The sequence below is a fragment of the Rana temporaria genome, chromosome 12 (assembly GCF_905171775.1).
Source record: "Rana temporaria chromosome 12, aRanTem1.1, whole genome shotgun sequence".
In the NCBI taxonomy this organism is placed as follows: domain Eukaryota; kingdom Metazoa; phylum Chordata; class Amphibia; order Anura; family Ranidae; genus Rana; species Rana temporaria.
This window is the reverse complement of record NC_053500.1, coordinates 106202108-106274196: the sequence shown is the minus strand read 5'-3', so window position 1 is coordinate 106274196 and position 72089 is coordinate 106202108. Positions and strand designations below refer to the sequence as shown.

Sequence of the window (72089 nt, the reverse complement as noted above, 5' to 3'; positions counted from 1 at the left end):
GCTCTTCGAGCGGCCACTAGGGGCGCGTGCGCGCCGCCGGAGGCGCGCGCCCCCCGCTCGCCCCCGACTCCCGTGCGTGTGCCCGGCGGCACACAGCTCTCGGTCCTGTCAGCAGGGGAAATGCTGATCTTCTGTTCAAACAATATATGAACAGAGGATCAGTGTTTCCCCTAGTGAGGCCACCCCCCCCCACAGTAAAATAACACACAGGGACATACTTAACCCCTTCCCCGCCCCTAGTGTTAACCCCTTCACTGCCAGTGGCATTTTTATAGTAATCCAATGCATTTTTATAGCAGTGATCGCTATAAAAATGCCAATGGTCCAAAAAATGTGTCCAAAGTGTCCGCCATAATGTCGCAGTACCGAAAAAAAATCGCTGATCGCCGCCATTACTAGTAAAAAAAATATATTAATAAAAATGCCATAAAAATACCCCCTATTTTGTAAACGCTATAACTATTGCGCAAACAAATCAATAAACGCTTATTGCGATTTTTTTTTTTACGAAAAATATGTAGAAGAATATGTATCGGCCTAAACTGAGGAAAAAAAATGTTTATATATTTTTGGGGGGATATTTATTACAGCAAAAAGTAAAAAAATATAATTTTTTTTCAAAATTGTCGCTCTATTTTTGTTTATAGCGCAAAAAATAAAAACCGCAGAGGTGATCAAATACCACCAAAAGAAAGCTCTATTTGTGGGAAAAAAAGGACGCCAATTTTGTTTGGGAGCCACGTCGCACGACTGTGCAATTGTCAGTTAAAGTGGCACAGTCCCGAATCGCAAAAAGTGCTCTGGTCTTTGGGCAGCAATATGGTCCGGGGGTTAAGTGGTTAAGTACTGAAGTTTGGCACCATTCCACAAGAATAAAGATTTCACAAAATTAAACAAAATGGATTTTCCAGCTTGAGACCCTCCAGCCAGCAGGAATGAATATAGATTTAGATTTGAACTGCTTCCTCACTAATTTTTAGAACATAATCATATTCATATTACGAGTCATTTTTAGTACTCTATTTTAGACTATATTCATATGTCCACTTTCATTCACCTAGTATCACTTGTCCATATACCCATCTTCTAACGGTTCCGTACTACAGTTCACACGTATTCCCATATACTGTTATATTTTATCTGGTTTTATGTACTACATTTGTTTTTAATCTTTTTAATTACTATTTTTATGTCTATTTTATGTCTATTTGGGGTATTAAATTGTGGCATTTAAGGTTTGGTTACAAACATGGAACTCATGTGCTGCCAAAGTATATCTACCCCCCTTTTTTTCAAACATAATTTTTTCAAACATCATTTTCATGTATTGGCTTTCATCCCCTTAAAGGGACCCTAAAGGCAAGATTTTTTTTTTTTTAAATAACAAACATGTTATACTTACCTCCGCTTTGCAGTTCGTTTTGCACAGAGTGGCCCCGATCTGTGTCTTCTGGGGTCCCTCGGCGGCTGTCTCTGCTCCTCCTCGCAAAAGCTTTCCACGTTCATGCGAGCTCCCTCGCATGGTGGAAAGCTTTTGCGAGCGCGCTCCCGTGATACAGCGGCGGCCATAGCCGCCAACTGTATCACTCGGCCCCGCCCCCCGGCGCGCCGCGTTATCCGCTGTGATTGACAGCAGCGCCATCCAATGGCTGCGCTGCTATCAATCCGCCCAGCCTAGCCAATCAACGGTCAGGCTGGGAACCGAAGAAGATGACAACGCGCACGGGACTTCCGAGGGGTGAGGTAAGTAAAACGGGGGCTCGGGGCGGTGCTGTCAGATGTTTTTTTACTTTAATGCATAGGATGCATTAAGGTAAAAAAACGTTTACCTTTACAACCCCTTTAAGTGGGCTCAGCAGTTTGCTACAATTTTCTATTTCCACGGCCGTAATGCTTCCTTTTCGGTACTAATGTAAGAGGACTTCGGCCCCCTAAAATCCACCCCAAAATGGCCGCGGTAGTTTCTTCATTCACGCAGACTTCGGTCTGCAAAATCTTTCCCAAAATGGCCGCTGTTAATGGTTTGATCTAGTGCGCAATCGCACATGAGATTCCATGGACTATATTAAGCAGAGAAGTGTAGCCTGACGTTACACTCCTGATGACGTCAGACAGACGAAACGCATAGGGCGGAGTCACAGGCACGTCGGTCTAACACTTCCGGTCTGGGCTGCAAACAGTTTGTTCAGCGCCAGTTGATTTTCCTTTTTGCCTATTTTTGTTTATGCACAATGTGAGTATTCAAACGCTTTGCACATTAAACTATATTTTTAAACGGATTTACACTATGGGCATCCTTTCTTCTCCCGTATAAAACACCTTGGAGGATCGTAAGCAGTGCCTGGAGCCGGCCCCAGTTATCCTCAGGTTGCTACACATTGGCACTTATACTGTGACTGCGTCATACCCCAGGAGGGGGAGAAGCATCTGGTGAGTGCAACTTTGTACAGAGCATGGTGTGTCACGCACAGAGCGAGAACTGAAGGGTTCACCCAGCAACGTTGAACTTTTTAAGCACAAAGTCACTTCATCACTTCTTTTGTTTTCACAAATTTTCATTTGATTCACTGGACTGATTTTTTTCTGGACTCTATGCATTCTAAAAGGATTTATTTATGCATTTTTCAAATACCTGGCCGAGGGTTCAAACTAGTAAACACATGGCAGGGGGTATATCCATTTATTCATTGATTGTATTTGATGTTATACTTTGCTCACTGTGGTTTGTTGTCACATTCACAAGTAGCATCAGTCTAGCACTTACCCACACCCAGCCGAGGGTACATTGCATCAGTAAACACCCGGCCGAGTGTCCAACACGTATATACACATTTATTTTTGCATTTTTGTGTCATCCATTTTTTCACACTCCACACTTCATTATATTACACATTTCTCATAGCCAATACCCAGCTGGGGGCAACACCATTTATTTTGAATCCACTTTGGATTCCCCTCTCTTTCATCAGAACAGCGCCATACCTACATCCCCCCTTTTCTCTCACCATTCCACAAGTGTGCGCAATATTAAAGCGTGACATGTTAGGTATCTATTTACTTGGTGTAACATTATCGTTCATAGTATACAAAAAAAATCGCACTAACTTTAGTGTTTTATTTTTGTATTCATGAAACAGTTTCTTTACAAAAAAACGGGTTTGAAAAATTGCTGCACAAATACGGTGTAACAAAAAGTTGCAACGACCACCATTTTATTCCCTAGGGTGTCTTCTAAAACAATATACAGGTGAAACTCAAAAAAATTGAATATCGTGCAAAAGTTAATTTATTTCACAAATGCAACTTAAAAGGTGAAACCAATATATGAGATACTCATTACATGCAAAGCAAGATAGTTCAAGCCGTGATTTGTCATAATTGTGATGATTATGGCTTACAGCTCATAAAAACCCCAAATCCACAATCTCAGAAAATTTGAATATTGTGAAAAGGTGCAATATTCTAGGCTCAAAGTGTCCCACTCTAATCGGCTAATTAAGCCATAACACCTGCAAAGGGTTCCTGGGCCTTTAAATGGTCTTTCAGTCTGGTTCAGTAGGAATCACAATCATGGAAAAGACTGTTGACCTGACAGTTGTGCAGAAAATCATCATTAACACTCTCCATAAAAGGGGGAAAGCCTCAAAAGGTAATTGCAAAAGAAGTTGGATGTTCCCATTGATCATCTATAGAGCGAAAGGGAAATGGGGGGAGGGGGAGGATATAGGGGGGTAAAATGGGGAGGAAGAAAAACGGTTTGTCCAAAAGAGAAGAAAAATAAAAATTTCCAGTCGATCTGCTGTCTCCAGAGGTGGGGGGAGGGAGAGACCCCTGGTGCATAACGGGGCCCGGGGTCACTCCAACCCTGAAGAAAGGAGGAAAGGAAAAAGGAAGAATGGATTCGATAACATTTATAACGTACAATGTTAGAGGGTTAAACTCTCCACAGAAGCGACATATGGTGCTACGGTAAATAGAAAGAATAGGTGCAGAAATAATATTCTTACAAGAAACCCACCTGGCATTGGACGCCAACATTAAATTATATTCTAGGAAGATTCCTACATGGTATTCTGGAGACTCCCCTACAAAAAGGGTGAAAGGGGTGGCGATTTTGAGATTTGAGGATAGAAAGGTTGATCTTGAAGGCAGATTCCTGTTTCTGAGAAGAACTATATCAGGCATAAAATATACTTTGGCAAATGTATACTGTCCCAATAAGCATCCTAAAAAAAAAATCTTGACACCTTAAAGGAATTGGGTAAATTCAAGAAAGGGTTATTTAATACTGGCTGGAGATTTAAACTTTACCATGGACAGCAAATCAGACTCCACCTCCGGGGCTGTGGATAAAGGAAAAAAAAGTATTAAGAAGGGTAAAAGGAAAACTATTCAAACTTCAATTAGTAGACGTCTGGAGGATCCAACATCCTAGTGTAAAGGACTTTACATACCACTCAATGATACACGGAATGTACTCCAGACTGGACTACATACTGAATGAACATAGAGCACTGGACATAGTTACGGAAACATCAATAGAAATAGCTACAATATCAGATCATGCCCCAGTGCCAATGAATTTAAATCTAAAAAGGGAAGTGCCAGGGAGAGGAGCATGGAGATTAAATGAAGACATAATTGAAGTAGAGAATATTATAAAAATGGAAATTGACCAATATTTCCTGACCAATGATACATCAGAAGTAAGCTCAGCAACAATCTGGGAAGCACATAAGGCCGTCATAAGGGACCAATTCATAGCTATTGGGTCTAGGGGAAAAAAAGGAAGAGAAACTAATATGCAAAAAATCTTAAAATAAATACATGACTTGGAACAATGACATAAAAGAAATGTGGAAAAGGAAACCCAACGAGCTTTAATACTAAAAAGGGAACTATTGAAAGATCTTATAGAACAGGAAACAAGAAAGGAGTTTAATAGACTTAGAAAAGACAGATACAAAGGAGGAAATAAGCCTGAAAAAAACCTTGCAAAAATGTTGGGGCGTAATAAGTCATTAAATTATATAGAGACGATAAAGAATGGAAGAGGAGAAATGGTGAATGTCATGGATCTTGAGATATTAAAGTGTTTCTACTTGACATCTGTTACACAGGAGAAGGGACATTCAATGCAAGGACACCGGCTATTGAAATGCTAAGTAGAACCAGCTAGAGAAATACCTTTTATTGTGTTCTGCAGGTTAAGAGCAGGTTATACATGCCTGAATTTATTCTTGCTCTGGTAAGCAGTTGGTACATAAGTGGTGGTGGATTTGTCATCTGATTCACAAGATTTGTGCCTGGATATTTAGCTTCACTTATTCGGAGATCTTCCTGTCACTTCCTGCAATCCTCTGTGATACTTCATATATGGACTTTTGCACTAATCTATTTTTCAGTTTTGCACTGGGATTTTGTGTACTTTAAACATAATTGATTATTTATGTTGATTCAACTTGCAGCGCAGCTTTTCTTTTTACATTGTATTTGTGTGTGTATCTTACATATAAGTTGCAGCAGCCTTTTTTTATTTTTATATTTATTATTTTTCTCACATATGTTTATAGTGTCATCACTATTTCACTTATTAGACCTGCGCAGTATCTTCCCATTTTGTATAGGTTAAGAGCGGGTGTCGGAGACACTCTGTCTGGCTAAAAACTATGGATTGAAGGTTAATTGAATCTAGAATGTATGTTTGAAGATGTATGTGTTTATTGTTCTAAAGGTCAGAAGCCTCCTGTCAGCTGTATTGAATTAGCATTCTATTGTCTAAAGCAATGTAACCTCTCAGAGGTAGTAATTAAGTAGACCGGGTTATTGTGTACATTGATTACCCCCTGGGTCTTCTGTCTCAATACACAAGTCTTTCTATCCAAGCTATTGGACCAATCCCTGTTGACTATTTCAAGTCCTCATTTGCATGGTCAAGGAGGACCTGAGTGAAAACTGCATACTTTGCAATTGACCAATAGGAAAGCGGTTGTTGGGAGTGGGATGTTCCAAATTCTGTATAAAAGTGTGCTGTGTACTTGAAAATAAAGAGTCCTGTTGGAACTTACATACAGCCTGCCTGGTGTTTGTTCTTAATGGGTCCGAATAGCACATAGCTGTAATTCGGATCCCGGAACCTTGGATGACTGGACCATCAGACGTTGCAATCTGCAAGCTGACTCACTGGTAGCAGAGGAGTGTCGGGAGAGCAGGACCTGGGCGAGGAAGGATCTCGTCACAGTGAATAAAACAGCAGATATCGCAATGGCATTCCAAACATACTATAGTGCATTATACGCAATTACAAAGGAAGACACACACAAGAAGAGGCAAGAAAAAATACAAGAATATTTAAAGAACGCGAAATTGCCAAAAATACATTAACGCCTGACAGCTTTGGAAGCAGTCATTACGCAGGAAGAAATTATAAGAGCATTGAAAGAAACACCTACAGGGAAAAGTCCTGGACCAGATGGGTTCACCATCAAATACTATAAAAAATTTCAGAGCCAGCTGATTCCGAGATTATGTGACTACTTTAACAAAATAGGGGAAGAAGAGGAAAAACGATACGAATCTTTAATGGCCCATATCACTATAATACCAAAACCTGGAAAAGACAAGACATTATGTTCTAGCTATAGGCCTATAGCACTACTAAATGCTGACACAACTATATTCAAAAATCCTAGCCACCCGACTAAAGAACCTAATGCCAGATTGGGTTGACCCGGATCAGACGGGGTGAATACCTGGAAGAGAAGGGAGAGACAATAGTTTAAAAACTATATTACTATTGCAGAAAAAAATTACTCCTGTCAATAGACGCTGAGAAAGCATTAGACAGGGTAGACTGGGGATTTATGATGGACACTCTTCAACATCTGGGAATGGGACCTAAGATTAGACACTGGATACAAAATCTGTACAGTAGACCAATGGCAATGGTCAAGGTAAATGGTAAGGTGTCAGCGCCCTTTGAAATGCATAATGGGACTAGACAAGGGTGCCCGCTCTCGCCACTTCTATATGTACTAACGCTGGAACCTTTTCTGACATCCTTGCGAAATAACCAACATATAGAAGGGGCGAGAATAGGCAAAGAAGAACACAAGGTAGCGGCTTACGCCGATGATATCTTAATGTACATAACTAACCCAAGGGTGACCTTGCCAAACATAGCTAAGGAAATAAAAAAGTACGGAGAACTTTCGAACTTCAAAATAAATCCTATAAAACAGAAATTTTAAATATAGGGGTGGAGAAGAAAGAAGAACTTTGTGTTGCAAAACAATATCCATTTACGTGGGTGAGAGGAGAGTTGACTTATCTTGGGGTTAAACTGACATCTACAGAGGATGGCCTGTACCTTGCTAACTATATTCCCCTACTAAACGAGATAAAAACAGACTTAAAAAAGAACATAACAAGACCACTTTCATGGCTAGGAAGGATAAATGCTTTCAAGATGGCTATCCTCCCAAAATAACATATAAATTCCAGATGTTACCCATAGACATTCCACAGAGTTTTTTTAAGACTATTAAAACAATGCTGATAAAATATATATGGAAAAACAAGTAAATTTTGCAACACGTAACAAGAGGAAAAAAACACGGAGGATTAGCAGCACCAGATATAAATAGATATTATAAGGCCACGATTATTGCACGAATGGTAGAATGGGGAAATAAAGATAAAGAGAAAAAATGGATTCAAATGGAAAATATAAGTAAAACAATACTGCACAAAATGTTTGGATACCACGAGAATATAGAATATGTGATGTGGACACGCACGGACTAACGAAAAATGTCTTTAAAGTTTGGGATTTAATTTATAGACAGAATAAATGGATTTATAACTCACCTTTAATTTCACTTATGGAAACTAATTTTTTTATTCCAGGGAAAGGGTCTCGGTGGGCAAATAAAAGAGGGGCAGCACAAGTAAAGGATATCACAAAACAGGGAAAGATAAAAACACTCTTGGATATAAAAGAAAAAAACAGGTGGGATATCAACGAATGGGAATATTTACAATTAAAACATCTGGTAAACTCAATACCCTTACCAATAAGAGATGAAAACGAATTAACAGCACTAGAAAAATTATGTTCTACACCAGGAGTATTGAATTAAAATTCATGGAGGTCCGATTAGTAAAATTTTCTTCCAGCCGAGGTCCGCATCGCAGTTTTGTGCTATTACCCCGATTCTTTACATCGCAGCCCAGGGGTGCAGGCACGACACACCATTCGTTTGAATGGGCTGCTGCGCCTGTGTTTCTGCTGGGAAAAGGTCCTGGCATCTTTTTAAAAAGGCAGCCACATGGAAACTGCATGCTGCGTTTGTACCATGCAATTTCCATGTGCAGAAAATTGCACTTTGCATTTTAGTGCATTTAGGAGTCAATGGTACCCCTTCACGTTTTCTGTGCAGCACCTCATTTTGTGCGCAGCTGCTTGTCCCCTTCACCTCTTCCCCACAACAGCCCTGTCCCCCTTCACATATCAACCCACACAGTATTACCCCACTTCACATATCCCCCCCACACAGTATTACCCCACTTCACATATCCCCCCACACAGTATTACCCCACTTCACATATCACCCCCACACAGTATTACCCCCCTTCACATTTCCCCCCACACAGTATTGCTCCCCTTTACAGTATTACCCCACTTCACATATCACCCCACACAGTATTGCCCCTTTCACATATCACCCCACAGTATTGCCCCCTTCACATATCCCCACACAGTATTACCCCCTTCACATATCCCCCCACACAGTATTGCCACATCACATATCCCCCACACAGTATTGCCCCATTACATATCCCCCACACAGTTTTGCCCCCTTTAAATGACCCCCATCACATATCCCCCTACACAGTATTGCCCCATCACATATCCCCACACAGTATTGCCCCATTTACATGACCCCCATCACAGATCCCCCCACACAGTATTGTCCCATTACATATCCCCCCACACAGTATTGCCCCATTACATATCCCCCCACACAGTATTGCCCCATCACATATCCCCCCACACAGTATTGCCCCATTACATATCCCCCACACAGTTTTGCCCCCTTTAAATGACCCCCATCACATATCCCCCTACACAGTATTGCCCCATCACATATCCCCACACAGTATTGCCCCATTTACATGACCCCCATCACAGATCCCCCCACACAGTATTGCCCCATCACATTTCCCCCCACACAGTATTGCCCCATTACATATCCCCCCACACAGTATTGCCCCATCACATATCCCCCCACACAGTATTGCCCCCTTTACATGACCCCATCACATATCTCCCCACACAGTATTGCCCCATCACATATGCCCCACACAGTATTGCCACATCACATATCCCCCCACACAGTATTGCTCCATTACATATCCCCCACACAGTTTTGCCCCCTTTACATGACCCCATCACATATCCCCCACACAGTATTGCCCCATCACATATCCCCACACAGTATTGCCCCCTTTACATGACCCCCATCACAGATCCCCCCACACAGTATTGCCCCATCACATATCCCCCCACACAGTATTGCCCCATCACATATTCCCCCCCCACACAGTATTGCCCCATCACATATCCCCCCCCCCCACACAGTACTGCCCCCTTTACATGACCCCCTCCACACACACAGCACTGCCCCCGCTCCCCATCCTTAACATTTTCATACATTTTCCCCCCTTCCCTCTCCACTCCTACCTTTCACAGAGCTCCTCTTCTATGCTAATAATAGCGGAGGAGGCTGGGGACAAAAGCGGCAACTAAATGGCGCGATCGCCACGGTCCGGAAAGAGCAGCAGCTCGGGCCGGACCGCGGGCCGCCATATAGTGATGCCCATTCTACACAAACCCCACTAAGGCACGTGATATCAAGAGTATATCGAATCCTGAAAGAAACAGAGCTACAAGGAAGACCCTATTTTATAGAGAAGTGGGAAAAAGAAATAAACAAGAAATTTGAGGATCAACAAGTTAAAAGAATAATAGCATCCGTACATAACACCGCAACCGATATGCATACAATTGAAATGAACTACAAATGCATTTCAAGATGGCATAGGACTCCTGAAGTGATTCATAGATATAGTAAAGACAAAACCCCATTGTGTTGGAGAGAATGTGGACAGATTGGAACAACTACACATATATGGTGGGACTGTCCAAAGATAAAGGAATACTGGCAGGAAATCCGGGATTACGTGGAAGTAATAACTGGAGAAAAGATATCTAATAGCATACAAGCGTGTGTGTTTCACGAATCAACGGAATAAAAAATAAGTTATAGGAAAACATTAATTCCACCATTGATAAATGCCGCAAAAGGATTGATACCAAAAAATTGGCTAAGTACAAAAAAAAACAGATATAAAAGAATGGTTTGAAAGAGTGGAAAACTACAACAAAATTGAATATTTATGCAGTAGTGATATAGGTCAACTCAATATATATAATAAAAGATGGAGACAGTGGAAAGATTTTAAATCATCGGAGGAATACCTGGGAAAAATAATAGAGGACAATAGAGGATGAAAGAAGACAACAAAAAAAGGAAGGAACAAACTATTAGGGGATAGGGGCGGGAGGGGGTGGGTATGGTTTCATAATTAAATCTGATAGATAAATTAATAGACAGCAGGGAGAGGAAAAAAAAAAAGTAAAGTAAAAAATATATATAATGAAGTAAAAGATATATAAAAATTTACTTTTGAAAAACCACAAATGATGCAAAACCGAAGAGGAGACGATACTAATGAATGAATGAAATCATGAGCAAGTCTCTTGCTGTGGTTGAGTCTGAAGTGGTTAAAAAAAAAAAAAAAAAAGTTGGATGTTCCCAAAGTGCTGTATCAAAGCACATTAATAGAAAGTTATGTGGAAGGGAAAAAGTGTGGAAGAAAAAGGTGCACAAGCAGCAGGGATGACCGCAGCCTGGAGAGAATTGTCAGGAAAAGGCCATTTAAAGGTGTTGGGGACGTTTACAAGGAGTGGACTGAGGCTGGAGTCAGTGCATCAAGAGCCACCACACACAGACGGATCCTGGACATGGGCTTCAAATGTCGTATTCCTCTTGTCAAGCCTCCTGAACAACAAACAACGTCAGAAGCGTCTTACCTGGGCTAAAGAAAATCACACCTGGTCTGTTGCTCAGTGGTCCAAAGTCCTCTCTTATGATGAAAGTTAATTTTGCATCTGATTTGAAAACCAAGGACCCAGAGTATCGAAGAATGGAGAGGCACACACTGCAAGATGCTTGAAGTCCAGTGTGAAGTTTCCACAGTCTGTGTTGATTTGGGGAGCCATGCTATCTGCTGGTGTTGGTCCACTGTGCTTCATTAAGTCCAGGGTCACCGCAGCCATCTACCAGGAGATTTTGGAGCACTGCATGCTTCTTTCCTCAGACAAGCTCTATGGGGATGCTGACTTAATTTTCCAACAGGACTTGGCACCTGCCCACACTGCTAAAAGCACCAAAACCTGTTTCAATGACCGTGGGATTACTGTGCTTGACTGGCCAGCAAACTCGCCTGACCTGAACACCATAGAGAATCTAAGGGGCATTGCCAAGAGAAAGATGAGAGACATGACACCGAAGAGCTGAAGGCCGCTATTGAAGCATCCTGGTCTTCCATAACACCTCAGAAGTGCCACAGGCTGATCGCTTCCATGCCACGCCGCATTGAGGCAGTAATTGGTGCAAAAGGGGCCTAACCAAGTACTGAGTACATATGCATGCTTATACTTTTCAGAGGTCCGATATTATTCTATGTACAATCCTTGTTTTATTGATTGATATTCTAATTTTCTGAGATTGTGGATTTGGGGTTTTCATGAGCTGTAAGCCATAATCACCACAATTATGACAAATGACAGCTTGAACTATCTTGCTTTGCATGTAATGAGTCAATCTCATATAATAGTTTCACCTTTTAAGTTGCATTAGTGAAATAAATTAACTTTTGCACGATATTCAAATTTTTCACCTGTATATAATGTTTGGGGGTTCTGTGTAATTTTCTAGCAAAAACATGATGACATGCAAGAGAGAAGTGTCAGAATTTGCCTGGGTGGCAAGGGGTTAAATATCATTGGTAATATACAGTGCCTTGCAAAAGTGTTCACCCCCTTGGGTTTTTTACCTATTTTGTTACATTACAGTCTTTAGTTCAATGTTTTTTTTTTTATCTGAATAATATGTAATGTATCAGAACACAATAGTCTAAGTTGGTGAAGTTAAAATTAGAAAAACATATACATACAACTATTTTTCAGAAATTAAAAAATTATAATTGGCATGTGCGTATGTATTCACCCTCTTTTTTATGAAGCCCATAAAAAGCTCTGGTGCAACCAATTACCTTCAGAAGTCACATAATAAGTGAAATGATGTCCACCTGTGTGCAAAGTGTCACATGATCTGTCATTACATATACACACCTTTTCGAAATGCCCCAGAGGCTGCAACACCTAAGCAAGAGGTACCACTAACCAAATACTGCCATGAAGACCAAGGAACTCTCCAAACAAGTAAGGGACAATGTTGTTAAGAAGTACAAGCCAGGGTTAGGTTATAAAAAAAATCAAAATTGTTAATGATCCCTAGGAGCACCATCAAATCTATGATAACCAAATGGAAAGAACATGGCTCCACAGCAAACCTGCCAACAGATGGCCGCATACCAAAACTCATGGACCGGGCATGGAGGGAATTAATCAGAGAGGCAGCACAGAGACATAAGGTAACCCTGGAGGAGATGCAGAGTTCCACAGCAGAGACTGGAGTATCTGTACATAGGATGACAATAAGACGTATGATCCATAGAGTTGGGCTTAATGGCAGAGTGGCCAGAAGAAAGCCATTACTTTCAGCAAAAATCAAAATGGTACATTTTGAGTTTGCGAAAAGGCATGTGGGAGACTCCCAAAATGTATGGAAGAAGGTGCTCTGGTCTGATGAGACTACAATTTTACTTTTTGGCCATCAAACAAAACGCTATGTCTGACGCAAACCCAAGTCATATATGGATGCCAAGTGTATGACTCGGCCCCACCCCCCGGCGAGGAGAGCAGATTGCTGCAGCTGGCTGGTGATCAGTGAGTATGAGCTGTTTTTTTACAGCTTTTTACACACTGATCACCGGCCCAATGTCCCCCACATATGTAACAGTAAAATCACATTTCCCAATGATCACCTGCACACATCTGTACATGATCATCTACGCACATCTGTCCGTGATCACACGAAGCAATTATTATACACTTTTTTTTTTTTTTTTTCAAATCTTTTTATTAATTTTTCTTACTTCTTTTTTGTATGAAAAAAAAAAAAACATACATACACATATACATTCACATTATATATTTAACACATATCTTCTCTCGTCTGGAACCTCCTTTAAAATTCCATTTCACATTCATTTCACCTAAATCGTATACCTTTTACACCCTTCTTCCTTTATTCCATGGTGTGGTTAGCCTCCCCTTAGACCTTATTTTAACCCCGAAGCTGTCATGGGATTTTCTATCCAGCTTTCCCATACTCTCTTGTATTTCATCACGTACAGAGGCGTATCTTTAGAGCGGCGTAGCGCATCTGATATGCGCTACGCCGACGTAACATAGAGAGGCTCGTACCGTATTCACAAAGCACTTGCTCCCTTTCTTGCGCCGGCGTAACGTAAAATGGCCGGCGTAAGCCCGCCAAATTCAAAGTAGCAAGGCAGTGGGTGTGTTGTATTAAAATTAACCGTGACCCCATGTAAATGCATGGCCGAACGAACGCCGCATGCGCGCGCATGCTCAGAATCACGTCGAATTTACTCCACAAGATACGCCGGCTCCATTCATATGACGTGAGTGTAACCTACGCCCAGCCCCATTCACGTACGACTTATGTAAACGACGTAAAAAATGACGCTGTTCCCGAGCCCATACCTTAACATGACTTACCCCTGCTTTATGAGGGCTAAAGTTGCGCCAGACGTACGCCTTACGCAAACAGCGTAGCTTACTGCGACGGGCGCAAGTAAATTCGTGAATCGGCATATCTAGCTCATTTACATAGTTGACGCGTAAATCGACGGAAGCGCCCCTAGCGGCCAGCGTAAATATACACCCAAGATACGACGGCGTAGGAGACTTACGTTGGTCGTATCTTGGCAAAATTCAGGCGTATCTAGTTTCCTGAATACCGCGCATAGATACAACGGCGCATCCTTGAACTTACGCCGCGTCTCAACAGATACGTCGGCATAAGTTGTCTGTGAATCCGGGCCGTTATCTTTTCCTACCAATCCTAACAGGCAGATTTCTGCCTCCTGTTCCAGAACTATTGATGTTGTTATAGCAATCACTCTCAGGACCTCTCTCCAAAATTATTATACACTTAACAGGATTTTCTTTTACCAAAAACATGTAGCAGAATACATTTTGGCTTAAATTTATGACAAAATTTGATTTGATTGGATTTCTTTTAAAAAAGAAAGAAGAAAATATATATTTTTTTTCAAATTTCCACACTTTTTTCGCTTATATCGCAAAAAAAATGGAGTCGTGAATAAATACAACCAAAAGAAAGCTCTATTTGTGTGAACAAAATGATAAAAATGTAAATTGGGTACAGTGCATGACCACGCAAATTGTCATTGAAAGTGCAAGAGCGCTGAAAGTTGAAAATTGGTCTGGGAAGGAAGGGGGCAAAAGTGCCCAGTATTGATGTGGTCAAACTGGCCACTCTGTATGTAGCTTCTGACAGGCTGCACAAGGAGCCCTGTAGCTCCGGAAACCATAGGTCCTAAGAGCCCCAATTTTTGACCAGTGGTGGGGTGGGACTTTGGTTACAAATACTTGCTCTGTGCAATGGTTTTGCACAGAGCAACCCCGATCCTCCTCTTCTCGGGTTCCTCCGCCAGTGTTCCTGGCTCCACTTTCCTGCCGGGTGCCCCCACAGCAAGAGTGGCGCTCCCGAAATGCTGCTTTGTGTGTCCATTCACACATGGAGCTGCAGCTTGGCCCCTTCCATCCCCTGATTGGCTCACTGGCTGCTGCCAAAAGTCAATCAGGAGTGTGAGTCCCCAGAGAGACCAGGCTCTCGTGGACATCACTGGATCGAGAAGGGGCTCAAGTAAGTATTGGGGGGGGGGTGCTGCTGCACACAGAAAGTTTTTTACCTTGATGCATAAAGGTAAAGAACCGTGAGCCTTTACAACCACTTTAAAATGTAAGATCACCTTTTCAGAAAAAATGGAAAGGTGAGCTAACACTGTAGACCCTCCATGGTCCCTGCTGTACTTATCTCGGTGGTTGATAATCTGTGTGTGTGCCTATTAGGGGTATGCTGTGGGGGCCAGCATTTGTCTATCAATAGAAAAGCGATGGAGGAGTGTTGCAGGCACCAGCATGTTTGTATCTATGCAGGCATTGGAAGTCTTGGAGGAAACAGTAGTTATGATTGGCCTATCGACTTTCCCTAATGACTGTAGGCACTTTAGAGGTTTCAGTATATAGAAATAGGAACAGTCCCTTTACCTCATGGTACACCATGTCAGTGGAAGGATTTAAAACCTTGCATTGTAGAGTTCAAAAAAGGACAGGGTGATCCCTTGCCATCCACCATCCTTGGTGATAGATCTTGTGAGACCACCCTTATTAGTAGCAGACAGTTTTCATTTGTTTGTTGAAAGACATCATGAACATAATATTGATGTCTGGTCTCTCTATAATATTCCTATTTATTCTTGCACCATACTGGATTAAAGTGTTTATGTGCCACCCTCCAACCTGTGTCTTCTCCCTGGCACGTGCCTCTCCCTCTTGTGTCTCTGCCTTTCCAGCTTTCATGTGATTATTCTGAGATTATCTGTCTAGCCTGTCACTAATCCAGGTGGTCAGACAGCCAGGATCTGTCACCTATTTCCTAAGTGGATCTGTCTGTCACTCTCACTGGGTCATTGCACTTTCCCCAACCATGAATGTTCATATTGGTCTCTGTTACTGATGCCAGTTATTCTCTGACAATATTCTCCCTGCTGTCAGTGATTTTGTCTCTGAAAATTAACAACCATACATCAACTTCTAAAGTGATGATGATATGGTGCAGTAAAAGAAACAGCAGGGATAATGTAATGTTTACTGGTAATCCATTTGCATTTTTTTTGTATGTGCTTTATTTCTTTTGTGATTTAAAATCCACCTCCGGATTTTTCTCATACCTGTCTTTTTTTTTTTTCAAAAAAACCTGGAGTAGCGCTTTAGGATTTTTAGATGTTATCCGATGTTTATTGTTTTATTAGTATATGCTCTATAATGTAATCTAGTACATTTACAAATAGCTTCAGTATAATGGATCTCATTTTATCTGGGGATCCCAGATGTGAATGTGGTCTTGTTTTGTACTTCTAGGGCTTGGAATACATATGATCATGGCTTACATGGATGTTTTTCTTCTATTGACATTCAGTGGCTGAGCATTTAATACATAGCAGTAGCACTGAATTGACACTGATACTGTACATAATCTCTGCTTAAACTAGATAATACAATTGTAGCGGCCTCCCGGATCTCTAGAGGCCTGATGGTGACCTCCAGAGTCAGGGAGAGCTGACATCCATCTTCGTAGAGTGGGTTACAAGGCATGGTGGGTGTAATGCAAGATAAAATGATGGGCGCCAGTCACTTTTTGAATGCAAATAAAAAGATTTATTGTCTCTTAACAAGAACTGTGGGAGAGGGGTTTAGGGCCAGGACACCCTTCGGTAGATGCAATGGAAATTAGCAGACTTCGAGACACAATAGGCAGACAGTAATACAGTTCAAAGTCTCCAGCCGGATGCAACTTCTGTATTGGCAGGATCACGGTCTCCTATGGCAACTAAGCTTTTAACAGTTTTTAAAGATCTTCACGTATAGCACTTGGCAACACAGTAAGATTTTTCTCTTACCTCAGTCTCCCACTGTAGGTCTTCACTCACTGAGCTCCCAGTCTCTCACTAGACTTCCAGATCTCAGCCGCCTGCTGGATCCCCTGAGCTCTTTCACAGCTAACCCGCTGTACACTTCCCATGCACCATAAATGCTAACCCGCTGGGTCCCCGGCTTGGCACTTGCTGAAGCTTTCCCACTTCTACACCACCCCCGGCTGGTGAGAAGACTGCTCAAGTACTTCTTCAGGCTGGCTCACAGTAGTCTCTTGTAATAAGGTGGATGTTCCCTTAGTGGTGACTCCTTCCCATTTACCTCTTACCATGACTGGTTCCCCATACGGCTGAACGTTTGTAACTCAGTTGGACTCCAATCCTGCAGTCCCAACCCTACGCTGCTTCTCCTGCTCCTGGATAGGCCTTAGGCAGCCTAGCAGTCAGGTGTCCCCGGGATAGGCCGCAAACTTCTGGCCTAGCAACCGGGGACGATATAACACACGTCCACCCAGACTGCCGTCCAGGTGGCACAGAACTCTGATCATCTGACTCCACCCAAATAAATAGGCTCTCCCAGCAGGCTGAGGGATTTAAAGAAACCCCTGGCAATTGGCAAACTAAGTTTGTGAGCAACCCTGCCTAAACACCAGGGTGCTACACAATCTTTGGGGATCTGCTGTGTGTCAAATGCTGGATTGGCTACTCTGAGTTGTAGAGTGTCTGGAAAATGTGAAAGCCATTTTAACTATGTGCCAGGAAAGTGTACAATTTTTTTATGTGCCTCTATGCTTTTGATGCTCTTCTAGTGACACCATCAGTTTAATAAGAAATAATTGAGATATAAAACTTGTAATGCCACGTACACATGATCATTTTTCGGGTTGTAAAAAACAATGTTTTTAAGGGTCTAGAAAAAACGACTTTTTTTCAACCCGATCATTAAAACGGCCTTGCCTACACACGATCGTGAAAAAAAATCTCTAGCAAAGCGCGATGACGTACAACACGTACAACGGCACTATAAAGGGGAAGTTCCATTCGGATGACGCCACCCTTTGGGTTGCTTTAGCTGATTTTGTGTTAGTAAAAGACGATTTGCGCTTTTCTGTCTGTTACAGCGTGATGAATGTGCTTGCTCTATTACGAACGGTAGTTTTACCAGAACGAGTGCTCCCGTCTCATAACTTGCTTCTGAGAATGCGCGGATTTTTCACGTCGTTAAAGCCAACACATGACCATTTTTTACAACCCGAAAAACGACATTGTTAAAAACATTGTGAAAAAAATAGAGCATGTTCGAAAAATGACCGTGTGTACGCGGCATAAGAGTTTCAATTTGTATGCAATCTGGCAGGCCTTTGCATTACATAATCAAATGCCAAATAAGAAATAAAGCATATATACAATAGTCAATGTGATAAAGTCCCAACAGTGTTTCAGTGCATATATAAAAAAATCATAAATGGTGACCAAAAAATATGTAATTTTTTTTTTTATAAATAATTAAAAATTACAACAAAGTCCCATAGGTGATGGATTCTGTAGGCTTTATAAATAAAGAAACACCCATCCATGTGAAAAGATGAAAACTACAAGCAAGAGGTGCTGATCCACAACCAGATTCAAAAGATGGCCTGCTTACCAGATGGCGATGACTACTGAACAGCAGTCTAGCGCAGCGTAGGGAAATCGGTCTCCCTAAAACCATGTGCAGTAACTGGAACAGCCGCTAGATACTAACTGTACTCAAAAACAGAAAAAGAGAAACTTCCATAGTGCAGTACATTCTATAAATAAAGTTGAATTTAATAAAAAGAATCGCACCTACAATGAAGCAGTAAAATCAAGGCGATGAATATATATCCTATTGTGACGAAACGTGTAGGGTAGAGCCTGCGACGTTGACATCATCACGTTATTCCTTTCAGGAAGTGGATAGGCAAACGAACGAACCAGGAAGTGAAGTGTAGCCGAGGAGGATATCGCGGCTTTGGTGTTTTTATATATTCATCGCCTTGATTTAGCACAACTTCAGCCCTCAGGCTTTGTTTTTTTATCATTGCACTACATGGTTTTGGCAAATCTAAAGGAAATCTGACAACAAAAGTTGTATAATGTGTATGTGGTCTTAAAGCGTCTTTTATAGTTTGCAGCCATTCCACAGGCAGATGTAATTTTAAAGTGTGACATGTTAGGTATCTATTTACTCAGCATAACATCATCTTTTACATTATACAAAAACATTGGGCTAACTTTAGTGTTTTTTCTTTTTTTTTATTCATTTTTCCAAAAAGATTGTGTTTGAAAAACCACTGCGCAAATACTGCGTGACAAAAAATTGCAACACTCACATTTTATTCCATAGGGTCTCTGCTAAAAAAAACTATACATACAGTGAGGGAAAAAAGTGTTTGATCCCCTGCTGATTTTGTACGTTTGCCCATTGACAAAAGAAATGATCATTCTATAATTTCTTTTAACAGTGAGAGACAGAATAACAACAAAAAAATCCAGAAAAACTCTTTGATCCCTTCGGAAAACAGGACTAAGTACTTGGTGGCAAAACTCTTGTTGGCAATCACAGAGGTCAGACGTTTCTTGTAGTTGGCCACAGGGTTTTCACACATCTCAGGAGGAATTTTGGAAGGTATATGATTTTAAAGTATATCCTCACAGGGTGACTCTGAGAGAATTGGAGCTAAGAAAGTTGGAATTTATAGGCACTCCACGTCAATAGTTCCAACTGGTTGCTGTTATTGTGCATTCCATCACTGCACCATTTGAGTTTATACCATACTTTGTACATCCTGGAGGTGTTATCAGAGTCTATGTGGCCATTCAACAAAATAATGTTTTTTTATGTGTCTATGCAAAATGTTCTTAACACTATTCAATTAAAATCTTTAATTATTTTACATGGCCTACCTGTGTACCTATTAAGTCCAACTTTCTTATCTCCAATTCTCTCCTACAGGAGGAATTTTGTCCCACTCCTCTTTGCAGATTCTCTCCAAGTCATTAAGGATTTGAGGCTGATGTTTGGTTACTCCAACCTTCAGCTCCCTCGACATATTTTCTATGGGATTGGCTAGGCCACTCCAGGAGCTTCTTCTTGAGCCACTCCTTTGTTGCCTTGGCTGTGTGTTTTGGGTCAGTGTTATGCTGGAGTACCCATCCCAGACCCATTTTCAATGCCCTGGCTGAGGGAGGCAGGTTCTCACCCAAGATTTGACGGTACATGACCACGTCCATCGTCCCTTTGATGCAGTGAAGTTGTCCTGTCCCCTTGGACGAAAAACATCCGTCAAAGCATAATGTTTCCACCTCTATGTTTGACAATGGGAATGGTGTTCTTGGGGTCATAGGAAGCATTAATCCATCTCCAAACACAGCAAGTTGAGTTGATGCCAAAGAGCTAGATTTTGGTCCCATCTGACTGCAACACTTTCACCCAAATCTCCTCTGAATCATTCAGATGTTCATTAGCAAACTCCAGACAGGGCCTGTACATTTGCTTTCTTGAGCAGGGGGACCTTGTGGGCGCTGCAGGATTTCAGTCCTTCACAGCGTAGTGTGTTACAAAACGTTTTGTTGGCGACTATGGTCCCAGCTTCCTTGAAATCATTGACAAGATTCTCCCGTGTAGTTCTGGGTTGATTCCTCACCATTCTCATGATCATTGAAACTCCACGAGGTGAGATCTTGCATGGAGCCCCAGACTGAGGGAGATTGACAGTTATTTTGTGTTTCTTCCATTTGCGAATAATCGCACCAACTGATGTCACCCGCTTACCAAGCTGCTTGGCGATGGTCTTGTAGCCCATTTCAGCCTTGTGTAGGTCTAAAATCTTGTCCCTGCCATCTTTGCACAGCTCTTTGATCTTCGTCATGGTGGAGAGATTGGAATCTGATTGCTTCTGTGCACAGGTGTCTTTTATACAGGTAACAAGCTTAGATTGGGAGCACTCTCTAAGGCTGGGTTCACACTACTACACTACTTTCATCCTACTTTGCTCTGCTACATTGGTCCTACATTTATCCTACATCCATCCTACTTTCATGAACAGGATACTACTTTGGTCCGACTTCAATGAAATGATATTCAATGGGCCTGAAGTAGGATCAATGTAGGACCAAAAGTAGTACAGGGAGCATTTTCAAAGTCGGACCGACTTGTGTAGGATGCTACAAGACGCTCTCATAGGGAAACATTGAACACAGAGCAAAGTAGGATGAAAGTAGTGTAGTAGTGTGAACCCAGCCTGAGGCTGGGTTCACATTACTACACTACTTTCATCCTACTTTGCTCTGCTACATTGGTCCTACATTTATCCTACATTGGTCCTACATCCATCCTACTTTCATGAACAGGATACTACTTTGGTCCGACTTCAATGATATTCAATGGGCCTGAAGTAGGATCAATGTAGGACCAAAAGTAGTACAGGGAGCATTTTCAAAGTCGGACCGACTTGTGTAGGACGCTACAAGACGCTCTCATAGGGAAACATTGAACACAGAGCAAAGTAGGATGAAAGTAGTGTAGTAGTGTGAACCCAGCCTCAAAGGGAGTGATCCTAATCTCTTCTCGTTACCTGTATAGAAGACACCTGGGAACCAGAAATCTTACTGATTGGGATCAAATACTTATTTCACTCATTAAAATGCAAATCAATTTATAACTTTTTTTAAATTCGTTTTTCAGGACATTTTTGTTGTTATTCTGTCTCTCGCTGTTAAAATAAACCTACCATTAAAATTATAGACTGATCATTTCTTTGTCAGTGGGCAAACATACACAATTGGCCGGAGATCAAATACTTTTTTCCCTCACTGTATAATGTTTTACATGTGCGAAGTGGCGTGGAGTAATGGAGTGCGGCTGTTTTTTTTATTTTTATTTTCGATTCAAGTTTTTTCAAGTCAGGGTACAAATTAATAAAACATTTTATGAATAACCACGCAATTATAATTTTCAAATCTCACTGGATGAAACTAACATTTTTTTGTTGATGTTCTTTTTAAATTCTAATTCTGGTATTCTAACATTTGAATTTTAGCTTTTAGCCTGTTTGTAGAACCATAATACAATTTCTAATATTTCATATGCCATTCCAGGCGAGATCAGGCTCCACACTCACATCTCAGGTGCTGGCTTGGCTTGTCTCCTCCAAAGCAACTAATTGCACCAGTAACAGGAACGCCGCACACCGAGATGCAAAACATTATGTAAAATAACATGTCAGAATAAAACCTCTTCCAGCTAGATTTTTTAATAATGGAAAAATGTTATTTTGCATCTCGATGTGTGACATTCCTGCTGCTGGCAGAACACATTAGTAGTATCTTGGATGAAAGCTTTAAATAATAATGACACAGAAAAGCCAAAAAACAAACAAAAATACATATTTATTGTGACAGTGAATTGATAGGGATTTGTACAATGAAATTGGGAAGAGGAGAGTGATGTTTTTTTTACAAGAGATACACAGGGGCTTTATTTCCCACTCAACCAATGTAAGTTTCCTTATTAAAGGAAAGCATATGTAAAGCCATAATCTATTTTTTTTAGTATGTGTGGCATCATGCCCATCTGTATACAGTTTTCCTTTTTTAAGCAAATAGTTCTTTGGGAATCTGCATTACCAGGACTTTCTGTTGCAGGCTGACAACTAAAGCCCCCCACACACACACTATTCGATTTTCTGCAGATTTTTGTCTTCAGATTTACCAAAACGATATAATATGAGGTCAAATGTAAACCCGAAAATGTATTATTATTTTTTTGATGTCACAATGTAGAGTATAAGATTTCCTATCATCTGTGCCCAGTCTTGCCACACAGAGTTAATCCAGCTCTGAGCAATCCTATTTTATTGTTCAGTGAAATAAAACTTACAGAGAAAAACCTTGGTCCGTTCCGCCCCCTTGCTGTGAGTGACAGGTTATTTACATATCTCATGCACTAGCCTGGAGACAGGCATTATTTTTAAATTCCCACCCCACTCCTTTTCTGAAGTCATGTGGTTACTTTTCTGGATTTTGACTGGATGTTAGCGATCATAGCAGAATTCAGTGTAAGGAATACATAGGAAAAAATGCATGTTGACAAGGGGAGTGTAGAGGTGGGCAGGGAGTCTACTGACATCACAACTCCACCCACCGAGCTCCAGACAACAGATCCACCAACAGAATCTGCAGTTTTTCAGTTCTTATAACAGACAGAAGGTAGACATTTGACAGGTAAGGATACATGCAGGAGGCATCTATATCCTTATAGATCAGCACTATGGCAGTCGTTTAGAAAGGATGAGAGTGGGTTTACATCCACTTTAATGCCTTGTACACGCAACCATTTTTCTTGGCAGGAAAAAAACAAAGTTTTTCCCAACGTGATTCCTCTCCAGCCTGACATGCAAATAAACATCCGACCAAAGCGCGGTGACGTACAACACGAACAACGAGACTATAAAGGGGGAAGTTCCTTTCAAATGGCGCCACCCTTGGGGCTGCTTTTGCTGATCCTCGTGTTAGTAAAAGTTTGGTGAGAGAGACGATTTGCGCTTTTAGTTTTCGTGCTTTTCAGTCCGTTACAGCGTGACGAATGTGATATCTCCATTCCAAATGCTAGTTTTACCAGAACGAGCGCTCCCGTCTCATTCTTGATTCTGAGCATGAGCATTTTTTCCCCCTCAGAAAAGCCTACACACGGCTGTTTTTCACGACGAGAAAAAGACTGACGGGAAACACGATGAGGAAAAAGAGAGCTGGTTTAAAAAATTTTGCAGGCAGTTTTTTTGGCGAGAAAACTGCTAGGGAACATACACACGACCCGTTTTCACGACCAATATAAAAAATGAAAACCGGTCGTGTGTACAAGGCATAGGAGTTAAAATTTGTATGCAATCAGGCAGGCCCTTCAGCTACATGGATTTGGTAAATCTGAAGACAAAAATGTGCAGAAAATCTAATAGTGTGTATGGGGTCTAAGACACTGCCTTATATAAGATAAGAAGCCCAACTACCTAATATAGGAGTGCGCATCGCAGGCTGACAGCACTTCTGCTAATTGCAAGACAGCAGCTTAGCCTTGTTATCCTGCAACATGAAGTCCTGTTACCAGCAGAATCTTCTGGCAAGAACCTTTGCAACAAATTCACAACAAATGGCGTGCTTAAGAAAATACAAAAAAATAAAACAGATTTTTGGTTAACATACCTTATGGCAGTGATGGCGAACCTTGGCACCCCAAATGTTTTGGAACTACATTTCCCATGATGCGCAACTACACTGCAGAGTGCATGAGCATTATGGGAAATGTAGTTCCAAAACATCTGGGGTGCCACGGTTCGCCATCACTGCCTTATGGTCTTAACCTTTTGATGAATGGAACGCTAAGGATAGCCCCTGCAGTGAATTTATTAATCCCTTTGGTAGCACAGAGGTTGAATCCTATTGCCCTGCAATGTGTCGCAACATTTGATAAGCAAAGGAATTAATAACATTAGAGTTTGCAATGAAAGGGGCTAGCATCCACTATTTCTGCGCATAAAGGCGTGACCTCTGACCGGACAGTGCATCTCAATAAAAGCCAGCGGGCCGACGGTAATGTCACAGGGACCCACAGCTTTGAAGCCACATTTGGAGTAGAAGGGAACCAAAAAATCTTCACACATGAGCACGGCCCGCCGTGCAAAAGGCAGACAGCGCAGGTACTGCAGGTAACGCCACAGAAGGATGGAACCCTTGCCTTGTTGCCGGAATGTGCGATGGACAGCAAGGACGTGAATGTGCACAGAAGAGCCATGGGGTTTGTGCAGGGTGAGGGCATCCTGTGGGAAAAAGAGGGAACAATGATTATGGAAACATAACCGAAGAACTCATTTTAAAGGAAATGTCAACTTTTGTTAAAAAAAAGTGACATAACATATATTCAATTGCTGCAGAGTCAATTTTGTAAACATTTGCCAATGTATGCTTCCAACACATATGAACTATTTAGATTACAAGCAATGATTGGTGCATGATCCAAAAAACCAAAACCCAGCCATTTTTTTCGCTTTGAATAAAGTGGGTAAGGCTTATGCCCTGTACACACGATCGGTTCATCCGATGAAAACGATCTGATGGATTTTTTCATCAGATATCCGATGAAGCTGACTTTCATCAGTCGTGCCTACACACTATCAGTTAAAAAAAACGATCGTGTCAGAACGCGGTGACGTAAAACACGACGACGTGCTGAGAAAAATGAAGTTCAATGCTTCCGAGCATGCGTCCACTTGATTCTGAGCATGCGTGGATTTTTAACCGATGGACGTGCCCACAGACGATCGTCTTTTTCTATCGGTTTTTTAACCATCAGATAATTTTAAAACAAGTTCCTAGTTTTTTCACTGATGGATAACAAAACCGATGGTGCCCACACACGATCGGTTCGTCTGATGAAAACGGTCCATCAGACAAACCGATCGTGTGTAAGCGGTATTAGAATCCCTGTCAGGTGTTTGCTGCTTATATGGGATTTCTCTTCAGTGTCAATGTTTTCACAAGGCTGGAAGTGAGGAAAAATCTACAACAGGGACACATGCAAGAAAAAAATTATAATATATATATATTTATATTAAAGGTTCACCCAAAAACTCAATTTTTAACATTAGCTTGAGGCTCATTTTGTCAAGGCAATCGGGTGGTTTTTTTTAAATCGAAGCCGTACTTACCCTTTTAGAGATAGATCTTCTCCACCACTTCCGGGTATGGGCTGCGGGACTGGGCGTTCCTATTTGATTGACAGGCTTCCAACGGTCGCATCCAGCGCGTCACGATTTTCCGAAAGTAGCCGAACGTCGGTGGGCAGGCGCTGCATAGAGCCGCACCGACGTTCAGCTTCTTTCGGCTACTCGTTAGGCGATGTATGCGACTGTCGGAAGACTGTCAATCAAGTAGGAACGCCCAGTCCCGAAGACCATACCCGGAATCGGCGGAGAAGATAGATCTATCTCTAAAACGGTAAGTACTGCTTCGATTTAAAAAAAACACCGATTACCCTTGACAAAACGAGCATCAATCTAATGTTAAAAATTGTTTTTCGGGTGAACTCCAGCTTTAAGTAGACAGGAGAAGGCTACCATTTTTTATATTGCTGTCTTTGTTACAGCAAGCATTCTTCCTTACTTCCTGTCTGGTGAAACCGTTGACGCTGTGCCAATTGTGTAGCCACCCTTACATGCAGGGACAAGATTTGAGCCTCCCTACACTGTGTGCGTCAATAGAAACACACAACCCAGTAGCCTAAGAATGCAAGGCACTTCTCTCCTCCTCCCTCCCTTCTACAAGCCAACAGACTGATTCCAGACACACTTGAGCTCATAACTGCGTTAACAGGCGTTTGAGCTTTTTTTTCTTTCTACCTCTAAACTCCCCTCCATGTTAACCTATGTGTCCATGCACACTATATAGGCTTTACAGGAGTTTAGAGGCAGAAAAAAACATCACTTATGCATTCAATAGAGGAGTTTTGGTAGAGAAAAAATGTCTGATGCGCCAAATGCACAAGAACGCTAGGTGTTTTTAGCGCTTGAGTGTTTTTCCATCTCAATGGCCAGGACAAATTAAAGTGGAGTTCCACCCATAAATATAACATTACATCAGTAGTTTTAAAAAAATGTCATTAGTCCTTTAAGAAATATTTTTTTTTAGATGCCTTCAAAGTGTTGCTAGGCAGAATAGTTAATCTTCCCTCTTCCTGCACCTAGGTGCTTAAGCTTCCTAACCTACACCGCACAGACTTCTGGGAATGTAGTGGGTGTAACTTTCTAGGAGTCTGTGCACTCCCCAGTCTCGAAGAATCATGTGACTTGGACAGTACAGGTGCTGAAACCTGATATGAAACCTATTACACTGCTTGTGCAGCACTGAGCATGTGCGAGATCTGCAAGGCTGAAATCCAGGAAGTCATACAGTCTGGCTTCATGATGCCCACACTTAAGATGGCCCCAGTCAATTTCTATTTTATAAAGTGTCTAAATGCTGTAACAACCTGACAAAACGGACCTTAGTTTACAGACTAACTTTACTAGAATACATTAAGCTTGTGTATTACAGGGGTATTTATATATAAAAAGTGAAATTGTGGCCGGAACTCCGCTTTAAAGAGGAAGTAATCCCTGATGGGTTTTACTTCCTCTTTTTTTCCCTGCAAAGTAAAAGCATAATAAGCTAGTATGCATCACATACTAGCCCATTATGTTGCACTTACCTGCAAACGAAGCCCGCGATGTCCCCACTGGTTGCCGCATCCATCTTCACCCCTCTTCCTCTCGGGGCTGTGGATGCCGGCTCTGTGACTGGCCGGAGACGTCACTCTTGAGCATAAGCATGGGAGCCGCCGGTCACTGCATGGGTCCTTTAGAAACGGCACTATCGTATATGGTACATATATCCTATAACCGTGTAGGATTAGGAGGTATTTCCAGTACCTTAATATAGGCTTACCTGTAGTTAAAAGTGGTCTAACTAGGTTTACAACCACTTTAAAGTGGTTGTAAACCCCTCCTTACAACTTGTACCTACAGGTAAGCCTAGAATAAGACTTAACTGTAGGTGCAAAAAATATCTCCTTAACCTACACGGTGTGACGCTATGCGAGGTGCGATACATGATCATAGGTACATTTCACCTCGCATACGTTCCATTATGAGAGATTGAACCGGAATCCATTCCGGGTTTTACAGCCTCTGGGCCTGGCTAGGATTCCGGTCCGGATGTTTGGGTCCACTGGAGTCCACAATCAGCTGGACTTTAAATGTCCAGGAAGAGAGCACAACAGGGCTCTGGCTTGAAACTCAGGAAGGGACCTGAGTGAGGGGAGCGCTGAGTGCTGGACTGAAAAGGTTTGCTTTACTGCATGTTTTGTGGGTGTCAGGGACTAGCCCCACACTGTATAGAGAGGAGATCCTGTTTGTTTAGTTTAGCGCCGGACGGCAAGGATTTAATTTACTGTTTTGTTTATTTTAATCTGCAAACCGTTTATAAATAAAATCTGGCATCCGCCAGACTTAAAAGAAAGTGCCTGCTTACAGACTGTGATTTCAGAAAAGGTGATCCCCACGAGCTAATCCTTCACACGTGGTGGAGAATGCGGGCACTTTTCTGAAAATGGAAGAAATGTTAAAGGCCCTGCTACAGGCCAATGCAGCCCAGCGGGAAACCAACCGCCAAGTCGCAGAGGCCGCTGCAGCACAACGAGAGGCCGCTGCAGCACAACAGGCTGCCCAGCAGGAGATAAACCGCCAAGTCGCAGAGGCCGCTGCAGCACAACACCGCCAAGTCGCAGAGGCCGTTGCAGCACAACACCGCCAAGTTGCAGAGGCCGTTGCAGCACAACACGCTGCCCAGCAGGAGATGAACCGACAGTTCACCGAAGCTCTGGTGGAACTGAAAAAGGGGTCCGCACCTCCGGTGTTAGCGGAACCAAAGATTGTACGTGCTTCCTACCACCTGCAAAAGATGACACCGGCGGATGATGTTGAGGCGTACATGGCGACTTTCGAGAGAGTCGCTGACCGCGAAGGATGGCCAAAAGAGCAGTGGGCGGGACTATTGGCCCCATTCCTAACAGGAGAACCCCAAAAGGCCTATTTTGACCTAGAACCAGATAAGGCCCAGGACTATGAGACTCTAAAGACAGAAATACTCGCACGCTTGGGTGTCACCATGGCAGTTCGGGCCCAGCGCGTGCATCAGTGGTCCTATTCCAGCAACAAGCCACCCCGGTCACAAATGTTTGACCTGGTCCACCTCACCAGGAAGTGGTTGCAGCCAGAGACTCTGACCAGCCCTCAGATTGTGGAGCGTGTGGTAATGGACCGGTACCTGCGTGCGCTCCCTGCTACCCTGAGAAAGTGGGTCGGACAGGGGGACCCCAACACTGCAGCCCAAATGGTGGACCTAGTGGAGAGGTACAGTGCTACTGAGGACTTGATAAACCCACCTACGCCCCACTTCGGTGTGTCTCGGAGTGCAAGATCTCCCAACGGTTCGGGTAAGACTGTTCCGGGGTTCAAGAGTTTGGGGAGAGTGGATAAGACTGTTGTTACAGCAGATGAGACTGTAGGTCCTAGACCTAGAGACTGGCCAAAGAAGCCAGGAAGGTTTTTGGGACCGTTAAAAGGACTGGGGGTAGGGCAAATACGGTGTTTTCGTTGCCATGCATTAGGCCATATTGCTGCAGATTGCCCTCTAAATGATGAACCTATGCAATGTGATTATGTTGATAGGGTAAGACGCATTTCTCTGTTTGCACAGGTCGCATGTGTTGCGACAAGTCAGAGTCGCCTTGAAAAACAAATGTGCGTTATTTCAATAGATGGCAAGCCTCTTACAGCCCTGCTAGACTCTGGTAGTGTGGTGACCTTAGTCAGGAGTGCGTGTGTAGACCCCGCAAAACTACACCCCAGTTGTATTGGGGTAATATGCATCCATGGGGACACTCGGGACTACCAGACAGCGGTGGTTGAGGTTGATACCCCCTGGGGCTGTGTAACACATTCAGTGGGGGTGGTACCTTCACTGCTCCATGAAGCCTTAGTGGGGAGAGACTTTCCTCATTTTTGGAAGTTATGGGAGAGTGAAGGGAGGCCAGTAGATAGCGTTACCCCTACTGGGGAAACTCGAGAACTCTCACCAGACCCGTTTTGCCAAAGGGAAGGGCATGCTGTTGGTGGGATCGAGGAAGCCGGAGATCCTCTTCCTTTCCCTGCCATGGCTGGGGAACCGGAGGACTTAGAAGCTAGCACCCAGCTTGAGGGTAATAAACAGGAAACCTTGCCTGACCCTGACATGGAGAGTAGCCAAAATGTGGTACCCGACTTGGAGGTCAGGAGGGAGGATTTCTGTACCGAGCAGCTGCGAGAGCCCACCCTCATAAATGCCAGGGAAAATGTTAAGGTGTTGGATGGGGAACCGGTGGATCCTAATTGGGTGGTGTCCTTTCCCTACATGGCAATTAAAAACAATTTGTTATATCGAGTGATAAAACATGGAGAGGAAGAGGTAGAACAGCTACTGGTTCCCAAACCCTTTCGCAGGGTGGTGCTAGACCTGGCCCATGGTCATGTTATGGGGGGACATCTCGGGGTCGAAAAAACCAGGGAGAGAATCACCCAAAGATTCTTCTGGCCCGGTTTGCATGCAGAGGTCAAGGAGTACTGCGAATCGTGCCCCGAGTGCCAAATGTCAGCACCATCGCCCCATTTTCGCAGCCCCCTTGTTCCTCTACCAATAATTGAGGTCCCCTTTGAAAGGATTGGCATGGACCTGGTGGGGCCGGTTGTGAAATCTGCCCGGGGTCACCAGCATATTCTGGTGATCCTGGACTATGCGACTCGCTATCCTGAGGCCATACCCTTGCGTAACACCTCCGCCAAGGTTATTGCCAAGGAATTAGTCCAGGTGTTTAGTCGAGTGGGGATCCCAAAAGAGATCTTGACCGATCAAGGCACCCCTTTTATGTCAAGGGTTACCAAGGAGTTGTGTAGATTGTACAAAATCTCCCATCTCCGTACTTCTGTCTACCACCCCCAGACAGATGGTCTGGTCGAAAGGTTTAATAAAACATTGAAGAGTATGTTGAAAAAGGTGGTCGACAAGGATGGGAGAGACTGGGATTTTTTGCTACCATATCTCATGTTTGCCATACGAGAGGTTCCACAGGCCTCCACAGGCTATTCCCCCTTTGAGCTTTTGTATGGTAGGCATCCCAGGGGCCTGCTAGATATTGCTAAAGAAACGTGGGAAGGAGAGGTCAGCCCATATAGGAGCATCATAGAGCATGTCTCCTTGATGCAGGACCGAATCGCAACCATTCTGCCCCTAGTACGGGAACATATGGAGCGAGCCCAGGAGGCCCAAAGGAGGGTCTATAACCGGGGTGCCAAGGTCCGTACTTTCAACCCGGGGGACAGAGTGTTGGTACTGGTTCCCACGGTAGAAAGTACGTTTTTAGCCAAGTGGCAGGGTCCCTTTGAGGTTGTCCAAAGGGTGGGGGAGGTAAACTACAAAGTCTACCAACCAGGGAAAAGGAAACCACACCAAATTTACCATGTAAATCTCTTAAAGCCCTGGAAGGACCGAGAGACTTTACTGGCCACGTCCCCGCCTCCAACAGACCGGATACCCGTGATACCTGACGTTCCCATCACAGATTCTCTGTCCGTAGCACAGCAAAGTGACGTTAGGGCATTCGTGCAGAAAAATAGAGACTTTTTCTCCCCCTTACCCGGACTGACCAACACGATCCAACATGACATAGTGACGGAACCAGGGGTTCGGGTAAATGTAAAACCATATAGAATTCCAGAGGCCCAGCGAGAGGCAGTTGCGGAAGAAATAAAAAATATGTTAGAGTTGGATGTGATCGAGGAGTCTCACAGTGAGTGGTCAAGTCCCATAGTGCTGGTCCCAAAACCTGATGGCAGTATTAGGTTTTGTAATGATTTTAGAAAACTTAACAGTGTGTCCAAATTTGACGCCTACCCGATGCCCCGGGTCGACGAACTTGTGGACAGGTTGGGACAGGCTCGCTACATAACGACCCTAGACCTAACGAAAGGTTATTGGCAGATACCGCTTACTGAATCGGCCAAGGAGAAGACTGCCTTTTCCACTCCTGAGGGCTCGTTTCAGTATAAGCGGATGCCGTTTGGTCTGCACGGAGCCCCTGCATCATTCCAGCGAATGATGGACAAAATTTTGAGACCACATCGCTCGTATGCAGCGGCGTACTTGGACGATGTGGTCATCCACAGCCCAGATTGGGAATCGCACCTGCTCCGTGTACAAGCGGTCGTAGATTCCCTTAGGGAAGCACGTCTCACGGCCAATCCAAAGAAATGTGCCATAGGCCTGGAGGAGGCCAAATACCTTGGGTACGTTATTGGCCGGGGGATGGTCAAGCCGCAGACCAATAAGATTGAGGCAATTCAAAAATGGCCCCAACCAGTCAATAAAAAACAAGTGAGGGCCTTCCTGGGCATTACGGGGTATTACAGGCGTTTCATGCCCAATTTTGCCACCATTGCCGCCCCCTTGACCGATCTAACGAAGGGTAAGGGGTCGGTCATGGTCAAATGGAACCCCGAAGCCGAGGGGGCATTTCAGAAGTTAAAACAGGCTCTTTGTATGGTACCCGTACTAGTAACCCCGGATTTTAGCCAGGAGTTTGTTATACAGACGGACGCCTCTGAGGTGGGACTAGGGGCCGTACTGTCACAGATCAGGGATGGTGAGGAGCACCCAGTGGTATACCTGAGCAGGAAGCTGAACAAGCACGAGAAAAATTATGCCATCGTAGAAAAGGAATGTCTCGCCATTAAGTGGGCCTTAGACTCCCTGAGGTATTACCTACTGGGGAGGTCATTTAAGCTGGTCACAGACCATGCTCCCCTGAAGTGGATGTGTGATAACAGGGAGAAAAATGCTCGTGTGACAAGGTGATTCCTGGCTCTACAGCCTTTTAAATTTACGGTGGAGCACAGGCCAGGGAAGCTCCAAAATAATGCAGATGCCCTCTCCCGTGTGCACTGTATGGTTGGGTCAAGTGCTCAGCCGCAGGGGCTTGAGCAGAGGGGGAGGATATGTGACGCTATGCGAGGTGCGATACATGATCATAGGTACATTTCACCTCGCATACGTTCCATTATGAGAGATTGAACCGGAATCCATTCCGGGTTTTACAGCCTCTGGGCCTGGCTAGGATTCCGGTCCGGATGTTTGGGTCCACTGGAGTCCACAATCAGCTGGACTTTAAATGTCCAGGAAGAGAGCACAACAGGGCTCTGGCTTGAAACTCAGGAAGGGACCTGAGTGAGGGGAGCGCTGAGTGCTGGACTGAAAAGGTTTGCTTTACTGCATGTTTTGTGGGTGTCAGGGACTAGCCCCACACTGTATAGAGAGGAGATCCTGTTTGTTTAGTTTAGCGCCGGACGGCAAGGATTTAATTTACTGTTTTGTTTATTTTAATCTGCAAACCGTTTATAAATAAAATCTGGCATCCGCCAGACTTAAAAGAAAGTGCCTGCTTACAGACTGTGATTTCAGAAAAGGTGATCCCCACGAGCTAATCCTTCACAACGGTTAAAGAGATATTTGCAGTAAGGACTGCACCGATGTCTACGGCGCGAACGGCGCACTGAGTGTGCCGTTTTTGTGAATGGGATAATGGGGGGGTTAATGATGTAATCCTGCCGAGAGTGACGTCATCGCCGCTCCGGCCAGTCACAGCGCCGGAGTGGCGATGCAAGGAAGAAGATCGAATGAGACATGGCAGGGGTGGAGGAGACCGAGGAGAACTTCGGGGGCTTCGATCTCAGGTCAGTCAATCATAATGAGCTAGTATGCTATGCATACTAGCTCATTATGACTTTTTCTTGCAGGGTTTTTAAAAACCTAACGCCAATATACGTCGGCAGAATGGCACAGCTGGGCACAGGCACGTACAGGTATGTTGCCCTTTAAGTGCCCAGCCGGCAGCCGTGGGTCACGGTCCCGGTCCGAAGCTCCGTGACCATGCCCACGGGACCCGCGGACCTGATCACCGCCGGTGTCCCACGATCGGGTCACAGGAGCTGAAGAACGGGGAGAGGTGAGTGTAAACGAACCTTCCCTGTTCTTCTCTGTTGCTTGTCACTGATAGTCTGTTCCCTGTTATAGGGAACGACGATCAGCGACGTCACACGTCTAGCCACGCCCCCTACAGTAAGAATCACTTCCTTAGGGCACACTTAGCGCCGCCTAGTGGTTAACCCCTTCACTGCCATTGACATTTTCACAGTAAGCAGTGCATTTTTATAGCACTTTTTGCTGTGAAAATTACAATGGTCCCAAAAATGTGTCAAAAGTGTACGATGTGTCCGCCATAATGTCGCAGTCATGGAAAAAATCGCTGATCGCCACCATTACTAGTAAAAAAAAAATATTAATAAAAATGCCATAAAACTATCCCCTATTTTGTAAACGCTATAACTTTTGCAATTTTTACCAAAAATATGTAAAAGAATACGTATCGGCCTAAACTGAGGAAAAAACTTTTTTTATATATTTTTGGGGGATATTTATTATAGCAAAATGTAAAAAATATTGCATTTTTAATTTTTTCAAAATTGTCCCTCTATTTTTGTTTATATCGCAAAAAAAATAAAACGCAGAGGTGATCAAATAAGACCAAAAGAAAGCTCTATTTGTGGGGAAAAAAAGGACGCCAATTTTGTTTGGGAGCCACGTTGCACGGCCGCGCAATTGTCAGTTAAATCGACGCAGTGCCGAATCCCAAAAAGTGGCCTGGTCTTTGACCACCCAAATGGTCCGGGGCTGAAGTGGTTAATGTGCACTTGTCATGGCAGAATTATGACACTAAGAGGGCTGATCTTTTTTTGAAGATGCTAGTTGCCTGACCGTTTTCCAGAACCCCTGGCTTCAGTGGAATCTCAGCCACTAACCTGAAATATGTATATAGATCAGTCAAAAATCTGAATACTTTTTTCACAGCCTGTAATTCAAAGTGTTGACATAATTGAATCAATGTGATAGCCAAGCAACTTGCATTTTCACAAGGAGCAGTTAGTAAAGGCAGATTTCCTATCAAAACAATTGAAAAAAACTCAAAAAGGATTGGGATTATGGAGGCAACAATAGAAACTTCAAAAATTTACAAAATGTATACAAATTTATTAAAAAATATTACAAAAATAGATAAATACAAAATGCCGCCCTACATGTGTTGATCCTTTCTAAGACTTCCTATCAAATGGACTGACACAGACTCTTTCCTCCAGTTTTGTAACTTTGCCCTTCCCTCTGATGTCAATGATGATATTAAAAGCCCTCTGTAAATGCAGATGGCAGCCTGTACACTCTCATTACTATTACCTGGCTGAGCTTGTCCTGATCCCATAAGGACCCGATGATAAATGCCACAAGCCTCCCTTCTTCAAACCATCCCAGTGACAACTCCGGGCACAGTGTCAGGAATTGCCTGACTTCATCCAGATGGAGGGGACATTCCCCAGACACAGATATAAAGGCTGGAAGGACAGAAGGAAACATGGACATTTAATAAGCGTAAAACTTGAAAGACACCAATATAATATCTTTAGAAATAACTGCAAATTCAAAAATGTATTTGTTAGAACTGAAAAATTCCTAATAACTAAACCCAAAAATTTTGGTTGGACTTTAATGGTACAGACAGCTCCATAGGTATAAAAAGTTTATTATGAATAAAATCACACATATTTAAAAGAAAAAACACAAGTTTCTTTGGTCCCCTGTGTATCAGCAAAATATGATATACTAGAAAAAAGAGAAAGGAGGTCGACGCTTTTTGCTTTAAAGTAAAGTAACGTAAACTCTCAAATTAAAAAAGAAAATAGGATTTTTTGTACTCACCGTAAAATCCTTTTCTCTGACGTCCATGGACGGACACAGCTCCTTAAGTCTTGACAAGTGGGTTATGTTCCCTGTTTACAGGAGAGGACTAGGCAGAAACATGTTAAATGGTTAAATACATGTTAAATTAACAGAGTTGAACAGCCCCGCCCAGGGGGCGGTCCCTCCAGACATAACCCTCCTCACTGCAGCATGCAGCCTCAGTTCGTAACAAGCAGTACAAACCTAAAAAGGAGGGGTGGGAGCTGTGTCCGTCCATGGACGTCAGAGAAAAGGATTTTACGGTGAGTACAAAAAATCCTATTTTCTCTTATCGTCCATGGACGGACACAGCTCCTTAAGTCTTGACAAGTGGGACGTCCCCAAGCAGTGTCAAAACGAGGGGTGGGAAATATATCAGTAAAAACAATTTTAACTTCACCCCAAAACAAGCAGAGCTCCTCAAACGGAGGAGATGCAACTTCAAACGGCCGCCTGCCCAGGTACCTGGTCCATGGCTTCATTTCAAGAAAAAGTGAAAATAAAATAAAATAAGATAGAATAAAATAAAATTTCTCCTCAGGGCGCTGGGCCCAAAGGGAGCCATACGTCCTTCTCCTTTGCTAGGCAGAACGAAACTGAGGCTGCATGCTGCAGTGAGGAGGGTTATGTCTGGAGGGACCGCCCCCTGGGCGGGGCTGTTCAACTCTGTTAATTTAACATGTATTTAACCATTTAACATGTTTCTGCCTAGTCCTCTCCTGTAAACAGGGAACATAACCCACTTGTCAAGACTTAAGGAGCTGTGTCCGTCCATGGACGATAAGAGAAATAAAATAAAAACCTGCAAGACAAAGACATAATGAGCTAGTATTGATAGCATACTAGCTCATTATGAAGTACTTACCTGAGATCGAAGCACCCGCAGCGGTGCTCGTTGCCCTCCTCCGTCGGTGCCATCTTTCCAGGAGTGACTTCTGCATATCGTGGCTCCGACGCTGTGACTGGCCAGAGCCGTGATGACGTCACTCCTGCGCTGTAGACATCGTTGCCTTTCTTTTGCTAATATCTCCTAAACCGTGTAGGTTTAGGAGATAAAAATTCGAGTGGCGTGTCACGGCCCATAATTCACTGCGGCATCGCAGTGCATTGCTGGCTGATGATTGGCCAAGCATGCACTATGATCCGCATGCTTGGCCAATCACAGCTTGCAAAAAATGGAGAGCCATAATTGGCCAAAGCCAGGGTGGTTTGGCCAATTATGGCTCAGGGGGTTTAGTACACGCCCCAAACTATAAAAGGCCGCCTGCAGGTCGGCCTTGTGTAGTGTGTTGCGGTGGTTAAGAGAGACAGAGAGAGAGTGTCATTTTTTGCAGGTAGATAGAGCAGGCAGGCTAGTAAGTTAGGCCCCATACAGACGACCGAACATGTCTGCTGAAACTGGTCCGTGGACCAGTTTCAGCAGACATGTTCGGTCGTCTGTACAGCCGAGCAGACAGGATTCCAGCATACATTTGCCCGCCGGGCCTTTTTCGAGCGGGAAAATATTTCTAAACATGTTTAGAAACATGCCCGCTGGAATCCTGTCCGTCGGACATGTTCGGTCGTCTGTACAGACCTACCGTACATGTCCGAGCGGCCGCCATCCCTCGCATGCGTCGAATGACTTTGACGCATGCGTGGAAGCATTGAACTGCCAGGGCCGCGCACGTCGCCGCGTCATCATCACGGCGACGGCGCGGCCTCGTCGCCGCGTATCGAGTACGCGCGGATTTCTGTATGATGGTGAGTACAGCCATCATACAGAAATCTCCGGGCAGACATGTACGCTGAAAACGGTCCGGCGGACCGTTTTCATCGTACATGTTTGCTCGTCTGTACGAGGCCTTAGAGTTACAGTGTGTAGAGGATATATATGCATCCCAGGTGTTGTATATATATTTATACACTGTATAGTTTAGCTAGATTCACTCTTCCTAATTTACTGACAGGCAGGCAGGTGATTGTGCTAGCTGCAGTATTCTCACATGGTGTACTGTCTGTGTCCTCTGCAGTGTGCACCTAAAGCTATGTGGTGTGTGTACTTTCCGTGTCCTCTGCACATTGTGCACCTAACGTAAAGCTGGTGTTTCTCATATTTACTCCGGGAGTCAGGGATCTGCTCATATTAATACTACAGGCAGGCATTGCTGTAAGTACTTTCACGTGGTGTACTGTCTGTGTCCTCTGCAGTGTGCACCTAAAGCTACATGGTGTGTGTACTGTCTGTTTCTGTTGGGACAGAAAGTGAGGTGCAATCTTCTGAACAGATGCACACAGACAGCAAAACAATTGTTACAGGGGCGATAACCCTTCTCTATGTTTTCAGAAAAGCTTAAAATTTTTTTTTTTTGGCTGGATCTACAATTTAAAGAAGTACCAGTTCAAAATTACAAACAGATTCTACTTAACAACAAACCTACAGTCCCTGTCTTGTTTGCACCTCCTGTATACTGCTGTTCAAAGTATATAGGGCCAAAGTGGCTTGTAATGACCTGGGGGGAGTTGGGGGAAACCCATGCTATTTTTCTCAATGATTTTCATCCATATTGCAGGGACCAGACATTACATTAAAGCCGCAAGCAGTTTTAAATTACTTTTTTCTTATAGTAATCTCATTTTGTGCAGGGACAGTTCTAAACATGTGCCACTTCACAGGCATACTATAGACACCCAGCAGGTACGATATTTAAAGGAATTTTTATTTTTATATTTTTTTCACTTTAACTACTTCAGTCCCGGGCCATAGTAAAAAGACAGCCTCCAGGTGGCTCTATAAATCCAGGAGGACGTCTTTTTACGGCCTCGGGTCCTCCGGCCACTGGGGAGCACACGCATGCCGGCGTCGTCGTGCGCACGCCCGGCACGTCACCGCGATCCCGATGCGCGTGCCTGTCAGCCGCAATGTTTTAGAGCAGGGACGTGGAGCTCTGTGTGTAAACACAGAGCCCCACGTCCTGTCAGGGAGAGGAGACTGATGCTGTGTCCCTTGTACATAGGGACACAGCATCGGTCACCTCCCCCAGTCAGTCCCCTCCCCCCCACAGTAAAAATCACTCCCAGGATACACATTTAACCCCTTCCTCGCCCCCCTAGTGTTAAGACCTCATCTGGAATATGCAAAAATTCAGAATTCTATCCCCTATTTTGTAGACGCTATAACTTTTGCGCAAACCAATCACTATACGCTTATTGCGATTTTTTTTTTTTACCAAAAATATGTAGAATACATATCGGCCTAAAGTGAGAAAATTAAAAAAAAAATGGGATATTTATTATAGCAAAAAGTAAAAAATATTGTGTTTTTTTTCAAAATTGTCGCTCTTTTTTTGTTTATAGCGCAAACAATAAAAACCGCAGAGGTGATCAAATACCACTAAAAGAAAGCTCTATTTGTGGAAAAAAAAGGATGTCAATTTTGTTTGGGAGGCATGTCGCACGACCGCGCAATTTTAATTTAAAGCGACGCAGTGCTGAAAGCTGAAATTTCGCCTGGGCAGGAAGGGGGTATATGTGCCCAGTAAGCAAGTGGTTAAAGAGGAGGTTCACCCTAAAAATCATCTATATACCATTACATCCATCATACAGTATGCTGGTATTTTTTTTTTTTCTCGCTGTACTTACCGTCTTAAAAGTTCTTTTCACCCGACTCCGAGTTCTCACTCCCGCGGGGAGTAGGCGTTCCTATGAAGAGGCGTAGATGATTGACGTGCGGGTAAGGCGCGTCACGCGTTCCGAAAATAGACGAACTAGGACTCGACTCTATACGGCGCCTGCGCCTGCCGTGTAGAGCTGACTGCGCAGGCCCCGTATAAAGCCGAGCTGCAGTTCGTCTATTTTCGGAACGCGTGACGCGCCTTACCTGCACGTCAATCATCTACGCATCTTCATAGAAACGCCTACTCCCTGGGGCAGTGAGAACCCGGAAGCCGGGTGAAAAGAACTATAAAAAGGTATGTACAGCGGAAAAAAATAAATACCAGCATACTGTAGATGTCAGCAGTATGCTGGATGTAACGATATATAATTGTTTTAGGGTGAACCTCCGCTTTAAACATCATTAAAATCACTGCTCCAGAAAAAACGACCGTTTTTAAAACTTTTTTTTTACATTGATACATGTTCCCTGGGGCAAGACCCGGGTTTTCAAACTCGTTTTACGACAATAACTTGCATATTAGGCTTTAAAATTAGCACTTTTGAATTCGAACGTTCGAGTCCCATAGACTTCAATGGGGTTCTAAATGTTCGCGCGAACGTTCGGTCCGTTCGAAGGTTCTGGTGCGAACCGAACGGGGGGGGGGGGTGTTTGACTCATCCCTACTAAGGAAGTGTGAAATAAAAAATTGCAGGTTTTTTCAATGCTGGTGAAAATATTTATAAATTTTGATGATGTACCTTTCAGACTTCGAACACTTAAATAGCAGCATTCATATTCTCTACGATTTAGAACAATGATGCAGGACACAAAGCCATTTTTTCAAATTCTCTAAGTGCCCGTTCACACCACCGCGACTTGGGATCCGACTTGTGTCGCCCCAAGTCGCGCGACATGAGAAATTACATTAAAGTGAATGAGAGCCGTCTTAATGCACACTACTGAAGTCGCTCCGACTTCAGAAAAGGTTCCTGTACTACTTCAAGGCGACTTCTAGGCGACTTGTACCCATTGATTTCAATGGAAGTTGCCTCCAAAGTCAGATCAGTGTCTTAACTGAAGCAACTTTACAGGAAGAAAAAATCGTTTTTTCAGGCAAACCCCTCCCTCCCACAGAGCTGAGTATTGTTTGATTGGCCACTGGCAAAGTTGCCTGTCCTGGAGGCGACTTGAAGTTGCCTATAAGTTGCCTCACAAAGTCGTGCCGACTTTCATGTCGCTGTAGCGTGAACCGGCACTTAGCTGGCTCCAGGTATTTTTTCACAACGTAAGCATGCTTTTAGGTGCAAATTGTTACTTAATAGTAACATTTTCAATGTATGTATATGTTTGGTACATGTTAATCTATCTTGTTGTAACCCATTTTTTTTATTAATTTGTGCCTGGTGATTACATTTTGTGCTAAATATTCTGGTGTAATGAAAATGTATTTTTATTTTTTTGTTAACAAGAAAATTAAAATGTATTTTTAACTTGCTCCCTGCTGGCCACTGACATCTTCCGGGTCTTGATAGGCTGGCCAGCTTCAGGGTCTCGATTGCCGGGAGGCTTTCATTGGCCGGGCAGTGGCGAGGTCACTCAGTTTTGGCAACTGTGTGCCGCATCTATCTTTGCCCGTCTTCCTTCCAGGGCCATGGACTCCGACTCTGTGACTGGCAAAGCCGTGTGATGTCACCGCCGGTCACGGCAAACTCGCCTGAAGAAACAGCACGGGCGGCTGTTCCTTTAGAGCATGATGTCATCGGCACAGATTTAGGAGATATTTACAGTACCTATTGTTAAGCCTCATACTAGGCTCACCTATATTTACAACTTTCTCATGGAGGTTTACAACCTCTTTAAAAGAGAAGTAAGTTTTTTTTTCTTTAATCATACTTACCGGTCCGATGCTGCATCTGTGCCCCGCTGGCTCTAACACTAAGAACTAAGCGATCAAACACTACGGATCGCTCAGTTCTCAGTGCTCCCTGAGCAGAGGGCTGGAGATTTTTATTCGGTTGCAAAAAAATGGCTTTTATCAAACAGCAATTTTTCCACATTTGCATCACTTACCTTCTCTCTCGATTTCAAAAACACTGATTGCGTCTTCTGGAGAAAGGCATCGGAATTCACTGGCAGGCAGTGTGTGTCGTCTCTGCTGGCGAGGTGACCGAATGTGGATTGGTTTCATGAACGGTACTGCATTAAGGACGGACATGGCAGGATATGGTTCTTGCTCGATGGCCCGCTCTCTTTCTCTTTCAGACCCTGTATCAAGGGAAAAAAATGTTGGAAATGGGCAAGCACCTTGCCTCGAACATGCTATATAAACAGTGACTCCATGACTCACGCTCCAGAGGGCACTAACAGTGTCAGAAGATTCATTTGCCATATCCATTTAAAAATCCATTGTAGCTTATGAATATTCAAATATATTTCCAACCTATAATTTTAAAGTGCGGGTATATTTTGTCCTGTTTCGTAAGGATTCTATCAGCATGCATAATGCTATAATATAATATTTTTGAATATTATATATTTTGGAACCCAGATGGACACCTTTCCTGTAACAAGTATATTTGGTGAGTTTCTATTTGTGAAAGCAAATTTTATCATGTTAAAGTAGAGATATGACTTGGAATTATCTATTTATCTATTTTTCTGTCTATATCTGTCTGTCTATCTATCTATCTATCTATCTATCTATCTATCTATCTATCTATCTATCTATCTATCTATCTATCTATCTATCTATCTATCAATCCACTTCTTCTCTCCGATTGCACATACTTACAAATTTACAGATATTTATTTTTATAGACATTTTGTAAATATTAGTAGTTTTGTTTGACAGCCTACAAGTGATCCTATAAAACAGATTTGGACTTTAAATTAGGCATGTTCAATATGCCCCAAAAAAATGAGTCAATAATAAAAAATATATATGTATTAATTTCCTGAACGGTAAAAAACGTATATTGAATACAGCAATTGAGAAACACACAACAAATATATATAACCAATTCAGCCCCGGAAGAATTTATCCCGGAAGAATTTACCCCCTTCCTGACCAGAGCACTTTTTGCGATTCAGCACTGCATCGCTTTAACTGACAATTGCGCAGTCGTGCGACGTGGTACCCAAACAAAATTGACGTCCTTTTTTTCCTACAAATTTTTGGTGCCATTTATCACCTCCTGTGGTTTTTATTTTTTTATATAAACAAAAAAAAATTGAAAAAAAGCTATATTATTTACTTTTTGCTATAATAAATATCCCCCAAAAATGTATAAAAAAAAAACGAATTTCTTTCTCAGTTTAGGTCGATATGTATTGTTCTACATATTTTTGGTAAAAAAAATAGCAATAAGTTAATATTGATTGGTTTGCGCAAAAGTTATAGCGTCTACAAAATAGGGGATAGTTTTATGGCATTTTTATTCAAAAACATTTTTTATTAGTAATGGCGGCGATCAGCGATTTTTATCATGACTGCGACATTATGGCGAACACATCATACACTTTTGACACTATTTTGGGACCATTGTCATTTATACAGCAATCAGTGCTATAAAAATGCACTGATTATTGTGTAAATGACACTGGCAGGGAAGTGGTTAAACACTAGGGGGCGATGAAGAGGTTAAGTGTGTCCTAGGGAGTGATTCTAACTGTGAGGGGGCTGGGCTACAAGTGACACGACAGTAATTACTGCTCCCGATGACACTGAGCAGTATATCACTGTCCTGTCACTAGGCAGAACAGGAAAATGCCTTGTTTACATCTCCCTGTTCTGCAGCTTCGTGACATGATCGCGGGACACCGGCAGACATCGAGTCTGCGGGTCCCGCGGGGCAAGGTTCACGCAGCACATTCAAAGCAACATACAGGTACATTCTGCAGACGTATATCTACAGGCGGCAGTAGGCAAGCGGTTAAAGACCATTATCCTAGAAATAGATCATAGCAACACAATTGGTAAATAATTTGGGCTCCATTTCTATTGACATAACAGGGAGAACCGTAATCCAATAACAGATACAAGGTGTGTAAGAGAGGTGCTGCCATACGGGCAGATTGGGGATTGTGCAGTGTACTTTTATGCTATGATCTATTTCTTGGATAATGGTCTTTAATATAATTTGTTTTGTATGTTTATTAATTGCTGTATTCAATATGAGATTTTTTTACCATCCAGATAATAAATACATATACCATGTTCCCCTGAAAATAAGCCTGGGTCTTATATTAATTTTGGCAACAAAAGACACAGTAGGGCTTTTTTTCGAGGTAGGTCTTGTCATGTGCTGTCTTCTCTCCCCATCTCCTTCCCTGCCTGTCAGGAACCCCCAGTGGCCAGTGGAATCGATTAAAAGTGCCTGTAAAATACTAGAATGCACTGAATTACATTATTATATAATGTAAACTGTGTATGTTTCCGTAATCTATTTGTGCCAAATACCTTCCCTGCTCTGAGCACTGCAGAGGGAGGGGGCCAAGATCTGCCCCCGCTGACAACTGGGAGAAGAGGAGGAGAGCAGCAGGTCAGCTGAGCGCTGAGCGGCGCTGTACCAAAGATATTTGGCACAAATAGATTACAGAAACATACGCAGTTTACATTATATAATACTGCATTCTAGGATTTTACAACCACTTTAAACTAGGGCTTATTTTTGGGGTAGGGCTCATATTGCAGCCCTTCCCGAAAATCACAGAAGGTCTTGTTTTCGGGTAGGTCTTAATTATGCTTCATTTAAAGTTCCAATCTGTTGCATATTTACATGTCATTAGGGATGGAGATATAGGCTTCCCCACGTCTCGTTTAAAGTCCCACATCCCCCCCCCCCTTTCTTATTGATCTTAGAAAAAACACTGTGGCCCGGATTCAGATACATTTGCTTATCTTTCGGCGGGCGTAGCGTATCTCAGATACATTATACACTATGCCGCTGTAACTTACAGCGGCAGGTCCCGTATTCAGAAAGAACTTGCGCTGTAAGTTACCGCGGCGTAGTGTAACTGGGCCGGCGTAAGCCCGCCTAATTCAAATGTGGAGGTGGGCGTGTTTTATGTTAATTACTCGTGACCCCACGTAAATGACGCTTTTTACCAACGGCGCATGCGCCGTCCGTGGACGTATCCCAGTGCGCATGCTCCAAATTACGCCGCAAAGTCTCATTGGTTTCGACGTGAACGTAACTTACGCAAAGCCCTATTCGCGAACGACTTACGCAAACGACGTAATCGACGGAAAATTCGACACTGGCCCGACGTCCATACTTAACATTGGCTACGCCTCATATAGCAGGGGTAACTTTACGCCGGAAAAAGCCTTACGTAAACGACGTAAAAAAATGCGCCGAGCGGACGTACGTTTCTGAATCAGCGTATCTACCTAATTTGCATATTTGACGCGGAAGTCTTGGGAAGCGCCCCTAGCGGTCAACGTAAATATTGCACCCTAAGATACGACGGCGTAGGAGACTTACGCCGCTCGTATCTAGGCAACTGTGAGGCGTATCTGATTCTATGAATCATGCGCCGAGTTGCGACGGAGATACGCTGTCGTAACTGCTTTCTGAATCCGGCTCTGTAAGTTCAGGTATTTGGGTTGATTTGCTAAAGGACTAAAGGCCATTCCCCTAAATGTCAATTATAACTTTGAAAACTGAATATTTAGAGAGTCTAGTAATCAAGATGTAGCTGTACTGACTTTAACTATCCAGTCATGTGCAGGATTTTTTTTTTTGCATTGCACATGATTTGTAAATAAAAACAAACATAGTTTCACCTTTTATTTACCAAGCTCAATGAGCGTGCACAGATAGGATGAGGCGGAGATCGTGACATCCTCTGCCCCTCCTCTTTTCCTCATCCAATCAGAGAGCATCTTATGTTTATTGAAAGAGATACAAGACCTGCTCTGAATGTCGGAGCGAGCCATCCCTTGTGTTCAGTATATACAGTAGAAGGAAAGAAATTTGCGCAGCATCAGGAAGATACCAATGCTGACTGTATGTAGTACAGGCTACTACAGTAAATGTATGCATCCTTCACAATCCTACAGATTTAAGCATATTAAAGCCCAACTCCGGGGAAATAAAAAATTGCCCATTGCACTGGTGTTGTGCAAGGGACAATTGCTTGTTTTGTCCAGTGGAGAGAAGAAACAGTTTTACTTACCTGATCCTCTGCTCTCCCAGCAGGTGACACCCCCCCCCCCCCATGATTCAACTGTGGACTATCCCTCTGCATCCTCACATCCAGAGCAGGGCTATGAACCCTGCTCTGGTCTTGATGAAGTATGGAATCTAGACCAGTGGAGTGTGGGGGTGCAACTGCTGAAGGGACCAGTCTAGCAGGGGGGAGCGGAGGATCAGGTACGTGGAGTTGGGCTTTAACCCTTTCACTGCCAAGTCTCTACGCCGTACGGAACAACAAAAGGGCCTGCAGGTGGCCAGGTCAATACGGCGTACGGATCTCTTATCTCCCTCTCCTATAAGCTTATGGTCACTTCAATGACCATAAGCTTATATCAGAATTGTTCAGCAGACTCTGTTGAACAATTCTATAACTCTGATCAGTGGATTACAACCATCTAATCAAAGTTATTAACCCCTAATGTGACGCCCCCCCCTCCATGCCGCCGCTTCCCTGTCCCCAGCCTCTCCACCTCCCACAGCTCCCTTCCACCTAAAACTACCCCCCCCCCCCACTCTCCTCTCCTATCCCCTTCAAGCTGGGTTGCATCTAATAGGCCAAGTTTAAAAAAGGCAACGTTTAAATAAAGGATCATTCCTGGAGTTCAGCTCTAAGGTATGCATTTAAAGGGGAGCTCCAGTAATTTTTTTGCGTTTATTAAAAGTCAGCCAAATGTGGCATAGGAGGGGGGGGGTGCTTAAAGTGAAACGTTACTTTTGAGCGAAGCTCCACTTTAAGGAGTTTAAAAAAAATAGGTGCAGGGAGAGCCTTCCCTTCCCTCTCCCTGCACCTATTTTTCGCTCAAAAGGGGAAGTTCCACTTTAAGCATTCCTCTTGATTCTTTCAGCTTTTTGGTGCTGAAAGCGGTACAATTGTTTTGCATGGAAATTTGGCATTTTATATTGTAGGCCTGTAATTCTTAGGCCCCATACACACCATAGAATCCATCCGCAGATAAATCCCAGCAAATGGGTTTCAGCGGATAGATCCTATGGTGTGTACACGCCAGCGGATCTTTATCCGCGGATAAATCTCCCCTGGGATGGATTTCCAGCAGATGAATATTTGCTGACATGCTCAACAAATCCATCTGCTGGAATCCATCCCAACGGATGGATCCGCTGGTCTGTACAGACTCACCGAATCCATCCGTCCAAAGGGATCCCCCGCATGCGTCGCAATGATTCAACGCATGCGTGGAATTCCTTATATGACAGCGTCGCCCCCATCGCCGCGTCATAATCGCGGCGACGGCGCGACACGTCATCGCCAGAGGATTTCGGCGCGGATTTCAATGCGATGGTGAGTACACTCCATCGCATTAAAATCTGCTGAAATCCTCGAGAGGATTTATCCGCGGAAACGTTCCGCTGGACCGTATCCGCGGATAAATCCTCCCGTGTGTATGGGGCCTTAGGAATAACTCACTTAAATCTGTCCAAACAAGAGTCTAGTAGACATCCCGGGTATGATAAAGTTTGAAACACAAAATCATAAATTATAATATAATAAATAGCTATAAATAATTATAACAAATAATAATATAATTATAATAAAAATTATTCAATAATGTAATCAAATCAAAAACACTGAAATTTGCTCAGTTGCAGAATTGTCGCTGTCATTACTTTCAGTGTTTGATGACGAATTTCCCCACAAACCGCTATCGCTCTATTCTGCAAGTGATTCTAATTTATTATCGCTGTTTTCTAGCTGGAGAACTTTCTAGAACCACTTTTGACATAAAGGGACGCTTTTTGGTTGCTATGGACAATCTACAGTTTCCAGGCAGAAAAAAATGTATTTATAATATAAAAGTGCATGCAGGTCACTGGACAGACCACTAGGGACAAAGGGGGTGTGTAATTATTTTATACAGTAAGATTACAGTATACTGTTGTGTACTGTGTTTTTACTTTTTTGAATTTGGCGCCGATCTCCGCCCACGTGCGTTGTAACGTCGCAGGGAACGTAGCTCGGCGGCACTCGGGGCACTGTGTGAATCGAGCGAGGAGACAGCTCGCTCACACAGCGGGGACACATCGCAGGTTCCAGGGGACAAAGTAAGTAACTCTGCCTGGATACTGCGATGCGATCCCGAGTCAGGCTCCGGGGTTACCGCTATTAGTACTGAAATTCCACCCGAGTCAGACTCGGGAATACCGCCAGGGAGGTTAATAGCAGCCTCTCTTTAATTGTAAAGATATAATTTTATTTTAGTCATGGCAATATAAATAATGATCATTATATATTTTGAAACAGAAATGCTATATATTTTTTTTAGAATTCTGTACATATAGATCATTAGCATGTTTCATGGTTTTAGTTAGTTGAATTATATGTTTTGCCTGCTGTTGGTTTAAAAATCCTTATCTCATCATCTCTTCAGAGTAAATCCTACTAACATATTATATTAAGCTAGGAAAGTGAATAGATGGCTGTGTCATCAGGGATTAGCTAACTGACTTAAGAACTACTTTATCTTTGCTTGTAAGCCAACTGTATGATTTTATGTACAAGACGAAAACATACGACAAACTCGTGTTACTTATTCTAAAATGATTTAATTAAGTGATTGTAGCTGTCTTAGTGCACCTACAACAAAACCTTACAGTTACAACATAACGATGAAAAATACAAACTGTTCAACCACATCAATCCATCAAAAAGTGTCATACACCAAAGCAACCTTTAACCTGGACCTTCCATGGCAAACAGAAGGTCTGCTTTTTCTACAGACCCCGGCCCCAACACAAAGGGCTTTAACCGCTTGCCGACCAGCCAACGTCATTATACTGCAACAGGTTGGCACGGCTGCGTGAATCGTAGGTGTACGTCAGCCGCTTTAAGAGAGATAGGGAACACGGTGTGTGTCGCCAGAGCCGATGCACGTGGCTGGCAGCCACACTGTCCGCCGGCCACGCTGTCCACCGGCCACACGCAATTGCTCCTCAGAGAGCCAGAGCGGGGATCTGTCAATGTAAACAGACAAATGCCTGTTCTGTCAGGGGACTAGAGAGAGATCTGCTGTTCCTAGTGATCAGGAATAGCGATCTCTCTCCTCCTCCAGTCTAGCATACTAGCTCGTTATGAATTACTTACCTTAGATCGAAGCCACCGCAGTGACCCTCGTTTCTCTCCTCCGCCGCCATGATCCTCGGAGTGACTTCCGAGTGTCGCCGCTCCGGCTCTGTGACTAGCTGGAGCGGCGATGACGTCACTCCCGCGCATGCACGTGGAACTGGCACGATCCCTGCGCATGCGCGCGGAACCGCTACTTTTCGGCACTTTCCCATTCAAGACCCGGCACGCTCAGTGCGTCTGTGCCGTTGTCTACGGCGTGCATGCACCGTAGACATCGGTGCACGATTTTATGCAAATATCTCCTTAACCACGTAGGTTAAGGGGATATTGCAAGCACCTATAGGTAAGCCTTAATGTAGGTTTACCTGTAGGTGCAAGTAGTATCAGAGGGTATATAACCACTTTAAGTGGTTAAAAAGCCATTTGTAAACAAACCATTTGTCCCCCCCCCCCCCCCCCCCTCAAAAAAAAAGGCTGTATTTTTTTCATCTCAGTCAATCCAATGCTTCACACTGCGCAATGATTAATTCAATGTTATGAAATTTCACAGTGACATTTCAATAAAGTCAGTGTAACTGCATTGCTGACATCCCACTGCACCGCATCCCACACCAGCTGCTGCATTTTAAAGTAGTGGCTGATGTGAATTAAGGTAGGTACACACTAGAAGTTTTTCTCATTCAACCCAGCCGGCTGAACAAAAAAAAAACGGAGAGGTCGCTGCACTAAGTGATATTGGTGTGGAGATCTCTCCCGTTGTGATATTGTGTTCTGACAAGGAGACTGCCCCTCCGGCAGAACACACTGATCAGCGCTGGCAGCCAATGGTTTTCCAGCATGCCCATTCGACAGAAGCCGGTTGTTAAACTGGCTTCTGTCGGACAGGCTGCTGTACAGACTGACCGAATGTTTGCCAGTTTCTGTTAAACCGGTCGATACTGGCCTATATTCAGCCCATGTGCACCAGTCTTTAGTCCAAACAAAATTGAAAACGATGATTAATGGAAAACTGTGGGGCATCGTTTCTCACAACTAGACAACCCTATGGAAGACACAAAAGTTTGGGGTTCAAATGGAACTATCAAATACTTAGGAAGGGAAAAAACTTGGAACTAGGAATTATAATTCTTTTTAATACAAGAAGTGCCAAATTAAATGTGGACTTCAAGGGCCAGATCCACATAGAAATGGATAGGCGCAGCGTATCAGAGATACGCTACGCCACCGTATCTTACCTGGCTTTAAGTCGAATCCAGGAAGTTTTTGCGCCGTAAGTTACGGCGGCGTAGTGTATTTCTGGCGGCGGAATTCAAATCGGCGATTAGGGGGCGTGATTCATTTAAATGAAGCGCGTCCCCGCGCCGATTGAACTGCGCATGCTCCATTTCGAAATTTCCCGCCGTGCTTTGCGCGAAATGACGTCGCAACGACGTCATTTTTTAAACTTAGACGTGACTTACGTCCATCCCTATTCACGGACGACTTACGCAAAAAAATACAAAAAATTCAAATTTCGATTCAAACTAAAGATACGACGCGGGAAATTTGAGAGTACGCCGGCGTATCAGTAGATACGCCGGCGTACTCTCACTGTGGATCTGCCCCCAAATGTCTAAATTACTATCAAAAATGTTTATGACTATTCTCACCTTTGTGGCTCAGATTAGTATTCTCACTCCTTTTACCTGTGTGTGTGATATGTTTTATAGATTGTTGTCTTTTTAGATTGTTATCAGATTAGTCCTAACATTTTTCTAAATCTCTCTGCTTGGACCTAGAAGAAAGGGGTAGACCCCCAAAAGCTGGTCCTAAAAAAAATGAACTTAGTGCAAATTAAAAATGTACCACGGATCATACTCAACTGTTTTGTTTCATTTTATTTAAAAAGAGGGGGCCAGATTCATGTACAATGGTGCAGATTTGCACCGGCGTGGTGCATCATTTTTAGACTACACCGGTCTAGCGCGGAGCGGCAGTTAGGTGATTCAAGAAACTTTTTTGTCTACGATGCCCCAGCGGGGCGGATTTTAGACGGCGTAAGGCGGGGTAAGGCCAAATGGAAGTCACCCTATGCTAATGAAGTGCCGACCATGGTGCAGGGGTCACGCCGGGGCGCATTTTAGACCGCACATGCTCAGTGACATCCAGGGGTAAATGCCCCAATCTGCACATGCTCAGAACTGCGCCCCGGCGTGAGCCCTGAGCTCCGCCGGCCCACTACCGACACCCAGTCCATAAATCAGCCCAGACTTCCGCCCTACAGGTGCAAATGTACTGAAGCTTTTTTTTTCCAAGCTAGGTCGTTTGCATTGTGGTGGGGCAGTTATGGCTGATGAGGAATCCTCAGGTGGGCGGATGACCAATTTCAGCCCAGAGGAGAGGGCTGTAATTATTGAGGGCCTCTCCCAACATGGGGACTGCCTCTATGGGCCACAGAGTGGCTGCCCCTGGCATGTTGGCACACAGATGTGTTGTCCAGCAAGTGTTGTTGCTCAGTTCGTTTGTAACGCTGCTGCTTTAGCTGCTCTCCAGCTGACCTCTGCAAGTTTGGTGCAAAGTTACCCCTGCTTTTATGAGGTGTAACTTGGCGCCGGAAATTTCAGCTCCGCGCACCGGGAGTAGCCTGCGCCGGTCAAGCTTAAGTTGATGAATTGGCCCAAAAACCTCATTTGCATATTTAAAACACAAAAACCATGGCCGCGCCAGATCAGACCAGCGTAAATCTGCGCCAACGCCGTGCCGGCGTGGAAAGGTTACACCGAGGCGGTGAAGTCTATTTGGAGGCGTAATCTGGTTCTCTGGGTACAGCGCAGCGATCCGCCGGTGCAAATCTGCACTTACGCCGCGCATCTACCAAAAAAACGGTGTAAGTGCTTCATGAATCTGGCCCAGTGAATCTAAACGTAAAATAGAAATCCAGTTCAACAGACCACAAAATGGACACTTGGACTCATAAGAATATAAGGCCTCGTACACACGATAGGTTAACCAGAGGACAACGTTCTGAAGAACCGTTGTCCTAGGTTAACCTATGAAGCTGACTGATGGTCCGTCGTGCGTACACACCATCAGTTAAAAAACCGATCGTGTCAGAACGCGGTGACGTAAAACACAACGACGTGCTGAAAAAAACGAAGTTCAATGCTTCCAAGCATGAGTCGACTTGATTCTGAGCATGCGTGGATTTTTGACCGATGGTTGTGCGTACTAACGGTCGGTTTTGACCTATCGGTTAGCAATCCATCAGTTACATTTTAAAGCAAGTTGACATTTTTTTATCCAATGGTTAAATAACCTTTGGGGCCTACACACGATCGGTTTGGACCGATGAAAACGGTCCTTCAGACCGTTGTCCTCTGGTTAACCTATCGTGTGTACGAGGCCTTATTTTATTGTTTAACCACTTCCTGACGACCGTGTGACTTTGTACGGCTGCAGGGTGGCTCTAAATAACTGACCCGCTGTCTTTGTACGGCCTTCGCTCCTCCGCGCCACTGGGGGGGCGCGCGAGCGCCCGCCGCATCACTAAGATGCCGATGCGCGTGCCTGGTGGCCGCGATGTCCGCCAGGCACCCGCGATCGGCGGTTACAGAGACAAGGACGTGGATCTGTGTGTGTAAACACACAGATCCATGTCCTGTCAGGGAGAGAGGAGACCGATCTGTGTCTCTTGTACATAGGGACACAGCATCAGTCACCTCCCCCAGTCAGTCCCCTTCCCCCAGAGTTAGAACACACCCAGGAAATACATTTAACCCCTCCCTCACCCCCTAGTGTTAACCCCTTTTATGCCAGTCACATTTATACAGTAATTAGTGCATATTTATAGCACTGATCGCAGTATAAATGTGAATGGTGCCAAAATTGTGTCAAAAGTGTCCGATGTGTCCGCCATAATGTCGCAGTCCCAAAAAAAAAAATCGCAGATCGCCGCCATTACTAGTAAAAAAAAAATAATAATAATAATAATTCGGTCCCCTATTTTGTAGGCGCTATAACTTTTGCCAAAACTTTTTTTATTTGCCAAAAATATGTAGAATACGTATCGGCCTAGACTGAGATTATTTTTTTTTTTTTTTTTTAATTGGGCTGTTTGTTATAGCAACAAGTAAAAAATATTATTTTTTTTTTCAAAATTGACGCTCCTTTTTTGTTTATAGCGCAAAAAATAAAAACCGCAGAGGTGATCAAATACCACCAAAAGAAAGCTCTATTTGTGGGAAAAACAGGACGTCAATTTTGTTTGGGAGCCACGTCGCACGACCGCGCAATTGTCAGTTAAAGCGACGCAGTGCCGGAAGCTGAAATTTCACCTGGGCAGGAAGGGGGTATATGTGCCCAGTAAGCAAGTGGTTAAAGGGTTAGTTTACTTTTACCAAAAAACTGCCTATGCAGGTAAGGGGCATCTGTAGATAAAAACAAACTGTGCAGCTTTGACTAAAGTTGGATCGCGCCCTTGCTTCTGCTCCCAAAGCCTGGCTGAAAAACTTCCACAGACGGCATCAACCCATCCTGCCTTGTTGCTGGGATGCTGCTAAGACACTCCCAAACATTACTGCTCACCCCCACTATCACAGGAGCGAGTGCACAAACCCCACACATGTATAGTCCACTATCTCCTGCCTCACAGCATCGCTGCTGCGACAGGGGAGAGAGAACATGTGCAAGGGGGTTTGAATTAGTTGGAAGTGTCTTAGCAACAGCCTAGCAACAAGGTAGGATGGGATGATACCATCTCAGTCAAGCTTCAGGAGCAACGTAAATGGCCTACACCTATAGTAAGGAAATGATCCAGCTTTAATCAAAGCTGCACAGTTTGTTTTCATTTACAGGCACCACTTACCTGCATAGACAGTTGTTCAATTAAGGTAAACTAACCCTTTAATGATTTTCTTTTACAAAACACAAAAACACATAAGTGAATAAAAAAAAAAAGCAACATGGGCTTTGGATGCACAATGTACAACTATGGGAGTCAAAACATTCCTACCTGATTCTTGGTTGATGTCTTCAGGGCCTGTACACACTTTTTAGTTCGCCTGCCATAAAAACATATAATTAAGCGCTTGCTATTCCAGTTGAAAACATATTAGTTCCTATATGGCTGGATCTTAAGGTATGCAATGTAGCTTTCTGCATTTTAAAAAAACACATGTAGTACTCTTGCACATTTAAAAGCATTAAGCAAACTCAATAAAATTAACAGCAATAACAAAAACTGTATCTCAGTATTAAGTGCTATTAAATGCATCTAGTCAGATAATACCATGACACCAGAAAAGTAGATTAAGACAATCTTCTTAGAAGAAGCAATAACTGTTAACCTAGACTGTATACATATTTGGGTGTTAAAAAGTAATAAATCTGGGTGATTTGGTTTCTCCAAATTCTGGTTAACCAAATATCCCAACATGCATTGGCAGTCAGGGACATGCTAAGGTCTGGGGTTCATGTTGGTTTAACAGCACTGTGGGAGATTATAAATAGAATATAAGTTTTAAATCCTTTGACACCAGCTTAGTCAATCATTCTTAGCATAAATTCTCAGATATGTTATCATTCAGATTTAACTGTATTAACTCAAAGTCAGTTGAGGACATATAGGAAATGAATGAAAATCAGACCATAACCTTGGGAGCCCCTATATCTGCTCTAGAGTGGGTGCTTATTTAAATATCCCCTGGTTTATCTGTATCAAACTCCTAATGAATCTGTAATGGTGAAATGTGCTGGAAAGGGGAAGTGACATCATTGCATTTAGTGTGTATCTGAAACTTCCAGGTGTGTCGGATGCTTGGACCCCCCCTCCTTCTGTGCTCTATGGTTCCTCCCACTGACCCCTACATCACTAAAGTTGTGACCTAGGGGCTATTGGAAGGAACCAGAGAATGCAGAGGGGAACAAAAGATCAACACTCCCAGAAGTGTGCCGGATGTTGAAGAATCTGCAGGTAAGGTGGAAAAGGTGAATGGCAGTGCAGGTGCTGGGACAGGTAAGTATTATGTGTTTTTCTGTGTTTGTTATCTAGTATGGGTCACTTTAAAGTGTAGGATGTAATTTGTCTTCCTTCATAATCATACAATCAATGTGATTATCTCAACATATGTTTTTGCAGCACCATAAACGTAATAGGGTTGATTTACTAAGACTGGCGAATGCAAAATCTGGTGTATGACAGCCAATCGGCTTCTAACTACAGCTTGTTCAATTAAGCTGATTGGTCTCTATGCAGATCTTCACCCGATTATGCAACCTCGAGTTTTATTAAATCAACCTCAATGTATTTCAGCAGTAAAATGTGCATTTTAATTTCAGAAGTGAAAGTGTAATTGTATTGTATTGTTGTTGATTTTTCATGACACACATTTGATGGCTAAAATCTTCAGGTACAGTATTAGGCTGGATTTACACCTATGCATTTTTAGTGCTTTTTCCATTTTGCAGATTTATACTACAGTCCACTTAGCATGGTTTCCTATGGAAGACGTTCTGTAGTGCAAATCTGAAAAATGCAAAAAGCACTAAAATGCATAGAATCCAGGCTTACTAGTGATAGGATTGGCTTTTCAATTTGACATTTACTGTGCTATTTCCGTCAAAGAAAGGATTATGGGTGACCTTGAGGTCGGAAATTTGTAAAGTTCAGTGACATAAATGTAATGGAGTATTGGTGCTGAAATTTCAGGTGCCAAAATATTTGCCATAAAAAAGCATTGCTAAGCCTAATAAACTATAATGATTAACAGTGGGGATTTAAATTATGTTCTGAGCATAATCCATATTTCTGCCTGATAGAAAGAAAAATCTGAACTTGATCTTGTTACAATTCTCAATAAATAAATATATATATATATATATATATATATATATATATATATATATATATATATATATATATATACACATGTATATATATTTTTTTTTCTGCTTACAAACCAAAAAAGGCATATTGTAGCAATTTTTTTAGACCTAGGCCTGCCATAGATGGTTCGAATCTTGGCTGGTTCAGCAGGAATTAGACTAAATTTGCAACTTGCTTAAAACATTACAGCTGCTTTACTCACAATCTAGACCAATTACTATTGGGAAATTCACACAGCCTTTACTTGACCTAATATTACAGATATTAACCTTTAAATACAAATGTCTGCCATTTCAGTTTTACGGTGATTTTGCTTGATTACTTTTGGGCAATTCACACAGTTCTTATTTGAGTCAATATTACAGATGTTAATGTTTAAATACAAATGTCTACCATTGTTCACTGTGGTGTGTTTTATTATGTTTCTTTATATATTTTGTGGCATTGACTTGATATTGACTTTGAATACTCTGCATACCTTTTAGCCTAACCAAACATAAAACCACTCTGTGAAAACCAAGCAAAACGCAAAACTACTGCAGAGCCTATTATAAAGCAAATAGCTAAGGAACATAATTCCCCCAGTACATTTAGTATTCAGCTAAAATTATGAATTTCCTATATTGGTCTCATGCATAAAACATTTACCGGAGATGAGTGCAGCTTTTGTTTTAGAATAACATTTGCTACACGGGAAAAAATAAGCACATCAGCATCTGAAGTGATTTCCTGCAACCTATCCTTGGTGCTAATTGTGGCATACAGTTTATATCCCAAACATACGTCAGGATTGAGGTACTGTTATTAATAAAATTGCTATGTAGAGGATTGGTTTATAAGAGAACAATTGTAAAGGAAAAAATGCTTAGCTAAAAACGTTTTGCCAAAGCTTTATGGAAAACAAAATTGTTAAAAAGCATGACACATCAAAGCGCAAAAGGATTCCTGTCCTAAAGAATAAATTTGCGTAAAAGTAAAATAAATTTGAAAACATCTTTGCATTACTAAGACAAGTGAGAAAAAGGGATTATGAAAATTACTATTATCTTGTACATACGAAAAGCATTTTGTAAACTTTTGTAAGTCGGTATTTCCTAACACTCTTTCTTATTATAAAGCACTCTTAAAGCACTTCTACAATTTGTCAGGGTATTTTAAGTAACTTACAGATGCATAGCTTTACATTACCATCACAAGTATATGATTGAATATCTGTTTTTTCTGAAACGTATTTGTGCCCATTCCAAAAGTTATAGATATACAGTACTTCAGTTTTTTTTTGAAACAAGCAATTTAGCAAACTATTAAAGTATAAGACAAGATTGTATTTTTAAGAATTTTCTACTGAATAAGTAATATATGAAGACATATGTGATGTACAGATGTTCCCATTTTAATAATATATAGGTATGAAATTATATATGGTTAATATGAGTAATTAAGCTGATGCTGAGGGCATTCTAATTGCATCCAGACAGTCAAATAATTCAAATAATACTGATTAGATCTTATCAAGATTAGACATATTTGTTGTATTAGCACTAAGGGGTATAGAATGATAAATAGAGATAAGCTAGATTTCTTTTTTATTATTATTTAGAACCGTTTAGTTGCATTTGTACCTCTTCCCCATAACATTGCTTACCTGGGTTCAGCACTGACCTTGAACGGACAGCTCCTAAGTGGGGCCAGGTAGCAGCTAAGGCAGTCTGGAGCTGACAGTTGAATAGGTGTCCCTTGTGTTCACTGATCTCCTGAGCTGCCTGCTTATGACATCTTCTGAATTAAGTTATTTATCACTCACGTGACTCCCATGAAGGGTTTAAGTTTTCACAGGTGACAGACAGACAGACAGAATAAGGTAGCACATCTCTTCTCTGCCTATGCTTTTTGGATTGGTTTGAAGTTACCTTAACTTCCCAGTTGCTAGCATTTCACTGTGGATTCAGAACTTTTCATTAACTTATTTACTAGTAAGTATTAAATCCTTTTCAATAATCAGTTTTGATAAATTAATGGTATAGATCTGTCTAGATTGTTAGATTTAAATGTTGGTTAAATGCTAAACCTGTTTTTATATATATATATATATATATATATATATATATATATATATATATATATATATATATATATATATATATATATATATATATATATAAAAATATATATATATATATATATATATAAATATATATAGAGAGCAAGGAGGTTATAGAAGCTTTGTCGGGTTTTATTGCTGCCTGTATTAGTAACATTTCTACTAATCACTTCCTTTTGTGTTTTTTTTTTTTTTTTTATAGAGCAAGGAGGTTATAGAAGATCTGCCAGGTTTTATTGCTGCCTGTATTAGTAACATTTTTACTAATCACTTCTTTTTGTGTTTTTTTTTTATAGAGCAAGACGATTATAGAAGCTTTGTTGGGTTTTATTGCTGCCTGTATGAGAAACATTTCTACTCATCACTTCCTTTTGTGGCAATGAATACACATATAGCAACAATTTTTTTTTTTCTGTTAGTACTGTAGAATGAGAATGGGATAGAACCCCTGTAGTGTCCCTTTCTCCAGGTGTCATTAGGACAAGAAGTGAGTGGAAATCCCCAAACAGAAAATAAACTTAAAAAAAGTTCCACTTTAGATTAAAAAAAGTAGATTGACATACTTTTGAAATCATAAAAGTAAAAAGATATTAAATTGTAATATTAAAGTAAAATATTCACTTTGCATAATACCAGCAAAAAACAATAAAAGAAAACAGATATCCTTCTTTGTCCAAACACTCTCAACTCTTCTTTAATTTATCAGTGGCACAGCAGATTAAACCTTCTTAGAACACAAGGGCCCAGATCTACGAAGAACTTACGGCAGCGTATCTATTGATACGCCGCGTAAGTTCTACGATGCGCCGGCGTATCTTTGTTTTGTATTCACAAAATAAGATACGCCTGAATGTGGGCTAGATCCGACGTCTTAGTACGCCGTCGGATCATAGGTGCATATTTACGCTGGCCGCTAGGTGGCGCTTCCGTTGATTTCCGCGTAGAGCAGGGGTGTCGAACTCAATTTCATTGTGGGCCGCATCAGCATTATGATTGCCCTCAAAAGGTTAAGATTAGATGTCCAGCGCATCCCCTCCCCTTACATTAGATGTCAAGAGTCCCCCCACCATCAGAAGTTGAGTCCCCCATTCTCCCTTACATCACAGTGTACCCCCCTTTCCTTATGCTGCTGCTGGGAAGAAGCTGGATGCATTGCTTGAAAGCAGAAATTGAGGGCCTGGAGTAGGACCAGAGGAGGTCTGCAGGAGAGGTGCGAGGGCCACATGGAATAGCCTGGAGGGCCAGATTTGGCCTGCGGGCCTTGTGTTTGCCACCTATGGCATAGAGTATGCAAATTAGCTAGATACGCCGATTCTCAGAACGTACGTCCGCCCGGCGCATTTTTTTACGTCGTTTGCGTAAGGCTTTTTCCAGCGTATAGTTACCCCTGCTCTATGAGACGTACGCAATGTTAAGTATGGACGTCGGGCCAGCGTAGAATTTTCTGTCGTTCACGTTGTTTGCATAAAATGTTCGCGAATAGGGCTTTGCGTAAATTACGTTCACGTCGTCTAGGCATTGAGCGGGCGTAATTTAATTTGAAAATTCGACGTGATACCGAGCATGCGCGCGCCGTTCGAAAAAAGCGTCATTTACGCGGGGTCATGCTTAGTTTACAAAAAACACGCCCCCCCCTGTTCCTCATTTGATTTAGGCGTGCTTACGCCGGAACATTTACGCTACGCCGCCGTAACTTTAGATGCAAGTGCTTTGTGAATACAGCACTTGCCCCTCAAAGTTGCAGCGGTGTAGCGTAACTACGATACACTACGCCCGCTTAATTTTACGCCTATCTACGTGGATCTGGCCCAATGTATTCATATGTCTCATTCTATCCTTTATTCCAAAAATAAGAGGATTATTGTTTATTTCAGGGCAGTAGGCTGAACCATGTAAATCATTCCTTTATACCCCAATGGTCAAATGCACATCCAGAACCATTAGTTTATAGTGCTAATATAGAGCCATTTATTATAAACTGCATACAGTTATTCAAGACTTTTTAGCCATCATCAGTGCAGTATAAGGAAATTTCAACTTCCATGGAGTGAGGCTTGAGAACTAGCAAATATAAAAAACTATAGTTATGGTTAGATGGGAATAAAGAAATCAAAAAGCCCTCCAAATGAATGTATTTGGCACCTTTAGTCTCTTATTGCCATGACTTTATTTGCTCATTAATTCATAAGCCAAATGCAATGGCCAGTAAACCTAAAGTAAAAATTATTGTATATACACATATTTAGTAATTCTTGTACTTAAGGCATATAAGCTGCATTAGGCCATCTACATTGATAAATGGGTCCACCGTCCCTGGATTGACCCTCCTCCGGATTCCAGTCCCATCCTGGTTGGCACAGTACTGGATCTTCAGGCTTGCGGCCAATACGAGCTCGATTGACTCACTGCTATTTGGCATGTGTGTCCACCTGGTCTGGTAATGCCCTGTACACACGATCGGAATTTCCGATGGGATAAAATCCAATGGAATTTTACGTCGGAATTCCGTTCAAGCTGTCTTGCATACACACTGTCAGACCAAATTCCGACCGTCCAAAACGCGGTGACGTAAAACACTACAAAAGAGCCGAGAAAAATGAAGTTTAATGCTTCCAAGCATGTGTCGACTTGATTCTGAGCATGTGTGTTTTTTTTCTCCGTCGGAGTTCCACACAGACGATCAGAATTTCTGATGGGATTTTTTTCCTTTAGAAAAAAATAAAACATGTTTTATTTCTAAACTCCGACGTAAAAAAGTCCAATGGGGTCCACACACGGTCGGAATATCTGTTGAAAAAATTCCGCCTGACTTTTTTCATCCGATAATCCGATCGTGTGTGCAAGGCATAAGAGTATATATCCTTATCTCTCTGGTAGAAGAACACCTTGTTTTGTGATAGCTACACTTCACAGCCTACACTTTTATTCCACCTATCATGATGATTCTCCCAGAGGATTCTGAGCCAGCTTTGTTGTTGGACACTTATCTACTGAGGTTCACTATATTGGTGTCCTCATTTGGTTTTTGGACACTTACCTATCGAGGTTTACTATATTAGTGTCCTCATTTGGTTTTTGGACACTTACCCATCGAGGTTTACTATATTAGTGTCCTCATTTGGTTTTTGGACACTTACCTATCGAGGTTTACTATATTAGTGTCCTCATTTGGTTTTTGACCTTGATGATTTTATTTTATATATGTTGCTGTTGTGCTCACACATTACATATTCATATATTATTTTTCATTTAACAATGTCATATTGGTTTATGAAATCTTAGTGCTACACTTTATTTTTATATGTACGTTGAACTTTGTTTTAGTGTTAGCAGCTTCACTCATAGTGGTTTAGCGCAATAATTTCCCCAATTCTCTCACATTTTGTACTTAAAGCGGGGGTTCACCCTAAAAAAAAATTCTAACATTACATTGAGCTGACTTCTGACAATGACAGAATGCTGATCTTTTTTTTTTTTTTTTTTGCTGTGCATACCGTTTTATCGCTATTTTCCCCCCGACTTCCGGGTAGTGGCTCCCGCGGGAGTGGGCGTCCCCCGGCTTCCGGGGAGTGGGCGTTCCTATTCACAGGCTAAGTGATTGACGTGATGACAAAAGCTTCCCACCGGCGCATACGGCGCATCACGAGTTGCCGAAAGAAGCCGAACGTCGGTGCGCAGGCGCCGTAGAGCGCCGTATAGAGCTGACTCGCAGTCTGGCTTCTTTCGGCAACTCGTGGCGCGCCGTATGTGCCGGTGGGAAGGTTTTGTCATCACGTCAATCACTTAGTCTGTGAATAGAAACGCCCACTCCTGAGGGATTCACTACCCGAAGCCGGGGTGGAAAATAGCGATAAAACGGTATGTACGGCAAAAAAGATCAGCATACTGTCAGTGTCAGAAGTCAGCTCAATGTAATATTAGAATTTTTTTTATGATGAACGCCCGCTTTAAGGCACCATACCTGTATGAAACACATGAAAAGCCACATTGGCCTTATGCAATAAAGAATTCTTATTCTTAAAGTTGACCTGAATTGTAAAGTAAAGATTTGATCTGGAACATTCAGAAAAGTTAATTGTACCTAAACAGCACCATGAAATATGTACCTTTTTTGAAAATATGAGCAGTGCACTTCTAAATTCGTGAGTGTGCCTCCACCCTCGTAGCTGTATAACTGCAGTGTGAGATCTAAGCCACTGGTGCATGCAACTGCTAGTTTCAGGGGAATTGAAGTGAGGTTTGGGGATGTCACTAGAGTGCTGCCCATTGGAAGCTCTGACATGAAAATGGAAAGCCCTGCCTTTACCAAAATGGCCACCTTTACACAAAGACAATCTCAGACGATTTAGAGTGAGAATTGGTGTGATGTCACTACTGTGCTGCTCATGGGTTTTCTTGCTGGAGGCTCTGACATAAGGTTTTAAAAGCTCTGCCTCTATCCACCTCTGCTACCTTCACATAGAAACACAGTGCAGAACAAGGTAAGCCAGTAATGGGAAAATATCAGAATGTAAGGAAACCACAGGCAATACTGATGACTAGTCCTTTGCCCTCTTTCTGCCTTTTTTTGGGTACAGCTTCCAGAGATCTTTGGGCCATATCCTCAAAAGGGATATGCCGGCGTAACTGCTGTTACGCCATCGTATCCCTGTTCCTAACTATGGAACTGATCCACAGAATCAGTTTTCCATAGTTAGGCAGAAGATCCGGCATGTGTAAGGGACTTACACTGCCGGATCTTAGGATGCAGTACCGCATTCGCCGCTGGGGGCATTTCGTGTCGAAATGCCGCCTCGGGTATGCAAATTAGCACTTACGGAGATCCACGAAGCTTTTCAGCTTCGTTTTTTCTCCGTAAGTTTTAGTTTGCAAACGCAAAATTAGGGCTGCTTTTACAAAGTGTAAACTGTTTACACCTTGTAAAAACAGACCTTTCTGTCCAGCGACGCGATTTTTTTTTAATTTAAAAATTTTTTTTTCGCGCCGTATCTTTTTTTTTCCCGGCGCAACTTTATTGACCCGTCGCAATCCACAAAGCTCGGCGTAATGTAATTTCGCGCTATGCACGTCGGTAAAATGACGTCACGAGCATGCGCAGTACGGCCGGCGCGGAAGCGCGCCTAATTTAAATGGGAATCGCCCCCATTACAATAGGAACGCCTTGCGCCGGCGGAATTTAAGTTACACAGCCCAAAATTTCTAGGTAAGTGCTTTGTGGATCGGCACTTAGGTAGAAATTTTAAGGCAGTGTAACTTAAATGGAAAAAATTAAGTTACGCCGGATCTTTGTGGATAACCCCCTTTATTCCTTTATATGCTAATTATACAATTATTTGACCTAAAGCAACTAATCAGATTTTATTTTATTTTTTCTAGTCAGACTTCAAAAGAATGAACTCTGATTGGTTACTACTGGCTATTGCATTTATGAGTTATCATTTAAAGAGTATGTACATAGTTAAATAGTAAGTCTGGTTGAAAAAGACATAAGTTCATCTAGTTCAACCAATAAAAATAAAATGTAAACTGTATATATACTATGGCAATGGAATCCTATGCCGTGTACACACGATCGGAATTTCCGACAACAAATGTTTGATGTGAGCTTTTGGTCGGATATTATGACCGTGTGTAGGCTCCATCGGACATTTGCTGTTGGAATTTCCGACAACAAATGTTTGAGAGCTGCTTCTCAATTTTTCCGACAAGAACTTTCGAAATTCCGATCTTGTGTATCCAATTCTCTGCGTTGTCAACCTTTCACATGGACTTCAACTGGAGTCTACAAGTGGTTGTTTCAACACCAGCATCTGCATCCACTTCTATAGAATGTCTGTGCGTAGCTCCAAGGTGGATGCAGACGCAAAAGACAGCAGCTCAGCATGAAATACAGGCGTCAGTGCCCACCTAAATGAGCCCTAAGGTATGCCGAATGTAGAAAAGAAGGGAAGGGGTTGTATGAAATAGATTGTATAAGAATCACATATCTGTAGCAAGAACATAGGCATTAAGGGCCTAATCCTCAAAAACCTGGCGCAACGTAACTTTTTCCATTTAAGTTACACCGCCGCAAAATCTCTAACTAAGTGCCCGATCCACAAAGCACTTACCTAGAAATTTTGAGCGGTGTAACTTAAATCCAGCTGGCGCAAGGCGTTCCTCTTCTCCAGGGGGCGATTACCATTTAAATGAGGCGCGCTCCCGCGCCGGCCGTACTGCGCATGCTTGTGACGTCATTTTTCCGACGTGCATAGCGCGAAATTACGTTACGTCGGGCTTTGTGGATTGCGACGGGACAATAAAGTTGCGTCGGGTAAAAAAAAAGATACAGCGCCAAAAAATTTTTTTTAAATTTAAAAAAAATCGCGTCGCGAGCAAGAAAGATCTGTTTTTACAAGGTGTAAACAGTTTAGGCCTTGTAAAAGCAGCCCTAATTTTGCGTTTGCAAAATAAAACTTACAGAGAAAAAACGAAGCTGAAAAGCTTCGTGGATCTCCGTAAGTCCTTCAATTCAATTACACATGTCGGATCTTCGTCCTAACTATGGGAAACTGATTCTGTGGATCAGTTCCATAGTTAGGACCAGGGATACGACGGAGTAACAGCAGTTACTCCGTCGTATCTCTTTTGAGGATTTGGCCCTAAGGGCCTAATCCACAAAAGGGATACGCCGGCGTATCTACTGATACGCCGTCGTATCCCTGTTTCTATCTATGGAACTGATCCACAGAATCAGTTTCCCATAGTTAGGCAGAAGATCAGACATGTGTAAGGGACTTACACTGTCGGATCTTAGGATGCAGTACCGCAGCCGCCGCTGGGGGCATTTCTCGTCGAAATGCCGCTTCGGGTATGCACCGTCGTATCTCCTGTCGTATCTATGCAGCTGATTCATAGAATCAGTTCCGCATAGATAGCCCTAAGATTCGACAGGTGTAATTGACTTACACCGTCGGATCTTAGGATGCAATACTTCGGCCGCCGCTGGGGGGAGTTCGCGTCGTATTCCAGCGTCGGGTATGCAAATGAGGATTTACGACGATCCACAAAGGTTTTCCCGTCGTTACGTCGTCGCTAGTAATTTTTTCCCATCGCAAATTTACACCTGCTTTAACATGGCTTAACTTTAGTCGAGCCATGTTAAAGTATGGCCGTCGTTCCCGGGTCGAATTTCAATTTTTTTTTGTTTTCGCGTAAGACGTCCGGGAATACGAATGGACGCTACGCACGTCGCCGTTCTAAAAAATGACGTCACATCGCGCAAAGCACGGCGGGAATTTCAAAACTGAGCATGCGCAGTACGTCCGGCGCGGGAGCGCGCCTAATTTAAATGGTACCCGCCCCATTTGAATTGGGCGGGCTTGCGCCGGACGTGTTTACGATACACCGCCGCAAGTTTACAGGTAAGTGCTTTGTGGATCGGGCACTTACACTGAAAACTTGCGGCCGCAATTCTACGAGAATCTGGCCCATAGTGTCTACAAAATATGTAGACAGGGAATAGGACTTGAAAAGCTACCATGGGTTGAGGTAGTAGAAAAGAGGAAAGAAAGTAGGCAAAAAGGAGAAGGGGGTCAAGGAAACTGATATTTTAAGGGGGATGAGGTAGTGGAGGGTGCAGAAAACAAGGTATTAGGAAATAAGAGTGGGTGTTAGGAGCCTCCTTACAACTATTACCACACTCAAACAAAAGATGCATAGATCTAAGTGGTTAATAAACAGTAGCAGGATTCCTGGGAATTCTGGAGCACAGTCCAAGTGGCCCACATCTGAAATTCTGAAACAGAAATTATGATCATTTTCTGAGTCAGGCAGAGCTCCATGTGAGAGATGAAGTCTAATTCAGTGACCCACTCCCAGAGGTAGGTCACTCTGGTGAACACCAAGAGATAGTGTTTTTTTAGCAGAGGAAATGCTAAAAATAGTTTGCCCTAGCAATATGGTGTAGCACCCTCTAGTGCGTGGTAATAGTAGTGGTAGTGTAGGAGAATTTACTCTTAAGCCTCGTACACACGGTCGGACTTTAAACAAACTTTTCCGTGGATTTTTGTCCGAAGGGAGTTGGCCGGGCACACCCATAGCATACACATGGCAGGACTTTTCTGCAAACTTTCCCAAATCTTTCCCAACATCACATGGTTTTTCTGCTCTTTACCGCCACCCTTTGGTCAACTTCTGCTATTGTTGGTTGATTTTAATTGGTTCTGGGCATGCGTAATTGTACTTTCCGATGGATTTTTGTACACACGGTCGGACTTTGCACCATCAAACTTTTGTTGCCGAAAAGTTTGTCCGTTTGCAGAGCAAACTTTGTCCGATGAAAACCGAAAAAGTTTGTCCGTTGGAGCGTACACGCGGTCGGATTTTGACGTTTGTTTGGCAAAAAGTCAGACCGTGTGTACAAGGCTTAACTCATGCTCAAAGCTGTCCGTCCTAATTGAGTCAGGGCTTACTAGAGTTCAGGGCTGGATGACAAATGTGTGCAAACTAAACCCCTGTTTTTAACGGAAACTGTTAGACAGGTTAATTTGGTTGGTTGCAGGCTGGCTGACAAGTTGAGCAGGGAATTTTGTTTGGTTTTATTTTACATGCTTCGCCTTTCCATGTTCTCCTTGCCACTAAGGCCAGTTATAGGTGGGGGCAGTGGCCATTTGCTTGTACTGTTATAGGAATCCAGCCTGAAGAAGGGCAGCTGATATACTTTCCCTCCCCCTGTTGAATGGACTAGGCCAGACTTTACCACCTATCCTTGAAAGAAGGAGGACTGTTGCAGAAGATATCAGTGGTAAGGCCTAGTATGCTGTTGTATTGTGGAGGGGCTTCTTTGAGAAAGAGAAAAAAAAACATTTTTGCCCTTTGTTTCTGTCAGCAGGCTTATAACGCCCAGCTGACAGAATGTACAGATAGATAGCGTGTTAGCGTGAGGATTGTGTTTTTTTTCCTTTGTTGCAGGTATCTTCCTGGTCAAAAATATTTTATTAAGTACAGTAAGTTAAATACAATAAATTAAGTACTGTACATTATACACAATTTAGAATTATTATATAATATTCATATGTGGTTACAAATATAGTATTGATTAGGATATAAAGAAGTGTGAAAAGTTAAAGAAATTAATTAACAATTATGTGTTCAACCTAAGGCGATATAGAAATCCAAATAGTAAATGATTCTAATAGCTATGAGTAACTGAATAAAGATTTCCTGAGCAAACTTGGGTTAGTGGATTGTTTTTCTAAACTGGTACTATATTCGTAACCTATGGAACTTTAAAATCATAAGATGTAAGGAGAGACAGAGTAGAAAACAAAAGGTAAAGAATAAGTAGTGGGGAGCTGTCCACCGGGTCGATTTAGAAGTCACAGTCAGACCAGAATGAACAGTATAACTTCAAATCATCTACCATGGCATTAAAAAAAGAGTCATTAAATGTTGTCGGCAAGAAATGTTCTATCCAAGGTTGCCATAATTTACGGAATTAAGGAATTTGGTTTTGTTCAATAGCCGCCATTTTGGCATGTATCATAATGTTGTTCATTCTTTGTTTTGTCTCAGCCAATGCCAAAGAGGGAGTTCTCCAAACTCTCGCCACAGTTTGTTTTGCTGCTGTAAGCAAAAATATAAAAAGTTTAAATTGGGCATGAGTCAGACTCTGGTTTGAGATTAAGTAATAAGGATTGGGTTGTCACTAGCGGGTAGAACCAACCTCATCAAGATGATACTAATGCCCCAATTGCTATATTTCCTGCACAATGCGCCCATGGTGATTACCCTTAAAATATTCCAAGTGGTCAATTCTCTTTTCAGACAGTTGTTGTGGCATGGCAGAACCCCCAGGATTAAACTAGAACAGTCGCAGCGCCCAAAGGAGGGGGGAGGGCTGGCTCTACCCAATCCCTGGATATACTACCTGGCTGCCCAGCTCCAACACTTGATAGGGGCCACAGGGTCGCAACCTGGGACTTCGGCGGCCAGGCTGATGTTGAAGGGAGCGGGGGTAGCCACGATACCTGAGGGGCTGGAGGCTCGTAAGTTCCACAAACCCAATAAATGCATGCCCACTTATGCTCTTGTTCAAAAGGTGTGGAATAAGGCCAGACAGCTACAGGATGTTGGGGGCTTCACTGAATTTAGCCCAATTTGGGGGAACGATTGCTATGAGGAGTTGGCCAAAATTGAACAGGGTCACAGGTGGAGTGCTTTTGGGATCACGCATCTTAAACATCTCTTTAGGGGGGGGACCCTGTTACCTTTCAGTGAATTACAAATCAGATTTAACCTACCCCGAACCATGCAGTTTTATTACATGCAGTTGCAACATGCAGTAAGGGCTCAGGGGGCAGCAGTTGACTGGGTTCAGTCCCCCACACCGATTTTCCGGGCACTGTGTCAGGCGCAGGACACCAAGGGCATGATCTCACACTGCTACAACATGCTCCTATCTTCATTCCTGGAAGGACATCCCATGAGGGTGGCGGACCGGTGGGAGGCAGATTTGGGGCCTATTGAGGGGGAAATGTGGGAGGAGGCTCTACAGGCGGTGAATACCTGCTCACTAAACGTATCACAAAAGGTATCCCAGCTCTACATTCTACTTCGGGTGCACTACACTCCGGAGAGACTCTTCAGGATGGGCCGGGCTCCGGACCCACTTTGTGGGCGGTGCAGGGCGGCACAGGGGGATTTGGTCCACCTGCTTTGGCGCTGTCCCAAGCTGCATAGATACTGGGCGGGGGTTCTGGCGACCCTAAACTCTGTGTTTCAGACCAATGTCCCATTGGACCCCCTTTGCTGCCTGCTGGGCATTCTGGAGGGAGTGGTAGAGGAAGAAGCCACTAGGGCAGCGTTCACCAGGGCACTGTTCCAGGCGAGGAAACTCATTCTCATACACTGGAAATCAAGGGGGCCCCCTTCGGTTCAGACCTGGATACAACATGTGGGTAGGACAATGCTTATGGAGAAGTACATTTACCAGCACAGGGGGAACGCAGGGAAATTCCTGAAACTCTGGGAGCCATGGCTCGCAACGCCCGGTTTAAGCCCCTTGGAGCTAGTTCAAGCAAGGTTACTTGGGGGGATGGAGAGGTAGGGGGGAAAAAAAAAAGAAGTACCAGCAAGGCTCGTGGTTTAGTAGCTTTGGAGACCGAGAGGGGGGAGAAGAAATGGATGGGGGGGGAGATGGGAGCTCGGGGATGGGGTTCAGGTTTCCTGTGTGAGTACAATAACGGAATAATATGGTGGGAAGAAGTGCATCTGTTCAAATGGCTTGAACTGTAAATCTGTCGTTATGCATCTTTATTTACAAAGTGTAAAATGTCATCCTTTACATGTCAATGTGTTGTGTGAGCAATAAAAACCTTTTTGATTAAAAAAATAAATAAATAAGGATTGGGTTGGAGGGTTACATTAAACATTTTGAAGACATATGTATATATTTCTTTCCAAAATGTTTGTACTGTCGGACAGGCCCATTTTTCTGCCCCTGTTTAACAGGGGCGTGTAATTACAATTTTTGCTGTAATATTTTGCAGCAGGGCTTGTTCCTGCGCTCAACTAGAGTATCTGTGTGGGGTTGCAGTTTTGTGGCACCAGCACCAGCGCCTTCCTGTCACTTTCGTGTTGGGTATTTTGACGTTTAAACTCTCTATAACGATACATCAGGATAATGCATAGTTCCAAAAGAATGTGATCAAGCCTTTTTATTTCCTTTGTCTCTGAGAAGCTGTCTGTGAGTTCATAGATTTGACCTTTCCGCGTTCCACACGTCTTTTACCAAATGACTGACGAGGCTTTTAAGGTTTTTAATGTACCGGTATGCTTCTAGATCAGTCTCATTAGACAAACTTTTTCTGACATGATCCGCCATTTCAATTTTAGAAATCATTTCCAACATTTCCTGTACCTGTACCAATTTTCTCTGAGTACTCATACTACCACTAAGGGCTGAATCTTGATAATCCACATCAACATAAAATTCAGTTTGACCAGACTTTTTTTTTAGGCAATACAAATTATTCAAATATGAATAATTTCATGCAAAATATTATTTATGTCACCACCATAACTATGATCTTGTACAAAATATCGACGTTATCTCAGCTTAGTGCCTCCATTTATATGTAGTGCTTTTTTGGGACAGTTTTCCCACACAGTATGTATTATTAATTATTTTTAACGAGGATATCTTTAAGATACAAAATCAATCTATATACCACAGTCTATACATATGAAACGTATTCATGGAGACATGTGATCATATGAAATAGTTACATTTATTGGTTGACAAAAAACAAATCTTTACATAAAATTTAAATACTGATTGCGTTACATGAACGACTTGAAAATCAATAAAAACACTTGCAAAAATAGGCGTGCAGTCCCTTTGACAGGTAAGTAGGTGGTTAACAATGTGAAATAAATTAGACGTTTGTTTTGTCAATAAAAGTGGCAACTATGCAAAAAGAAAAATATAATGAATAATTAAATCTTTAGAGAAAAATCGACCAGGTGGTTATTGATACGGGAGAACATAAATCATCAATTGCAGAATATTCAATACATCAATATTTTAGAGAACACAAATGAATACAAGATAAAAAGCAACATTCCAAAATGGCTATCATTCCTACTGGCTGGTTCCCAGAGTTAAGATGGCTGCCGTGGCTTTCAGGTATCAGGTGTTTAGGAATCTTCCTGAATGTAAAGCTATGTCTTCATGCATGGTACATGTGTGTCTCAGTATCTGAGAGAGTCAGTCTGTCTGGGAGTGTGTGGCTGCATCTCCCCCTCTCTTCCCCCTCAGGGTGTGTCCCTGAGTGTGTGTTAATCAGTGTGGATCCCTCAGTGTCCCTGTCATCTCATTTTTCTTATCCTAAATACTATCTCAGGCAATGAGATAATAGAAATTATAAGCTCTGCCCAAAAGGTATGTGTTCCTAATTCATTGGTTGGCAAGACTTAACCATTTACTCACCAGGGAGCCCAGTTTGAGGTAATATCACCTTCAACCACCAGGTGTCTCACATGTGTTTTGAGTTTATCCCTTTAATTAATATGTTCTATGTTTATAATGAGTATACGTTTATATAATGGGGTGAGGAATATGTCTCTTTGAATATTTTGGTAACTGTAATTACATAAAATACGATTAGTATACTTTTGATTCATTTACATAACATAAAATGTTTTTTGTGTATATCTTTAAACTGGTTTTCCTAAGCAGGGCACAGGTTATATATATCAATCAATATCACACAAAATGATTATCTATATGGATACATGAATCTGATCTATCGAATGAATATCACATAGGCTAAATTCTGATATGGTTATAATGCTAATTAGCTTTTCAAAACATTTCTACTGATAAAATCACTCTTTAATATATATTTCTTTCTTATAGCAAAGTTCTCAGATCAACAGATACTAAAATTATTATCATCTTTTTGACCTACAATATCACATAATTTGAATGAATTTACCAACGATATGTAGGTATTTTAAAATGTCTCTGACTTGCATAAACATTCACATCTTTCTTTTTGTTTACAAACTTTTTTATTTGGTACAAAATGGTGGTACAAAAAGCAAAATGGTATACAAAAAAAGAGTACATATAAGAAAATGTCTAAGAGTCAAAAAATAGACAATAGTAAACTATACAAATCTTATGTAACATTAATAAAACATAGTTCTAAAGAGTAGAGAATTAAGATGAGGGTCAAAAAGTAGATATAAAACCATAAGTGTTATTAGGATAAACAGATCAGCAAAAGGAATTATGCGATTTAGATGGGATTAAAGAAAGTAGCAGAATGTTCAAACCATGGGTCCCATTTTTTATTATATATATGGATCGAATTTTGAACAATGTGATAGATTTTTTCCATAAGGTTTATATTGGTAATTCTCGTTTTCAATTGATCTAATGGAACTGTGGGGGATTTCCAGTGAAAAGCAAACAGCCAGTGGATCACATCTTTCTAACATGAGTTAGGATGGACTTTGAGCAGTCCAATAGATGTTTAGACAGAATACAGCTGTATGCATAGTTCTAGTCTTTCAAACAATGGGTTTTCTGGACAAGGGGTTTGTTCTATATGATAGCAAACTGTATAAATTTTAGTCTCGGTGGCTGTATTTGTCACTACTGTGTATCCAGCAAAGATCAGATCACCAACTTTTTGTTTGGTGAGATAGCTGTTATTGTTCCCGAAGTCTCAAAACAGGCTTGTAAAAAGTTACAGATGGCGAATCCACTGAACATTGGAAAACATGTGAGGTCACAAAGTCCTTTAGTCCTTTAGTCCACCACTCTGGTTTTAACTGGTTCCAAGAGAAATGGTTCAATTTATTTTTGATGCCTACTGGTATCACACATCTCTGCCAGTAAATATTAAATGTATTATTATTAACCACTTTAGATATAGACTGGCCCCTTTAGATATACGTCGGCAGAATGGCATGGACAGGCAAAGGCACGTACAGGTACGTCGCCTTTAAGATGCTGTTGTGTGGTCGCGAGCATGCTGCCTTCCCCGTGAGTCAGACCGTGGGTCCCGCGGACTCGATTGCCGCGGGCACAGTGTTGCCAACCTACCATATTGAAGTTTACTGACACAACACCCAAAATTTACTGGCACAGCCAAGTTTTTACTGCCATTTCGAAAAGTTACAAAATTACAGTATTTAGGCTACAAATACAATATGCAATTAGCAATATGATTTAAGGTAGATAATAAGGCAAAAAACATATCTGGCCACTCTGCTTGGCTCCATTGCAC

The 72089-nt window shown here is 42.6% G+C and overlaps 1 protein-coding gene across 2 annotated transcripts; it reads right to left on the bottom strand.

Moving 5' to 3' along the window:
* Positions 1 to 24314: 24314 nt before the first annotated feature.
* On the bottom strand, positions 24315 to 56964 carry AANAT (aralkylamine N-acetyltransferase). Of its 2 annotated transcripts, none has more exons than XM_040330113.1 (5): positions 56868 to 56964; positions 53334 to 53382; positions 41132 to 41326; positions 34885 to 35039; positions 24315 to 24791 (listed from the first exon to the last, which is right to left on the bottom strand). In XM_040330113.1, the coding sequence occupies exons 3-5, from the start codon at positions 41274 to 41276 to the stop codon at positions 24486 to 24488; spliced, it is 606 nt and encodes a 201-aa protein (XP_040186047.1). In that variant the 5' UTR covers positions 41277 to 41326; positions 53334 to 53382; positions 56868 to 56964; the 3' UTR covers positions 24315 to 24485. The 2 variants fall into 2 exon arrangements, with proteins under 2 accessions (XP_040186047.1, XP_040186045.1); XM_040330111.1 differs by having other exon boundaries at positions 56851 to 56962.
* Positions 56965 to 72089: the final 15125 nt, after the last annotated feature.

Excerpts from the sequence above, each read along its gene's own strand:
- AANAT (XM_040330113.1), bottom strand. The coding sequence starts at position 41,276 with ATGTCCGTCCTTAATGCAGTACCGTTCATGAAACCAATCCACATTCGG. Across the intron at positions 35,040-41,131 it reads TTTTGAAATCGAGAGAGAAG|CCTTTATATCTGTGTCTGGG; the intron begins GTAAGTGATGCA and ends CTGTCCTTCCAG. Across the intron at positions 24,792-34,884 it reads ATCAGGACAAGCTCAGCCAG|GATGCCCTCACCCTGCACAA; the intron begins GTAATAGTAATG and ends TTTTTCCCACAG.